At 44.9% G+C, this 71,813-nt stretch overlaps 3 protein-coding genes across 4 annotated transcripts; 2 read left to right on the forward strand and 1 right to left on the reverse strand.

The window, feature by feature from the left end:
* The first annotated feature begins 11,817 nt into the window (after positions 1 to 11,817).
* LOC117833881 (aspartic proteinase Asp1) lies at positions 11,818 to 15,371 on the forward strand. Of its 2 annotated transcripts, none has more exons than XM_034713479.2 (8): positions 11,818 to 12,075; positions 12,930 to 13,047; positions 13,471 to 13,703; positions 13,781 to 14,017; positions 14,312 to 14,450; positions 14,533 to 14,721; positions 14,818 to 14,887; positions 14,982 to 15,371. In XM_034713479.2, exons 1-8 carry the CDS (start codon positions 11,915 to 11,917, stop codon positions 15,092 to 15,094), a joined length of 1,260 nt encoding a protein of 419 aa, XP_034569370.1. In that variant the 5' UTR covers positions 11,818 to 11,914; the 3' UTR covers positions 15,095 to 15,371. The 2 variants fall into 2 exon arrangements, with proteins under 2 accessions (XP_034569370.1, XP_072146294.1); XM_072290193.1 differs by having other exon boundaries at positions 12,057 to 12,075; positions 12,902 to 13,047.
* A 143-nt stretch (positions 15,372 to 15,514) lies between these two features.
* Positions 15,515 to 21,705, forward strand: LOC117833883 (aspartic proteinase Asp1). The gene is made up of 8 exons (XM_034713481.2): positions 15,515 to 18,211; positions 18,389 to 18,515; positions 19,025 to 19,260; positions 19,349 to 19,582; positions 19,813 to 19,957; positions 20,052 to 20,240; positions 20,332 to 20,395; positions 20,496 to 21,705. The coding sequence occupies exons 1-8, from the start codon at positions 18,099 to 18,101 to the stop codon at positions 20,588 to 20,590; spliced, it is 1,203 nt and encodes a 400-aa protein (XP_034569372.1). The 5' UTR covers positions 15,515 to 18,098; the 3' UTR covers positions 20,591 to 21,705.
* Positions 21,706 to 37,940: 16,235 nt separating this feature from the next.
* LOC117833493 (NAC domain-containing protein 71) lies at positions 37,941 to 40,595 on the reverse strand. Its single transcript, XM_034713006.2, has 3 exons — positions 40,301 to 40,595; positions 39,918 to 40,207; positions 37,941 to 39,301 (listed from the first exon to the last, which is right to left on the reverse strand). Exons 1-3 carry the CDS (start codon positions 40,464 to 40,466, stop codon positions 38,690 to 38,692), a joined length of 1,068 nt encoding a protein of 355 aa, XP_034568897.1. The 5' UTR covers positions 40,467 to 40,595; the 3' UTR covers positions 37,941 to 38,689.
* Positions 40,596 to 71,813: the final 31,218 nt, after the last annotated feature.

Here is a 71,813-nt window from a genome sequence, read left to right on the forward strand (position 1 = left end):
GAAATATTAACGCTCCCCTAAGACACCATTTAAGGAAGCAGACACGGAGGCTCGGGCCCACCTAGACGTGATCAAAGCTCCACCTCGCCCGACTAAAACGCCAGGGTCGGGAACGTGCGACCCCTCCCTCCGCAAAGTTTCCGCCTCGCCCGACCGCGACCCCGGGGTCGGGGGCGCCCGACCCCTCGCCACGGAGTTCCGCCTCGCCCGACCCCAAGCAAAGGGGTCGGGCGCGCTGGGGCCCCCGGGGCAGGGATCCCCCCTCGGATGCGGTCCACATGGGCAAGACACACAAATCCTGCGGGTTCCCCCGTCGGCCTCGCCATAAATGCGCCACAGGTCTGGCGGAGGGCAGGACGACCGCGCTCCTCATGCAACCCATCACAAGTACCCGCGCACGACCGCTCTGTGCAGGCTACAGTACCGGCGGCCGGCTCCCATTCGCCGCAGGGTACTCATGGCCTGCGCCGACCGGAGTGAAGGAGAGAGCGGCCTGTCCTCGGGCCCCGCGCACCCTCGGGTCCCGCGCACCCAGCAGCACGGATGTGACGCTCTCCCTCTCAGCACCCATCACCTGAGCAGCAGCATCCACCGTCCTCCCTAACGGACGCTGGGGTAACAACGGAACACCCTCATCATGATCTGACACCTACGAACATCGAAGGAGCTATATGCAGGGAGCAACAACACTTGGCACACGACGACCTCCTCCTCCGGCATGCGCGCCGGCACTCGTCAAGGGCCGGCAGAGGCATCGGACGCCTAGGATCTCGCTCCTCCTTCCTGCCGTACCTTTTACCATTCTACGCTTTACTCTTTACAGTCCTTTTTACCCGATCCCAACTGTAACTCCGGCCACCCCCTTGCGATATAAAAGGAGGAACCCGAGGCCGGAGAGGGGATCGGCTTCTTCTCCCCAAGCCATAGCACACAACAACGCTCCCTGAGAGCGCAAGCACAAAAGAGACTTGGGACCGGTCCCTCTCTCGTCAACCTGTAACCCCTACTACAGAACCCCGCGTGGGCAGCACGAACATCCCCGATACTGGACGTAGGGCTTCCTTTGCCCGAACCAGTCTAAATCCGTGTCTCCCGCGCCACCACCTGAGGCTTACGCGCATAAAAGAAATTTACTAGTCTAAGTCTTGATCCGCTGATCTTGACAACGACACTTTGGTCCATTAACTTAACTAGATAACCTTGTGGCAACAAGACCTCGTACGCGCCCCTATCGGCTCAATGACGTCATCGTACTTCTAGAGAAACGGATGAGACCCAATCGAAACATCGGCTCTCAACAGTAGCGTGCTGACATCAGAAGCTCGACGGTTAGCAATACGAGGGGCATGAGTAAAGATCTACCGGACCTAGCATATATAAAGCAATAAAAACATGCAAGATCTACCAGCCGATACGATCAGATAACTGTGAACGTTTAAATAGGGCAAGGGAGGGCAAGGGAGGTGATGAAGACAATCTAACCAGATCTAAGTCATTCGATAACTGTGAGCGCTTGATAGAACTAAGGGATCGAAACGATACAACTTAATAAAACCAAACGACTCGATAACTGTGAGAAACCGTTGAAGATAAGCAGAATATTGGACAAAGCCTAAAAAGTTCTACATGCAATCTAAGATAACTCGATAACTAGCAACACAACTGAGTATCAAAATATAAGACTTAACTTAAAATGTTCTGATAGAGGCTGTAATGACCGGGTGACGATACTTATAAGCTCGTTTGAGATCGAAGTCGATGCAGCCGTGCACGCAGGAACGAACTCGTCGAAACTACTCTACTCCTATTCCTAGGATTTTGGCGGCGTGGCGTCGAAAGATTGTATTGATTGATTAATAATTCTTGTTTACAATAACAGGGTACATATTTATACCGTGGACTAATGACTTCTAGCGGGTTACATCGTACAAATTTTATCCTAAAAGAAATATCTAAACAAAAGAAAATACTAAAGGAAATAGTACTCCTAGCTGTGTACAGACCTTGCTAATAAAGTTCCCTCCGACCTTTGCATGCACGTGCTGTCCTGCCATCCTTGCTTGCCTTTCTTTATTCTAATTGCCTTTCCTTGCTTAACCAATCCAACGAAGCCAGTCTTTGCATTAGAGCTCATGGATTCCATCTCTTGCACGAGTACGACTTCCTTCTTTGCTTATCTGGCCAAATAACCAATTCTCTTACAAGATCCTCTAGTTACATTTTATCCCTCATATGTGAAACACTAGGTTTCATATTTCTCTCCTAAATATGCATGGCACGTACAGTTGATTCGGCAGCCCGTAATTAATTACGCAGATCTTGCATGCTCGCCCAAGAGAAAATAATTCACTGCACCTGACGGTCTTTGATCCTGACGCTTCGTATTTCCTCACTCCGGATTACGTGGATTTGTTGGCCAAAACCCAGCGTCAACAGTTCATTGTACTCATATAGTCATCTGTAGCCTCAGCTTGAGCTTACCCTTTTTGGGAGAGAATTAGACTAGCCACTTGCACTGATTCTTTTAGCCGAAAAGAAATTTGACGGCTTCTTTTACAGAAAGAAAAAAAATACTGAGTCTTTTTACCCTTGGTGACGTATCTTGTGCACATCGTTTAAAACTTGCAGCTGTAATTTTTGGGCCTGTCATGCTCATGTGTCATGTGCCCTCTTTATGTGTTGTCACGTCTGGTAAGTGGTATGATCAATTCTATTTCTCGTCTCCTCTGGCAACCTATTGCTAGCTAGTTAGTTTTGTTCCTCGTTATGGTAAGGTCCTTTTTTTTCTCTATCCCATCCTGATTATAGACGCTCAAGTGTATTCTCTTAGGTACAATAAAGTTTTGGTTTGCTCAAGTTTGGCAAGGTTAATTGAAAACTTTGGTATAATAGTATAAGTTACATCCACGTCAAACATGCCACATGACAATGCTACTGGCAGTAGTCTGAGCCAACGTTCCAGGCTCCGTTTGGATCAGAGTGGATTTTCAGAATCCAGAAGCTGGAATTTGGAGCTTCTCCAAACAGGTCAGATTCTAACTCAAATTTTAGAATCTAGATTCTGGATTCTGTGAATCCCAAAAACTCCTCAAGAGTTGACTTCACCAGATTTTGGAATCTAGGAATCCAAACAAGTTCACCTAGATTTTGCCCAGAATCCAGATTTTGAAAATCTATAATCGGATCCAAACGGTGCCTCAATCTACAACTGCATAACGGCTTGTCTCGTGTGCCGGTACACGTGTCGCTACTGCACCTCATTGGCAACAAATGACAGTGAAGACTGAAGGCACTGCGTGTCACCTCACATCTCAAGGGTGCAGGCCGTCTGCAGGGTCTCTGGTAAATGAACAGAAGAAAGTCTACAGCCTTTACAGGGCCAGGCCATTGGCCCCATCTTCCAGGATGTACCGAATGGATGGGGTTTTGAACGGTGAAGGACTGAAGGTCGACAACACCTTGGACATCTTGGAGATTTGAAGAGGGACAGGCTGACAGGGAGGAGCAGCCATTCACTTGTCCGCACGTGAAGAAATGGGAAACAGAGGCCCCCAAAGTAAACAAAGGCATCATCCCACCAACCGAAGAGAGCAAATTGTTTCTTTTCTTCTAGTCCCCGCTGCAGGTGATAACTTGTGGCACTAACAAAGGATCAAATCAGATAAAAAAAGGGAGACAAGAGAATTGGAGCAGGCAACCAGTCGGTTCAGTTGTTGGCTTTTGTCGCACCTGGTGAATGCCGGCGTTACTCCATTTCCTCCCATTTTGAGGTAAGCAAGTCCTATGACTATGATTGTACTATGTCCTATTTTTTTTGCAAGTAGGCCATGGTCTGTTTCAGCATAGTGGTGACTAATATTTTGTTTATTCGTAATTTTGGACTATTTCGACCTACAGTGAACTGTCCAGATGAAACCTATACTTTTGGACTATTTCTTGGTGGTCAAATATTTTTCAATCTAAATTCAACCCCTAACAGGACAAACAAATTGCAACAACTTCATAAGTTTTGACCAATAATTAGTTAAATTAAGTGCATGGCCCCCAACGTAATCAACCTTGTTTCTGTACCAAAGACCTTTTGGCCCTGCTTTATTATCAGAAAGCATTTTGCAATACAACCTTATCTGATGTACTGATTGATGAGAGCTGGGCATGGATCTTGTACCGAATCTACGGCGAGAGATCCGGCTGCCTGTTCTCCTAAACAACTTTGCTCAGTGCAATCTTGTCTGATGTTCTGATCGACTTATTATATTAATTAATCGTCCAAATTAATCAAAGTACTGGGTACTGAGAGACTGACCACTCGTAGCGTGGCCGTGGACGTTGATTTCGAAGCTTCCATTGCTTAACGCGCCCCACCGGTTATTCTATAGACTGTCGTATTGGCAAGAGCACATGATGTTGACTTGACTCTCTCCATATATGTCAGCTCAATTTCTTCAGTTTTCTCTGGGATGCGTTGACATTCATGCATGGGAGCAGTAGAGACTGGGCTATGCACGGAGTAAAATTCAGCAGCTCCAGCCATGCACCTTCGCCTTGTGTACGACATGAAGTACACAGCCTCAGTTATTTGAAAGCAAATACTTCGATTCTTTTGAGACTTGGAGGTGCATTTTTGTTCCGGGTCATCAGTACGGGGGCTCATGGCCACATGCCATCTGATGTGTTCTCACGTCTGGTGCCTGATTTGTGACGGCAAGTTTATTGATCAGTGCCATGAATTCCGCGTATCTGGTCTGCCAATAAGTGCCAACCTAGCTATCTGAAGCATCTGTTGCTACTGTACTTGGCTCGCCAAAAATAGTGAATACCGCATAGTGTACTTGATGAAAGTACAGTACCTAACTTGAATAAATTCAGAGTGCCGGTTGTATGCAGGTTACTGTATGTGGGTAAATCTTGTAATCTGCCAGAAAGTATGGCACGTTTGAATAAGATAGATATTGTGTAAAGCTAAGCTTTTAAGCTTGTAGATTGTTAAAAACTTGATCATGGTGTTGTCATGATCCCTGGATTGTGAGGGATATGGATTGTTGCTTTTGGATGCCAATAGTATATAATGTCCTTAGCATGATCGAGCAGAGGATGTGAGGTATGCAAACGGCAAGCAACTGTGGATAGTTTCTAGTAAACCATAATGGACAATTTGGTCTTTTTGCAATACATGGAGTAGTACTAGTAGGTGGTAAAAGCGTGGGAATGCAGTGTGGAATTGTAACTACCTAGCTAGCTAGAGATTGTAAAAAAAAAAAATTGATCTAAAGGGTGACCTTCTTGGATCGATTAGAGCTTTTAAAAGCTACAATGTAAGTCTCTACTTTTCAAAAAAAAAACAATCTAAGTCTCTAACTTGTTTGAGTATAATCTTGGATCATGACAGTCAGGATTGGATAGGAATTGTTATAGGCTGCCCTTAGTATTGTACGTCTGTATAATCTGGTGTTGAGGCTCAGCAATACTTCAATCATATTATTTTTTTTAAAGAAGAACTTCAATCATATTGAGCCAATTTCATTCTTCATAGCTTATCGAAACAACGTACGTACGTCTAAGTCGACTTCCAGGCCCCTATCACAGGCATCAAAAGTTCAGGACGTGCCAAAATCCAGTAGGAAAAAAGCTAGAATCACACAGGCTCACCAACCAAACCAGACAGAAAAAAGCTGCTGCATTCGGTTTCGGGGATGACGATGCCTTCAGCTTGTGCTGCTGGCAAAGAGCTGATCGACAGGTCGGCTCATGCTCATTTCTTGCCTCAGAGTCTTGAGCCCGGCCGGAAATTTGAGCTAAATATATCCTAGGAAAAATCCATGGAGCTAGCACCCATTTGAATTTCGAAACATACCGTCCAGATAAGCTTGATGTTTTCTTCTGCTCCTTAATTAAAACTGTTTATACTTGGAGCAAGTAACAAAGTATTAACTTCATTCTTAAATATATAACACATTAACTTTTTTTTTACTATCTATCTTTTCTACAAATATTTATACAAACAGATAAATAGATATTGTTGGTCAAAATTTGAGAAAAAAATTTGATAGCATGACACCATGTTCAACCACCACTGGTTGTACGTCTCCGTCTCCGCGTGTAGCCATATATATACTTGTTGCTTGGGTCGTCGTCCTATGTGTGGATCAGGTTGTTCAGTTACACGCTTCCACTTGGTTGTCCTACTGTCTTGGTCGCCAAGCTTTTCTCGGTTCAAGTCATATCCAACGAGAGCTCGAGACTAGACTATATAATTAATACTTAATAATGCTTAGCCTATCACCTACGCCTCTTCGATTCTACAGCTGACGACTCCTTTGAATATAAAATGTATAGGACAAGTTAATTAGTTAAATAAAACTAATTAACTTATCTATCCTAAATGTCGTGTTTTAAATAAATGGGAGTAAAACACATAACATGAAATCCCCTTTTATAGCTGTATAAAATTTGTATTCCACACGGTAATAATAATTAACCAGGGACCAGCAAGTGCAGTGGTTATATTAGAATAATATTACTGAAATATAAACCTTTTGATCCAACCAGACGAAAGCAACTTTAGCAAAGAAGAAAAAGAAACACGCTCGAGTTGCAAAGAAGGAACACTCGTGCGGCCAGGCGTCACGAGTGTTTGTGTAGTCCAACGTCAGCGGTTTCGAACCTTCGATTGCTTAACGCGCTCAAGACTGTACTGTTGATGACGTGGACAGGCGGAGATGCTGACCCAACTGATCTCAGTCTCTCCAATTCTCCATCGTATCACTCAAAAGTCTTTAGCCTTCTCTGGACCAGCAAAAGATAACGTTAATCCCATTATCCACACGCGGTCTGCCAGTCGGCTAGTTTGAATAGTCTGTGGAATTGAAGTATGAGCTGCCACAGTAGAATAGTTACAGAGCTCACCAACCGAGATAAGAAGATATGCATATATCATTATTTTTCACGTGTGTACTATGTAAATAATAGCCTATCGTCACAAGTATCAACCCATGCTCTTGCGTAACTAGTAATTGTAGCCTTGTAGGAGACATATATAATTGCTAAAAAAATACATGTATAAATGTGGGGCATGCAACTAAGCAAAGTTTCTTATTTTGTGCTTTCTCTCTCTCTCTCTCATTTGTTTGTATTGTAATTTGTAACACAATATATTTTTTAATTCAATTTTAATATACTTTATAACTCTATATGCCTTTTCATTTCTATTCATAGTTTTCATTTTCCATCACACGCCCGTGTGTTTGATATTTGTTCAGTTGAAATATTAGCTTGAGTTATGCGTTTGACATGGAAAGATATATATACATATATAGGAGTATTGTGGATTAACTTTTTAATGGTGTTAGTGGTAGGTAATCTAGTTGCATATATTTAGAGGGTTATTTTAGATTATTTTTTTATAATTTCATAGGTGGGTAATGTAATTGAAGATTAGGGGGTTATTTTAGATTATATATTAGAATGGCATACATGGGTAATTTAGATATGGATTTAGCGGATTACTTTAGACTATTTCTATGGGGACCTCCCTTCGGGAGTCCCGCTGATCACCTATATTAGTCCCTGGATCAATAGGCTAATACAGTTACCATCACAGTTTAGTATTTTAGGCAATAAAAACATATAATTTACTAAAAGAAAGGTTTTCACCTTAGCGCAGTGAAGGGAAGTGCAGGCGCCCATTCACTAACAAGATGAAAGCAAGGCTGAGTATACTTATGGTTGGTACTTAACAAATCCCAACCTTAACTAGTATATTAAATGCGATATGGGAGGTGGTCAAGGAATATGGTTGAGAGGCAAAACTTATGCCTAAAGCATCTCACATATGCAAAGTGGATTTAAGAAGGTGAGTTTTGTAAAGACTCTCTAAAAAGGTTATTATTATATTATAAGTGAAGGTTGTGGTCCTCGAGGGGGAAACTACTTCCCCTACCAATCCCCAGGTTTTAATTCTAGAATCCGGTCCACGACCTTCATCTGGCACTTTTATCATACTAATTCCCACCCAAAGACCAATCATGGGGGGCTTTAACAAAGTGGGCTCATAACCGAGAGCTTCGGCTATTGATAGATCAAAACTCTGCGCAGAGGTGTACACATCCATACGTTTGGTCAGCCCATACCTTGTACCTAGGCGGTACTGACCTACGAGACCCATGCCCGCCCACGTCTACCTCTAAACAGCATTCCCTAGGTCCATCCATGGATATACTGGGGTCTAAACAAGGGGCCACTAACCATCCGCTTCACGGATCCAATCCCGGAAAATGTGCACAAATATATAAAACAGGGCCTCTAGCCCTCAAGGTCTCCGACCCTCTAAACAGTCAACCCATGCCAACCGGACCTGGGACTCTACGAAGGTCCTACTCTAGCATATCCGTTGCCCACCTTAGCCCCATGGGATGGATGACTAGGTTCAACAAAGCGGGGTTCGAATCTAGACCTCACATGAACAGGCACTCCCGAAGACTGTACCTTTTTGGCACATACGGTAGTACATGTCACAAGAAAGACTCTCCCAATGAACCGGTCCTTACATGACCAGGGTAAGCATCAGGACAGTATGTCCTCCATAGAGGTCGTCCCCTCACCCACAGAGTGGGATGGATGGGGATGGGAAGGGAAGGCGTACCCCTTCGTCCGCCGGGACAAGGCGGCGCCACTGTGCGGCCATGCGCGCCGCCGAGCGGGATGCCGGGAGCTCGCCGGAACGGCGCTCCCGGTCACTGCCGGCCTCGTGGCTTGGGTCAGGAGAGAGAGGAGGAGACGACGAGCACGCCTAGTGTGCTGAGAAGGTGAGGGAGGTACTGGGGTGGTGTGGCCACAGAGGACCGAGAGGTTTGAGCTTCTAAGCTAGGGGTGGCGCTCGCGAAAGCGAGTCTTTCGATGCGCCCGATGCGTCTACTGCCCGTGGAGGGAGGAGAAGGGAGAGGAGTGAGGGGCGTCAAGAGAAGAAGGGAAGCGGGGCCTTTTGTAGGCGAGGAGGGTGGTCGGAGGGGATGGATGAGGATGGCCGGCGGCGGGCGGATGAGGCCAGGCGGGGCAGGTGCCTTCGCAGCCAAGGAAGGGGAAGGGAGAAGCACCGGCAGGGCAGGCGCACGTGTCCTGGTCGGAGCGAGAAAGGGGATGTACGGCAGCTGATGGGGAATAGTGCTCCAGCGGCCGGCTTGGGAGCCAAGGCTAGCGAGGGGAGATGTGGTGGCAAGAGGGTATGTACTCGTGGCGGCGCTTGGTGTGGCGGCGTGATGGTGCGGTCATGCGACGCGGTGGTGGGCGTCGGACGGTGGCGGTGCAGCGAGGCAGAGAGGAAGGCGGTGTTTGGGCCAGGCGGTGGAGTGGGCCATGGGCCGTGTGGAGGTGGGCCGAGGGAGTTGGGCTGCAGGGAAAAGACCGGGCCGTGCGGGAGGCTAGCAAGCCGGGCTGAAAGTGGGAGTAAGCCGCGCGTATGCGTGCGCGAGGTGAGAGACGGCCTGCTGGGCTGGAAGATTAAGCAGGCCAGTTTCGGAGTTGACAACACATGGCAAGATTAGAAGGTTTTTCTTTTATTTTAATGGGAGTTTGAACCCAAATTTGAAACCCTTTTCAAATTCGAATAGGTTTTAGAGTGGGGCTTGGAATAAGTATTAGAACTTTGGTAGGGGTTCTAAATTTGAAGATGTTGGGATAGGACTAGGATTGAATAAGAACCTTATGGAATTAATATTTAAATATTAGTTCTAGGCTTTGGAGAAGAAAGAAAAAGATTCTTGGAGGTTCTATTTCTAGGTTTTTAGGGAGTTGAATTTAGAATAGATTTTCTAAAGCAATCAAATGCATCACACATGTAGGTTAAATGCATAATTTAATTTGTGAAATGGGGTTTGAATGCTTGGGAGGAGAAATTATGTTATAATTAAAGGAAAATTTTAAAAAATCTGTATTTTTAAATGTCCTAAAAAGCAGGATGTTACAATTTCACGATGACAAAGGTAGATACTTTTTTTTAGAAAAACAGAATAGATCTAATATCTATAATTATCGATTGCTGATCATTTCTAATTTTTGTTAGAATGTCTAAGGTTTATTTTTTTTCTGGCGGGTCTTGTAAAGATTAATATGGAGGCTCCTTAGTAACAGTAAGATATGTAATGAAGATAATGCGAGGTTGAAATGTGATCATTATAATAGAAAATTTCACCTCGAGGCGTTTTTGGTGCAAAATAATCTCATTACCCTCCTATGTGCATGAATGTGGGTATTTAGTATCTTTCTGGCTCGGGAAATTCGAGACTTTAAGTGCCAACACGAAGAGGAGTTGGAAAGACAAAAAAAAGTTCACGAGCTTTTAATATGATCTCAACTAAAAGTGAAACAAATCATGATTTGACAACAATTTATTTGGCATATACCCTGTCCAGTCCATCGGTTGAACTATATTTCAATAGTAGCCAGGACCTGTGTCATGGTTTTACGAAATCCTGTGATTATTACTGCATATATATGGCTCTTAGGGAATACTATTCCGCATCATACAAGAAACATTTCTCATTTCTCAAGAATCTTGCAAGTTCGCATCTGGTGCAAACCTATACAAACATATAAATCAATCCGTCACACACACACACAAACACACACATGCACCCCTGTTTTTTATGTTTGTCAGTACTACTGCATGCCTGCAAATAGCCGTAACTTTTATGTCATGCGTTTGTTCTTTTTTTGAGTCATCCGGGTTGCAGCGAAGAAATGTTTTGGCGAGACCGTTCCTACTGGGCGTGGCTAGTCGAGACTTTTCTATGCCACGTTCGTTCTTTTTCCGTGAGTCATCTGGGTCGCACCGAAGAAACAGTTCTGGTAGGACCGTTCCTACTAGGTGCCCGCAAATTAACCACCGTGTTCCAACACCATGGGGATGCCTACCTCGTGGGGTACGCAACCTCCTCCCCCTTCTCACCCACAAATAACGTGTTGATACACGCATAAGTATATCGACTTTTTAGGAGACAAGATCACAAGGATGTGGAAAGAAACTTTTTAGGAGACAAGATCACATGGGCGTGTAAAGAAATGTGGGAAGAGGCGGCGCGGTGGGATGGGGAATTTAGTGGAAAAATAGGCCGGAGAGGGATATGAACCCAGGTTAGGGCATCCCAAGCGGAGGAACTCACCACTACACCATGTTGCAACTAGTGATACACGTGAAAACTTAACTCTATTTGAACCTCCTTGAACCTGGACTAAACCTGGACTACCCCTGCTTCCTGCTCGCGTGCTGTTGCGTTCACTACCTCCATGCTAAACCGACTCCAATTTTCTTCGCCTCGCCCTCCTCTTCCCTCTTCTAGTACACCAGTGTCATACAAAATGGTCATTATCGAATTATATTTATGCGCGTGTAGGGAATGTGTTTATGCCACTTACGGATGAGATTTCAAGTTCTAGTGCCGAGTAAAATAATTCGTAACAGAAAAATTTCAGTACCACCTTTAGATACGAATCTAACCACAATAAATGAACATAAAACACCACTATTATATTTCACTATGACTATTAGCAGTGCCATGACTCTTTATTTGTACGTGGACAACATAAATTTAAAAGTAGAGAAGTGCCTCACCCACACCCAGTCACCTCCACCCAACCCCCACAGGCCACGGGACTCCAAAACCCAAAACCCCCACAGGTCAAGAAATAAAAAAAAGAGCACAGAGAGAAAACAAAAAGAAATTGCGGGGCAGGTTCCGCCGCCGCGTTGGTCAGCTTCAACCATGCCCTCTTCTTCTCCCACCCTGCCCCATCTATAAATACCCCCGCGTTCCTCTCGTCCACCTCCCTTCACACCATCCCACGCAGCAGAGGAGGAAGGGGGGAAGAAAAAAAAAAACGCAGCCGTCTCGGGCGCCCACACTGCTCCTCCCTCCTCGCCATGGCCGCCGCAGCCATGCGTGCCCCGGCCGCCGTGCTCCTCCTGGCGGTCCTCCTCCCGTTCGCGGCCGCCCCGTCCCGCGCCGCTACGCTGGCGATGTCGCCGTCGGCCTCCACCTCCACCGCCGCGTTCCAGCTCCACGGCGACGTCTACCCCACAGGGTACGCGACCTCCTCCTCCTCCTCCCAGACCCCTCTCTGATCAACGTAGTTTAGTATATAGGCCGAGGACCCCTCGATTGTGCCCGCAAGAATCCTCTGCTGCGAGGGGGGAAGGGATTCGCCGCGGAATTTGGGTTCTTCCCGCCTGATTAGATGCGGAATTTGGGATGCTTTTACCCAATCGGGGTTGGTGGCATGGCGGATTGGTCCGCCTCCTGCGAATGCAGGTCGTCCCGTCTCGTCTCCGTCGCGCCGCGGGCGTTGGCCATCGTTTTGACCGAGCCCGCATCAGGCGGAGCTACGAATCCTCTGTTTTGACTTTGCGCCCCTTTTCTTGCATGCATTTCCTTTTGCGGTTCTTGCCAGTAATTTTCAGAGCATCACTCCTTTACTATTCACTTCAACGGAATCTTACCGCCAGAGTTACCGTTTTCGCTTGCTCTGTTTTGTAGCGCGAAAACAAAATCATCATCGTTTTTTTTTTCTTTTGGTCCTCTATGGCCATGTGAAATGCAGGATGTTTCAATTTCATCTTCTTGACGTGCTACTTTCAGGTTGTTGCATTGACTTTTTACCCCTGCGGAAATTTCCTGGTGTCCCCTGTGCTTCCTCTGCTCATGTTTCCTGACGACTAGCGCGTGGCGTACTGGCGTTTCTTGCTCTTTGTTTGAACTCCACATTTTTACTGTTGAAGAAGACGAGAGAATCCTCTGCTTATTCTTTCCTTGTCTAATTTTCCACTTGTTAAACAAATGATTTTGATTGCCTTTACCATCTAATTATTCCATCCAAGCTTATAAACTTTTGTACAACCACTTGTGTACAGCACTTGACATTCGATTCCACCTCTGCAGCCACTACTATATCACGATGAACATTGGGGACCCAGCGAAGCCCTACTTCCTGGACGTGGACACTGGCAGTGACCTCACATGGCTGCAGTGCGACGCGCCCTGCCAGAGCTGCAACAAGGTACAATTGGTGACTCAATGCTGCTTATTGATTGTTCAGAACTGCATCAATTAACTCTAGTCTTGCTTATATGGGATCCACTGTGTTTGCCTATTTGACTGAAAGGCCCTGTGATCATGGTATTCATGTCAGAATGAACTCTCTGCCTGTGTTGCAAGAAAACATGTTATCTGTTTTGAGCCGAAGTCTTCGTATTTTAAGCAAACACGCTTCTGGCGTAAATTTGACATGTCTTGTGTTCTACCTTTGCCAGTAGGTTTGATCAAGGAATTGATATCACTTTTGCTTCCAAGTATCCCACACGAACTGACTGAATTTTCCAGTTCAATGACAACTTTATCTTCATTTTTTATTTCTAAGTTTGCTTGGAAATATAGAATTTTGACGTGTTCCTTGATCTTTTGTTCCTTGTGGTTGTTGCAGGTACCGCACCCATTGTATCGGCCTGCACCGAAGAAGCTTGTACCGTGTGCAGACTCTCTTTGCACTGCACTTCACAGTGGACTTGGCTCTGGTAACAGGTGCCCTTCACCAAAACAATGTGACTACCGAATCAAGTACACAGACAGCGCCACGTCTCAAGGTGTACTCATCGCCGACAACTTCTCGCTGCCCTTGAGCAAGTCCTCCACCGTTCGTCCCAGCCTGACCTTTGGGTATAACACTTGAGAAAAACATTTCTTGATAGTGTCGCTGGATTCAGTTGTTGATATGGTTGCTTTTGTTTGCACAGCTGTGGGTATGATCAGCAAGTCGGAAAAAACGGTGAGAAGCCAGCAGTGACAGATGGCTTGCTTGGGCTTGGGAGGGGATCAGTTAGCCTTCTTTCACAGCTCAAGCAGCAAGGGATCACCAAGAATGTCCTCGGCCATTGCCTGAGCACGAACGGAGGGGGGTTCCTCTTCTTTGGGGACGGTATTGTGCCTACATCACGCGTAACTTGGGTGCCAATGGCTCGAAGTACATCTGGGTAAGCATCATTGTCCTAGTGTTTCTATTGTTATTGACGCTGCTTCATTTGTGATAATGACCATATAAAGCTAGAGTTTGTCCATATTTGATTCTTGCAAGTTTGTTAGCACTATGTTACAATTTGGGTTTAAGGTCAAGTATAACAACCTGAATTGAAATACTGAGAGACTGGTGATCAGGATATACATCATGGCTAATCCCATATATCAAAGACTCGAATATAACGGCATTTGTAAAACCAATTTTCTTTCTTTTATTTTGTTTGACACATTCTACAACATTGTTTTGCCAGGAACTACTACTCACCTGGCTCAGGAACACTGTATTTTGATAAGCGTTCACTAGGCCTGAAGCCTATGGAGGTCGTATTTGACAGTGGTAGCACATATACATACTTTACTGCCCAGCCATACCAAGCTGTTGTTTCTGCGGTATATTTCGGTCATGATGTTTCCAATTTCCATGAATTTTTGGGGAGAGAAGCGCTGAACTAATGATACTCTGACCCTGCAGCTCAAAGGTGGTCTCAGCAAATCACTTAAACAGGTACCAGGCGACGAACTGCCTCTGTGCTGGAAAGGACAGAAGGCATTCAAATCCGTGTTTGACGTCAAGAAGGAATTCAAGTCACTGCATCTGAGCTTTGCCACTGGCAAGAATGCCGTCATGGAGATCCCTCCTGAAAACTACCTCATTGTCACTGTAAATCCTCAAGACTCAACTTACTAACATCAGTGCACCACAATATCTTACAGAATGAAATGATGGCTAAATGTCTTCCTACATGTTTTGTACCAGAAAATTGGAAATGTGTGCTTGGGCATCCTTGACGCAACTGTGGCTAAGCTGAGCTTCAGCGTAATTGGAGGTATAAAATTCAGTTATACAGTACCCAGTTTCTGAAATTTGGATGCAATGCATCTTTGTGTGCTAACTTCTTTTTTTGACCTCTTTTTCTGTAGATATCACGATGCTGGATCAGATGGTGATATATGATAATGAGAAAGCGCAGCTCGGATGGGTGCGCGGACCATGCAGTAGGAGCGCCAAGTCAATTCTGTCTTCCATCCCATGACCATTTCCCATATCTGAACTATGAGCCCCTAAATCCATTTCTGTGTACTGCTGATGGAATCAATGAAAATTACCAATATCATAAGAACTCCATGCGATGATCAATTTCCAACGGAAGAGTGCTAGCTTTTTACCATCGGAATAAAGTTTATATTAACATGACAGGGGAATGAGAGATTTTAGTAGTGAAGGTTAGCTAGCGAGGCAGATAAGGAAGTTACTGACAGAAGCTGTATGTTCCTTCTGTTTATAATGAGATGGAATCCCATCATTCGTAAGGTTGGTCTGAGTTATTCTCTGTATGCCCTTTACTTGAACCTCCTCTAGATTTCCTTTTTGAGTTATTCTTCTGTTTATTCCATTGCAATAATACAGATGAATTTATGTACAAATAAAGGTAAATAAACTGAAAGACCAAAGAATTGGTTGGATAATTGAGTACAGACCCGCGCCGGTGCCAGGACGGCGGCGGGGGGCTCCTTTTCCTCCTTTTTTCCGCTTCTCCTCGCGAGCTCCCTCCAGCTTGCTCTAGTTGGCGGCCACAGCCTCGTCGCCGGGCTTCTTCTGGGGCTAGATCCGGCGAGTCTGAGGCCGGATCCGGAGAGCCCATGGGCGGATCTGCCGTTCCCGTTGGGTTAGGCGCTCGTGGACGCGGTGCTGCTGTTGAGGCCATGTGTGGCAGCGCCGCGGCGGCGGTGGCTGGCTTGGGTCCGGCGGAGGCCCCTCCCTCCCCGTTCTCCTCCCTCGCCGCTACACGTGCAGGCCAGCGGAGGCCCGTCCGGCTGCAAGAGGCGGCGACGAGAGGTCCTCTTCCCTCGCAATGGCGGGGCCCTCCTCCGTATCTGCGTGTCCGCGGGCTCAGCGGCCGGCCGATCGTTTCCGGTTAACCGGCGCCAGATCCCACATTCCCCTGGTCTGATCTACTCCCTCCGTGGGTGGATCTGGGCTTCTGGCTGTGGAGGGCAGCGACAGGGTCCGTGGACGCGGCGGTCCCAGGCGGCGGCGGCGGCGGCGCAAGGAAGCAAGCGCGTGTGCAGGAGCAGGGCAAATGCACTGCACATTATCACTGCCCAACTGCCCATCGACCACATATTTAGTGGTAGCTATCTCCAAATAGATAGCACATATATAGCAGATGCCCCAGTATACCCGGGCGCTCAAGTCAGCAGTGCATTCAATTGAGCAAAACTACAGTTGCATAGATGCTCTGAAATTGGATGCCTATTTCCTTAAAAAACTTCTGAATGGGTTGTTGAAACTTTTGACTTCTTATAAATGGTAGATTGCTGAGTGTGACTAAAAATATCTTTTCAGGTCTTTAATTTTCTCTCATCTGCCTTAATCTCAATCAGTAGCAGTCTACTAGGAGCCCTCAAAGATCAAAGCTGTACATAAAGCATCTCAAAGTATTCTTCTATTCAAAATGAAATTAAAGTAAATTGTGAAATATTCCAAGCCAATACTAAAAGTCAAGAAAACTTACCACTTGTGAAATCCAAACATTTACACCAAAAACCCTCCAAATGAGAATATTTAGAATACCAAAGAAAACAAAACAAAAAATGCATGCATTGGAGGAAATTAAACCTCCCTAGCAGAAGATGCTATAAGTACTCACATGAAGCTGTGCCAATTTCTTTATGGGTCTCATTAGGAGAACAGAAGTTAAGGTGCGATGACAAGAGTGAGCCCCCACAACATATCGTCTAAACTTGTTGCCCAAATAATAAGTGACTGGACGGGTTGGAGATGCCCTAGGGAATGTGAAAATGGAATGCCTAATGTTTCAGAGCACTAGAAATTAAAAGGTTTGTGATCTATACACAGTATCACTTTCCAGTTTCCCATTGGCCATATATGTACATGACCATGTATTTGTGCTAGTTATCTCCAAATAGATAAGCACATAGCAGTATAGCACATGGTCCAGTATACCTTAGTGCTCAAGTCAGTAGTGCATTCAGTTCAGCAGAACTACATTTGCGAATGGTAGATCGATGCTCTAAATGTAAAGCCTATTTCTGATTTCTCGAATAACTTCCGAGTGAGTTGTTGTCGATGATCAAAATATCTTGTTGGAGCTTTAGCATTTTTCTCATCTGCCTTAATCCCAGTAGAAGTTGAAGTTGTACATGAAGCATCTGTGATCTATATAAAATTACTTTGGCCCAACTACCCATATATATATCACCATATTTATTTATGCTAGTTTTGTCTTACTCTTATATTTATGCTAGTTAAGTCCAAATATAGCACATAGTAGGTGGTCCAGTATTCCCTAGTGCCCAACAAGTCAGTGGTGCATTCAGTTCAACAAAACAAAACTACAGTTGTGATAGGTTAGATGGTCTGAAAATGTAAAGCCTATTTTATAAGGTAGAAATACTTGCATATGTGAACAAAGTATCTTATTGGAGCTGTAATATTTTCTGAACTGCCTTAATCTCAGTAGCACTATAAGAATCCCATTAAGCATCTCAGAAAAAAAACACTACTAAGAACAACAACAACAACAACAACAAAACAATAAATTTTCAAAGCAAATACACCCAAAACCCATCACTTGTAAAAAGCTGGATGTTTGAATCTGAAACCATCAAAATGCAAAACCCATCACTCTGTCCTGGGCGCTCACGCAGAATTCTTAGCTCTAGCTGGTTTGTGTGGTCATTTTAAAGCGGTGTGTGGTGCGTTGTATGTATTACTTTCTGCTAGAATTCTGGGGGTTGTGAGTGTGTTTGGCTCTCCTGACCTTTGTATTGTATTTTTCATCTCCTTAATGAAATGAAACGTAATTTGAGAAAAATAACAAATTAAGAAAACAAACAAAAATGCATGCCTCGGAGCAAGCCCTCCAACTCCCAAACCAACAACGTTGCCTATAAATACCTCCCACCCTTTTCAGCGTTCGCCATCACAAGAAGCAGAATAGAACATGGGGTATCAGCAAAGGAAGTGTAGCTAGCTCCCATTACTACTCAAGAACCCAGTCTTCTTCCACTGCCATGGCTGCCAGGTGGACCATGCTTGCCGGCCTCCTGCTCCTGCTTCCACTCCTGCAGTCGGCCTCCTCCTCCTCCATGGTGTTCAAGCTCGACGGCAATGTCTACCCCGCAGGGTAAATACACAGCCATCAAATGTTGATGCGTAGCAACACCATCCTGTTTCTGATTATTCCTCTGCCTTACTGTGCGAAAAAAGAATGCAATCTTGCTTGTGGTGTCTTTGCAATCTGGTTCTTGAGAAATGGCACGATGTGATCCTTGTTGCTGAATTTTTTTCCGTGCCTCTGCAGCCACTTCTACGTAACCATGAACATCGCAGACCCATCGAAGCCATACTTCTTGAGTGTGGACACTGGCAGCGACCTCACCTGGCTGGAGTGCGCCGCATCCAATGGTGCCTGTGAAAGGTGCAACAAGGTACGCTCAGCGTTGCAGATTTTCTTTTTATTTATCATTTCTGGTTGGAATTGGAAGCAGTGTGTAGCTGTAACCGAAAAAAGGAAAAACCATTAGAATCTAGTCTGAGCACTGCTTGTGGTGTTGTCCTTTTTTTTGCACAAGGGAGCAGAAACCTTGTGCCTATGATAGTACAATCTTTGACGCTGGTAGTTTGGTACTTGTAGTCTCTACTATTTACTTGTGTAGAAATCTGGTCCCAAATTTGTTGTGGTTGGCATCAAATGTTGTTATTTTGTAACTGCATGTTCTCCCAGAACTGATGCTTTCGATGTTACAGATCAAATCATGGAACATACTCCCTTTCCCAGTTCAAGATTAGTGAATAACTTCTCCTGGTTCCGGATTGAATATAGTGTGTTACCAATTTCTTGTTCAGGCATAAACTTTGCGATGTTGACTATTTTTTTTCAATTAAGCTGCGGTGCTTGATGCTGTTTTTTTTGGCTTGGTGATGATCATTTTCACAGGTGCCACATCCACATTACCGACCAGGACCGCCCAGTTACAAGGTCGTCCCATGTACGGACCCACTCTGCGACACACTGCACCAAGACCTGGGTACAACCAAGCACTGCACAGAACCATTTCAATGCGACTACACACTCACATATGCAGATGGATCGTCCATTGGTGCGCTCATCACTGACAAGTTCTCTTTACCCATGGTCAAGCCCCCCAATGACCATCCTGACCTCGCGATCGGGTATGCCAATGCAATGCAACATCTCATGATCACTGCACAATGACTATATTTTTAAGGCCAGCTACTTTTTGTTTGCGGCTTTGCGCAGCTGTGGTTATGACCAGGGGGTGAATGCTGGGAAGGTAACGACAGTCGATGGCATCCTTGGTCTTGGACCGAGCTCGGTATCGCTGGTGTCCCAGCTCAAGAACCACAAGATCATCACAAAGAATGTGATTGGCCATTACCTCAGTACAAAAGGAGGGGGATTCCTCTTCTTTGGGGAAGAGAGCGTGTCCTCTTCAGATGTAACCTGGGTCCCCATGGCACCAAGAACACCCGGGTATGTAAGCTCTAGTGCCTAACATGGGCTTTCTTGTTCAGAATTTGATTCTTGAACTAGTGCTAGCACTGCGTAGCAATAGATTGCTGCTGTATATTAAAACATTGTATTTCCTTCGCATTTTAGTTGTCAATTCCGTAACAACCTGAAAATAAGTTAAAGTGGCCTATGACTGAGCTCTCTTTTGTTTTTATCTAATTTTACATCATTGCGTACCACTGTATTTTCAGGAAACCATATCCCTACTCACCGGGCCGTGCAACCCTGCAACTGGATACAAAGTCAATAGGTGCAGAGCCGATGGAGGTGGTCTTTGACAGCGGCAGCGCCTACACCTACTTACCTGAACTTGTTCATTCTCAACTCGTTACTGCGGTAGGATCCAAATCACAATTCAATCCAATGCCTATACATTATAGACAGAGAAACTAGATATAGGATTCATGACACGTGGATGATGATCTTGCAGCTGAAGGCCTCTCTCAGCAAGTCATCACTTAAAGAGGTGCATGACCCTGCACTGCCTCTATGCTGGAAAGGGAATGGCCCATTCAAATCTCTGGACGACATCAACAAGGAATTCATGTCACCAATTTCTTTTAACTTTGGCCATGGGGTCACGATGACCATCCCTCCTGAAAATTACCTCATTACCACTGTAAACACTTCAACTCAGTTGAATTGAACAACAAAGCATCAAGCAAGGGAGAATGCCTAAATAAATGCCTTCATTTTCATGTTTATGGCAGGAACAAGGGAGCGCGTGCTTGGGCATCCTTGGGACTGCAGACATAGACTTGTACTTAATTGGAGGTGAAAAATTCAGAAACCAATCTCAGTTTCTGCAATTAGGATTTAGGACACCCTGAACCTCTGTAAAGCAGTTCACATTCATGGATCTTTTGTTTTGCAGCAATCGCAATGCAGGATCAGTTGGTGATATACGACAACGAGACAAGGAGGCTTGGATGGACACATTCACTGTGTGACAGGATGCCCGAGACTTAGAATATGACCGCTTCATTGCAGTGACACACTAAGGGTGAGAGAGAGGTGAAAGTATGTAATAGTAATAACAAAAATAAGGGAATGTAACTGAGGCACATGAGACGTAAGGAATTTGTATGTTCCTCTTCCTCCTGATTATGGTGAAATGAAGTTGATATTGTTCGTATGTTTCACATGAGATTCTCCATGCATTTCATTTACCCATGCACCTCTAAATTCTCTGTTGAGACAATGGTAATGTGCTTCTTTTGACCTTCTTTTTTCTATATAAAATGATGAAAGGCTTTACCTGGTATATCCTTCTAGAGCCTGAACTTATGTTGATGCTAAAATCCTGATTGTAGAACATATGTATCTCGAGTTTGCAACTGACTAGAGCTGAATGGAGTATTTGCTCAAATGGAAGTTTGGCGTTGGAGTTAAACTGAAGCATCTGTAGTTCACAATTATAGAAAGCAAGTGGTGCAGACACTGAGTTATCACTGACTCCACATTGGGTGGCTCTGACATGATTTATGTAGTAGTCTCATATGAATTTCCTGATCAACTGGAGTCCATGTAGTAGAATTAGTTTCAAGACTTAGTAGTGTACTGCTCCTACATTATTGTTTATATTGGTTTCAAGCCTGAAAAAATTGAACATGATGTTAACTACATACTCTAATATGATGCATACATGATAGTGCGGTACAGTGACACTAGATATTATAAATGCTAGGATTTCAGATTAATTTCTAACTTAAGTTGAAATGATGACATGAATTGTTTACAGTTATTGTTAAAACATCATACTGAGTAAAGTAGAGAAAATACAACACGCTTCGTGAAAATTTGGGACAAACTAGAGTGGTTTCTCTGCTCTTTTTTTAAGTATTGACAACAGAGGACTCAGGAAAACTGGGAACAAAATGTATTCGAAGATCATTACTACGAGAGTACTACTAATTTTGGGCACTACTACTCAGGAAATCTGGGAACAAAAAGGGGATATCTTTCAATATTGGGCACTACTACTTTTCCCAACTAATAAGCATTGTTATTGTGGGAATGAATAAGTTTTCATTTATGATAGGAATGGCTCAGCTATCATGGAGAAGGAACCAACAAAATGGACCACCATGTAAACAAGATGCTTAATTCTGGAGGCCTACAATTAGCCACTCCTGAATATGTGAAATTTGAAGAAAAAGGACTAGAAGTTTATTTTGGATTGTACATGGTTTTTCCACTTCATGAATTTTTTTATTTGTCTGCCCATATAGTGCATGGTTTATTTTAAATGTGCCTTAATACAATGTAATAACCGTATCATGGCAATAGTCCACGCTATAGATATAACATTCACTAGCATAGCATAGTAAAAAATGATTAAAGGATGTAGCAACATATACAAAATTGAAAAATATTTAGATGTGTGAGGTGGTGAGGCCCATGATGATTGTTTCTGTTTGACAAAATAAAAAAAGAAACCTGCACAACCATAAGTGACCAGGCGAGTCAGTGATGCAGCTGGGCCCTAAAAATGTGAAAAATAAAAGTTCACAGTAATAAGAAAATATTGATGATTTACACACATTATAACTGCCCATTGACTATATGTTGTGCTTACTATCTCAACAAAGATGGCACATAGCAGATTGAGTAGTATCCTCCAGTTGCCACGCCAACTGGTGCATGTGCATTGCCTTAAAAAGAACTGGTGCAAGCGCATTTAGTTGAGCATTACTACAATTTTTAGGAGGTAACTACTGCATGTGCTTGTGAGTGGGCTGTTGAAACTTCCTGTGTGGACTATTTTAGAAGATAACTTCTGTGTGATTAAAATATCTTGCTGGAGCTTTAACATTTTCTCACCCACCTTGATCCTTTTATCAGAAAACGAGCAACTAACATTCGTACTCCCCATTCTTGAACATTTTCATACCAATTGGTGGAGTGTATCTGCATGGAAGAATTCATATATCGGAATGCAGTCATATTTGACAATGCGCAACCAAGTAAGCACCTTTGGATCATGAGATTCAAAGAACAAGTTAATCTCCAGATCATCCGCTTTAGAGACAATCGGAGACTTAGTTTTATATAATGGCTAGAGACATTCCTGTAATTTAATTTTCCAACACCCCCCCCCCTTCCCCCTTACATATTCTACCCCTGTAAGTATCCCATCCTCTTTATAAAATGAAAATGAAGCGCTGTGGGGAACTCCCCCACAGTTTACCTTAAAAAAATAGGACTTTTATTTATTAAAGATGCCTCAATCGCTATAATTAACAGTATGCTTTCTAGTATATAGTTATATACTAGAAATTTATCCTACCTAACCTTGAATTTGTCCTCTGTAGAGTGGATGTTTTCCACAGGGATGTGGAACATTGTGTAAACGGAGATCTACATACTTTCCAAATCACAATGCATTCTGAATGACCAGGTATGATATCACGTTCAGAGACAGTAGACATAGAATTTATGACGCGGTGGATATTGCAGCTGAAGGCCTCTCTCAGCAAGTCACTCACAGAGGTGTCTGATCCTGCACTGACTTTATGCTGGAAAGGGCCTGGGCCTTTCAAATCAGTGGGCGACCTCAAGAAAGAATTCAAGCCATTGGTGTCCCTGAAATTTGGCGGTGGGTTCACCATGACGATCCCTCCTGAAAACTACCTCATCATCACCGTAAGCACTAAAAACATAGCTGCCCATCAGCAATGAATGATATCTGGCGGAAGGAGATGCTAATACTAAATTCTTCCATCTCCAGGCTTGCCATCGCAGTAGGAAGAACCACATACACTCCCTCAAGATTGATCAGATGGAGGTCGTGCATGAGCAAGCTAAAGCTGAAGCCATGCATCTTCCAGCATTTCAACCAGGTTCTTGGATCAGACACCACACCTACGGTGTCACTTGACTTTCAACGCCTAGGTATTCCATCGTCTGATCTTTCATCGATTGATTATTGTTTTTTTGAGGAAGAAATCTGGAAAACTATCCAAGACCTGCTACCTGACAAAGCGCCAGATGGATTTACCGGACTTTTCTACAAGACTGCATGGCCAATCATTAAAAATGACATCATGAGAGCGTTCAACGCTCCGTGGAACCTAGATAGCCGCAGTCTGTATTTGGTTAATCAGGCCTATATGGTGTTACTCCGCAAGAAGCCTGATGCTGTCACTATTGGGGATTACCAGCCAATAAATTTGATCCATAGTTTCTCTAAGCTGTTCACAAAAGTGCTCGCTAACAAACTAGCGCCAGAGCTTCACAACTTGATAGCTAATAATCAGAGTGCCTTCATAAAAGGTCGTTTGATACACGATAATTTTAGAGCTGTCCAACTATCAGCAAAACTTCTACACAGAAAAAAATCATCGGCTGCACTACTCAAATTGGACATCTCAAAAGCCTTTGATTCGATTCTGTAGACTGGACTTTTTTTAATAGCTCTGTTGAGACACTTGAGCTTCACAAGGAGATGGATCAACTGGATTAGTGTGCTTCTATCCACGGCCAGTACTAGAATAATCCTCAACGGCTCCCCAGGTAGAAGAATATGTCATGCTAGAGGTCTCAGACAAGGTGATCCACTGTCGCCAATGCTCTTTGTCCTTGCAATGGAATCTTTAAACTCCATGATCAGGCTGGCCGACAGGGAGGGGCTCCTCATGCCATTAGGGGACAATCTGATGCAAAATTGTGCATATTTATATGCAGACGATGTCGTACTTTTTCTGGCACCAAGGGAGCAAGACCTGGTGCTCACAGGGGGTATACTGGACACATTTGGAGCTGCATCCGGTCTTAAAACAAACCTAGACAAATGCCTTATCTCTCCCATACAATGTGACCTGGAACAGAGTCAAGCTGCTCAAATTCTTCCCCAGTCGTCTCGCACCCCTACCATGCAAGTACTTGGGAATACCGTTGTCAGTCAAAAAGCTTTGCAAGAATGACCTAATGCAGTTGGTGGATAAGGTTTGTGATGGATTACCCACGTGGAAGGCAAAGCTAATGAGCAGGGCAGGACGGACAGTCTTAGTTAAGGTAAAGATGTCAGCCATTCCAATTCACACGGCTATCGCGGTCGCCATCTCTCCATGGGCAATCAAGCAGATAGAAAAGCGCAGGAAGGGCTTTCTATGGAAAGGTACAGAAATGATTTCTGGCGGTCATTGTCTCCTTGCATGGACGAAATGTTGTCGACCTTCTATTTTGGGAGGTCTAGGAATTACGGACCTACGCCTCATGGGATATGCTCTAAGAATGCGATGGCTCTGGCTTAAGAAAACCGACACTTCACGTTCATGGCATAACTTACCTGATTCAATTGAACAGCAGGTCACCCAATTGTTCTTCTACTCCACCTCAACTCAGGTAGGCGACGGCAAGAACACCCTTTTCTGGGAGGATAGATGGATTGGCGGTCGCTCCATTGCAGAGATTGCTCCATGTCTCCTTCAGGCGGTTGGTCCTAGAACTTGCAAAAAAAGGACAGTAAGTGAAGGATTGCAAGATGGAAAATGGGTCAGGGACATTACAGGAGCATTGACTGTTCAGGTTCTCCTTGAATACATAAGCATTTGGACCAAATTACAGCAGATCATGTTACAGGAGGATACCCCTGACAAGGTCTTGTGGAAATGGACTCAAGACAGGAACTTCTCAACGGCATCAGCCTACAATGCATTCTTCATTGGACAGTATGAAATACCTGGGGCAAAGGCTTTGTGTAAGAACTGGACGCCGCGTAAATGCAAATTCTTCATATGGCTTGCTATTCATGGACGCTGCTGGACAGCCTCCAGATGCAAGAAACATAATCTTCAAAATGACAACACTTGCATTCTCTGTGCCCAGGAGTCTGAAACCATAAACCATTTGTTGGTTCGGTGTGTCTATGCAAGGGAGTTGTAGCATCTTATTCTATCGGAATTGAATTGGCAGCACTTGGCACCCTCTGTTTCTGAGTCCTCCTTTCCTGACTGGTGGCTAGCAGTGAGAAAACAGGTGGATAGGTCGGCCAGAAAAACGTTAGACTCTCTCATTATCCTGGTGGGTTGGTCCATTTGGTTGGAAAGAAATGAAAGAACTTTCAATCATGTTCAGAGGACGATGGGGATGTTGTACCAGAAGATTATAGAAGAGGTGATGGCTTAGGTTTTGGCAGGATTTCATTGTCTGGCGCCATTTATAACAGCCGTCCATCCCAACGTCGTACCTGGTAACCTGTTAGTAGGGTCGCAGCAAGGTGCAAATATAATTTCTTCTTAATTCTTGTATGCGCTAGCAGGTCATCAATCCCAGATGACGCTGCAAGTTCTTGTAACCAAATTTTTCTTCTCCTCTTAATGAAATACGTGCCTTAGCACGGTCAGAAAAAAATGATAAAAAAACATAGAGAGGAAGATGATTTAATTTCATCTGCTTTCTTGTTTGTGTCAGGAGCATGGGAATGCATGCTTTGGCATTCTTTCAGCGCGAGCCTTGGATATGTACTTAATTGGAGGTACCAAAGTTCAGACATGCCATGCTCAATTCAGACATACAGCATTCTGGCTGACATACCTATACAATAGTTTTGTTCCAATGGATGTTCTGTTTTGCAGACATCACAATGCAGGATCAGCTTGTGATATACGACAATAAGAAAGGGAGGATCGGTTGGATGCGATCACCATGCCCAAGTCCAAAGCTGTGATCGTTTCGCGCATCTGAATGTAGTTGCTAGTAACCTGCAGTGGTGGAAGGTTGATGAAGGTGACCAAGTGGACATTCAAAAATAAAGCAATGTAAGAAAGGCACACGAGAAACAAGAAACCTCCATGTGTACATTCTGAATTCCTGATCAATGCTCATAATAGAGCATATTTGGTTATCATGTATGTTTCATGCCCGAGATGTTTCTTTTTTTTCCCCTAGCTAACGAACTTAAGATGTTCTTTTTGTTTACTTACTGTGCAAACATTGTCCATATATGCCTCTTTCATTAAAGGAAAAAATACAAAGCCTTCAGGAGTGCCTGGAGCTGTAATAGATTGGAAGATCATATTTGGTCAAGCAGAAAGAGATGGACAAAACAAAATAAGGATCAATTCAGTCTCTTTGAGTTCGATGCTGGAGTTGAAAGTCAGCGCATAAAGAATGGAATGGTACATCATCATTATTAGTTAGAAATTCATACCATTCACTGAAGCACAGGCCCGAGATCGTGCCCTGAAGTGTCTGCCTTTCACAATTTTGGACTGCAAGTGGTGTAGTGACACTGAATTGTCATTAATTTCTTTTTCAAGAATGCAGAAGAAGCACTGCTTATTATTGAAATAAAGAGAGTAGTATAACAACTAGGGTCAAAAGAAGTTATTGATAAAACATACAAAATACAAGATGTAAATGAAAATTTGCATAAACTAGAGCAGTCTGTTCGTAACCTAGTCTAGATATTGATAACAGAGGACTCACGAGATTGAAAATTACTGTATAGTACTATCTTATGAACTGCACAAAAAACCCTCTACCTCTTAGTTTCCCAAACAGTTATTGGAATCAAACTTGTGTGAGATGAGAAGTCCATTCTGTTGTAGGCTTTATAATAATCCTGTGATTTACTGATATTAAGATCTATTCATAATTTTCCACTTTCTTAAAAAGAGTATGGTAGCAAAAAAGATGTTTGAATTTTCACCTGTAGAGGATTACAGTTCCCTGTGCCTTGAAGAAACTAAGATAGTGTTTGGTTGGTGCTAAGGTAATGTAAACGCAAAGGGAATCAGATTACAGTGTAGTTGGTGGTGGAATGGGTGATTGCCCTCTTTGTTTGGTTGCACTCTGGTAACGTAATCAGATTACTGTGTGGGTGCTATATCTGATTACGGTGGGGAAGGAGGGGTAACAAGCTTGTATAGATATTATTTAGGTAAGGGATTCGATTACAGTGTCAATTGATTACAAACCACCGCAACCAAACATATGTAATGGGATTCATTACCTTCTGTAATCAGATTACGTTACATTTGAGCCAACCAAACACCACCTAAGGTTCTCAGCCTCATCATATGCTTTTCAAGAGCCTATTTATATGGCAGTAATCCTTATTAGCGCTCAGACCATGTTTCACGGATTTTTCTTCACATAACAGAAATAAATATTTGTTACAGACTGAGCAAAATTCTGGCCTCTGCACTGAGTATGTGCAAGAAGCCAAAATTGGTCACGTATAGTGTTGAAAAGAAGATGCATGTACAAATTAAAAGGCGAATTACTCTGGAAACCTTGATCAAGGCACTCTCTTTAATTTGAAAGATACATGATGTAACAAGGACCATGCTTTGACCGATTATGTTTTATTTCAAACCCCGTTGTACTGCCACGCTAGAGGTTGTCAGCCATCCCCTTGCACCGCAACCTGGCAGGAAGCATTTTATTAGTCTTACAAACACTTACAAATATGAAATATGATATGAGAGCAGGAATCAGAAAATCTTTACGTAATTCTCAATAGGAGGATGAGAAGGTTCACAAAACTGCCGAAGGCTTGCCATCTTTTCTGTATCGTACGTAGATCATCTTGTCTTGTCTTGTAATTAGCAACTTGATGCAGATCATCTTACGGCGCGCTTCTCGTACCGCCTCGCAACAGGGGCCATCTTTTTCTGTTTGATTGATGGGACATCTTTACATTCGTCGAAGATCTTTTTCTTATTCTGCTTAGGAGCAGGGTATGCATTATGATGTCCCATACTCGAGCTTTGATGGGCACGCCTCGAATATGCTTAATGCTGAACCTTGAACTTGCGTACACTTTGTTTGGTTTGGAATAAAGCGGGGAGACCTACTCACTAAAGTGTATTAGCAGATGTAAGAAACACATGAGGAGACAAGAAACATGTATGTCATTTACTCCTGTCGAATTCTAGTAGTAAAGCTTACTTGATATTCTACACAACCTTCACACCCGAGGGGCCAAGATGTTCAAGATGATCTTCATACTTGCCGTGGAGAGTAGTAAACTGATCCAGTTAATCCAGCGTCGGGTAAAACTCATGTGTCGTAGGATTCTTAACAAGAAGATCCAATCCACCGAGTCAAATGCTTTAAAAATGTCCACTTTGATCGAGCCCCAGGAAGGAGAATTTGCCATGCGAGGGGCCTTAGGCAGGGCGATCCACTGTCACCCATGCTCTTTGTGCTAGCAATGGAAGCTCTAAATTCCTTGATCAGCTTGGCGGAAAGGGAGGGCCTTTTGGTGCCACTTGGAAACAGTGGCATGCAAGAGCGTCCATACCTCTACGCTGACGATGCTGTGTTGTTCCTCTCACCTTTGCAGCAGGACTTGATCGTGACCGGGGCTATTCTAGAGTTGTTTGGTGGTGCTTATGGTCTACATACCAACTTGGATAAATGTCTTACTTCACCGATTCAATGCGGCCTCGAGGATACTGTTACGCTGGTCCGCTATTTTCTAGGGCGCCTTGAACCGTTTCCTTGCAAATACCTGGAGATTCCACTCTCTACTAAGAAGCTGAGAAGAAATGATCTGGTGCCGCTAGTGGACAAGATTAGTGATGGACTGCCAACATGAAAAGCAAGGTTGATGAGCAAGGCTGGCCGTGCGGTTCTGGTTAAGGTGAAGATGTCAGCTATACCCATCCATACAGCCATTGCAATTTCTTTATCTTGTTGGGTCATCAAGAGTATTGACAAGTGTAGACGAGCCTTCTTATGGAGAGGAACCGAGATGGTTTCAAGACGCCAGGCCAGTAGGCCACTGCCTACTGGCCTGGCCAAAGGTTTGCAGACCGCCTGATCTTGGCGGCCTCGGGATCACAAACCTTGAAATCATGGGCTACGCGCAACGTATGCGTTGCTTTGGTTGAAAAGAACAGACACTTCGCGCTCTTGGTTTGCCTTACCAAATAAAGTGGAAGCTCCGGTGGCCAATATGTTCTTCCACTCCACGACGATCCGGATTGGGGATGGGAAACAGACCTTGTTCTGGATAGACAGTTGGATCGAGGGTCGCTCAATTGCAGAGATTGCGCCATGCTTACTCCAAGCAGTTGGTCCACGAATCCGTAAAAAACGAATGGTTTATGAAGGGCTACAGGATAGGAAACGGGTAAAAGACATTATAGGTGCCATAGCAGTCCAGGTCCTTCTAGATTACCTGAACATCTAGGAGAAATTGGAGATGGTGACACTACACGATAGCTCTCGGGACAAGGTGATTTGGAAATGGACGGAGGATCAATATTTTTCCACATTGTCAACATACAGAGCATTTTTCATCGACAAATACGAAATACCTGGAGCAAAAATCCTTTGGAAGATGCGGGCACCTGGCAAATGTAAGTTCTTTGTGTGGCTCGCACTTCATGATCACTGCTGGACGGCAGCGAGGCGCAAGAGACACAATTTGCAGGACGACGATAGTTGCATCTTATGTGGACAGGAACCGAAAACCATCAACCATTTGGTCGTGAACTGCTCTTACACTAAGGAGGTTTGGCACTCGTTGCTCTCACAGGTGAACTGGCAAGCGCTGACGCCATCTGCCTCAGATCGATCTTTGGCCGGCTGGTGGACGAGCTCGAGGAAACACGTTGACAAGGTTGTCAGGAAATCCTTTGACTCAATGGTGATCTTGACCTCTTGATCCATCTGGCTGTACGGAACGCTCGCACTTAAAGAGAGGATGGTGATGCAGCTCGTGCGTAAGATAAGAGACGTCTACCGGGGTGACCAGCCGATTCACCTGTTTAACCCCTTTTGCTTTGTCTGCTCACAATAGTAGTAGCCTTGTTTCATGGTCGCACATTGATGCATGTGTAGTATCTGCTTAAACATAAACTGTTCAGCATGTCATCGCCTCTGGATGACACTGCTTCCTCATGTATTTTCTTCTATCCTTTTAATGAAAAACGTGCCAAGCAGTCTCGAAAAAAAGGGCCAAGATTTTCCTCTCGCACCTCTCAAATTTTACTGTGAAAATGATGTTGATATTTCTCTTAGATTAAATAAAGATGTCTTATTTGTAAAGTACTCTATCTCACCCGAGTACCATCTAAAGCTCAACATAAGGAGGTGTTTAATGGTGTACTAATCATGAAGATGAAGTGGTGTTACAGATACATCGCTAAGGAAGAACAGTGTTGATTATTCGGCAACGAACAGCGCCGCCGTGCCACTGTGCGATCGAGCTACTCGCCTCTATCTCCTCGCCTCTCAGGGTCTGCGTCCCTCCTTCCTCCTCTTCAGCAGCCACGGGAGCAGAACAGAGCATCAGACCTCCATTCTTCAGATCTAAGACAGGGAGCAGCAGAGGTGCCGAGCAGTCTATAGCAGAGCCTGGCAGCCTCCTTTCCAGTCGGAGTTGAGGGCCACCGCAGAAACTTCGCCGTCGACCTCTGCACCTTCGTCAGGTGCCGATTTTCCGCCCTGTCGCCGCGCCATCCCGCGGCGGAAGCAGACGACCCCTACACTCCATCCCACCTCTGCCATGGTGCCATGGGGGTTGCCTTCTGAGATGAGACCATGCTGCCAACGTCACCGGACGCTACGCTTTCACCTGAGGGGACCAGGGCAGGTTTCGCTGCTCCATCCATGGAGTGTCTGTCTTTCACAGTTTTGGACTGCCAGTGGTGTAGTGACACTGAACCGTCATTACTTTTTTTCAAGAATGCGGAGAAAGATATGCCTATTATATTGAAATAAAGAGTATAACAACTCAGGTAAAAAGAAGTTATTGATAAAGCAGACAAAATACAATTTGCTATGTGAGAACTTGCATAAACTAGAGCAGTCTGTTTATAACCAGTCTATATATTGATAAAAGAGGGCTCATAAGTCATAAGATCAAAATTTACTGTATAGTCCTATCTCATGAAATGCACAACAAACACTCTGCGCCTCTTTCCCACACAGTTGTTGGAATCAAACTTGTGTGAGATGAGAAGTCCATTCTGTTGTAGCTTTTATAATAGTCCTGTGATTTACTGAAACTAAGACCTCTTTTATAATTTTCAACTTTCTTAAAATGGGTGTTGTAAAAAAAGATGGTTCAATTCCACCTGTAGTTGCCCCAGGTTATCCATTCATATGGAGAGGATAATTTCCAAAAAAACGTGTCAGTTGATGGTGACTGAAAAACCTGCATTGAGACTCATTCACTATTTTCACAATGAGTTCTCTCATATATTGACCAAATAATGTGTTGTATCCTTTCATTGCAAACATAAATGAGAAGACAATCAATACCTTTTTTTTTTTGGGGGGGGGGGGGGGGGGGGGGCTATTCAGAGTGTGGTTGCTACATGTAGGGGAACAGTTTAATAGAAATTCAGTTATGTTACCAAATTTGAACAATAGAAGGGGATGTTTCATTACTACAAATGGCCGACTTAGCATAACATAGTATTGTGCTGGAAATGCATCCTCTTAGCCTTGAAATTATCCCCCATCGAGTGGATTTTTTATGAATAATATGGAATATTGAATGTGCCTATTTCTCCCACACTAACATTAATATAGTGAGAATGTGTAATTTTTAATATTTGGAAATTTTGAGGTATGAATATGAAAGTGTACTCTCACTCACTACGGAGTACTAATTAGAGGTGGTGGGATGATAAGGTGAGCCCCATGGAATATCTTGTTTTCATTAGGAGGAAATACCTTGTTGCAAAACAATAAGTGACCGAACAGGTTAAGAGATGACTTGAAGGATGTCAAAATGGGAGGTGCAGTTCAGCATAAGAAAATTCAAGATTATTGACCTCTACATATATTTGGGGCAATTACCTGAAATCATAGCGCAAGTCAATCAATGCAGTCAGTTTTGAGCAAAATGACAAATAGGAGGGGGCATATGCTCTGAGATGTAATGCCTATTTTCCTTGATAACTTATGAGAGGCATGGTTTGTTGAACTCCTTGTACTTTTTCAGTAGGTAAGATATATATGGTAGTGTGTAACCAAAATATCTTGTTGGAGCTAATATTTTCTCGAGGTGAATTATTCAAAGTGAGCTTTCTAAATACATTCAGTGACCATTTAGTACAAATACAGTTATGTTACCGAATTTGAACAAAAGAAAGGGGCGTTTCATTACTACAGATGAGCCACTTAGCATAATTATGAAGTGTACTTGAAATGCACCCTCTTAACCTTGAACTTATGGATGATTGTATAAGCCTGTCTCTCCCACGTGAACAACTATATTGTGGGAAAATAATATTTGGAATTTTTAAGGCGCGAAGATGAAAGTGTGTTTACCCTACGTTGGAGTATTAGCCAGGTGGGATGAGAAGGTGAAATTAGGGGTGGTAATGGATCAAGGGCCTAATATCCTTTCACAATCCAACTCAGTTCTTAATCATTTTTGGCACATAAATATATAAATTTCAGTCTATCCGTTTTTTAGCCTGATCCCTAAAATGTCTAGGTTAAAATTCTTGGACCCTTACCATCCCTAGGTGAGCACAATGAAATATCAACACCTTGTTGCAAAACAATAAGTGACTAAGCCGATTTGAGAGATGACTGGAAGGATGTGAAAATAAGAATGCAGTTGCGCAGAAGAAACTTAAGAGTAGTAACCTTTTACATATATTTGTGCCAATTACCTGAAAATTATAGTGCTAATAATCAATCAGTGCACTCAGTTTTGAGCAAAATGACAGATATGGATTGGAAGATGCTCTGAAATGTAATGCATATTTTCCTTAATAACTTCTAAGTGGAAAGGAATAGTTGAACTCCCTGTTTGTACTCTTATAGAAAGTAACATGCAGTAGTGTGTAATCACAATATCTTGCTGGAGCTAATATTATTGAAGTTTGAACCAAACCCATCCAAATAAATGAAATGCAAAGCCAGACATGAACAGCATGTATAAAACATATTGTAGTAAAAAAAAAAGAATAAAAATGCATAGTTCTCAAACCCAGAAAAGAGAAGCAAAGAAAACAAAGCAAAAACTGCCTCCCAAGCCAGCTTCAACGCCTATAAATACCATGCATCCCCCAGCATCACAAGACACAGAGAACATCGAGCCTGAGCCCCGGCCAGCTCCCACTAGTCATCTAGAGCTCTGCCTGCTTCTTCGGCTACCATGGCTGTCGTCAGGGGCAGATCCAGCGTGGGGGCTCCCCCACAAAAAAATTCAGCCATGGATGAAGATGAGAAGAAGAAAAGGAGGAGGAAGAAGAAGAGGAAGAGAGGAGGGAGGAGGAAGAAGGGGAAAATAAGACAGTGGCAGCACCTACACCCACTTGCCTGTGAATCTTCATGCTCAACTTGTTGCAGCGGTAGGTTATGTTTCAAATCACCGTGCGATGCCCAGGTATCATGATCACAGAAATAAGATATAGAATTCATGACTTGTGGTGGATCTTGCAGCTGAAAGCTTCTATCAGCAAATCACTCAAAGAAGTGCATGATCCTTCGACGCTGCATCCATGCTGGAAGGGACTGGGGGCTTCAAGTCACTGGACGACCTCAAAAAGGAATTCAAGTCAGTGATGTCTTTGACATTTCACAATGGGGCCACCATCATGATCCCTCCTGAATGTTACAAACGATAGGCAATATAAATGACGAAGAACAGCAGATCCAACACAGAAGACACAAGATTTAACATGGAAAACCCTTCCAAGGAGGAAGAGAAAAAAAAACCACAGGTGCCAGCCAGCAAATCTTCACTATATTGGATGAGGTTACAAACGTCAGGGATTTACAACTATTCCAACTTATCCCAAACGGTGGCTTACCGGAGGCATATAAAGAGGTGAAACCCTAATAGGTGACGATCCGTACTGGCTTGGGCCGAAGTGAAGCGGAGACCGAAGTTTGCCTTTATCTGTATATAACTGAATTTGGATCATAACTCAACACTGAAAACTACCTTATTATCACTGTAAACATCTGAAAGTCATTTGACTATCAATTAAAACGGTAATACCATCGAAAGAAGAGAAAATGGCTGAAATGCATTTGCTTTCATGTTTGTGGCAGGAAAATGGGAATGCATGCTTTGGTATTCTTGGGATGAAAAGCATCGACTATTACATAACTGGAGGTACCAAAGATCAGATATTCAGTTCTCAATTCAGACATAGTATTCAGATGTACATCTCTGAAAAAAGGTATCTATATTTCATTATTTACAATTTATATCTTTGTTTTTTTGCAGACATCACAATGCAGGATCAGCTTGTGATATATGACAGCGAGCAAGGACGTCTCGGGTGGGGGCCGTCACAGTGTGATAAGAAGCCCAAGTCCAAATCTGCAAGTGTTTCACGCATCTGAAACAAGTTTGCAGTGACCAGCAAGGGGTGGAACATAGATTGAAGGTATAGAAGTGTGTTAGCAGAAATAAAGAATGTAAGAAACACACATGGTGAACATAGGTTTCTCTTTTTTTTTTCCTGCATGACTGGGAATACTTCACACAGGAGAACACAAGAATCGGCATGCCAGGGGGAAAAAGGAACTGTATTACATATCTGCAATGACAGTCACTACACAACAGTACCTAAGACAATGACTTTCAGTTCCCCTGTGTTGGGTTTCCAGCCGAACTGAAGTGTCTGCAGTTACAGATAAACATTGTGCTGTGAAACTACTGAATTATCTGTAGGCCAAACTGCATGCATCAAGTGAAATGTCTCTTAACTCTGCACAAGAGTGCTAGACACAATCTGTATCCTCGCTGTCTATCTCTCTTCCAGGGGCGGATCTAGGGCCCGGGCTGCCCGGGCTGCAGCCCGGGACGAGATCATGGAGTTCTTTTAACATATGTGCTGTTTAGCCTAACAAAATGAGGTTTAGGAGACAAGATTAGACTGTTTTAGGTGTGATTCATCAGCTCAGCCCGGGGCGCAGTCCCGTTCTGGATCCGCCCCTGCTCTCTACCTTCAGTCCTACACCTCTCATCTCAAGAGAGACATTGGCAAGGTGATGAGCAGCTCCATCCAGTGCTTTCCAGAGCTCAAGATGTGATGCCCAAGGGCCAAGGCATCAGCGCCACGCGCACAGGGCTCTCTGTTCATCCCTGCCGCACAGCCACGACCGCTTGGCATCTCATAGCCGCATGATCAGGGTGTTTGATCATGAACTAATTTTCAATGCGGGTCACATCGGATGCTTGATATCAATTAGAAGGACTAAACATGAGCTAATTGTAAAACTAATTGTATAAGTTGTGGCTAATTCGTGAGACGAATCTATTAAATCTAATTAATCCATGATTATCACATATTTACTGTAGCATCACATGGGCCAATCACGAACTAATTAGGTTTAATAGATTCGTCTTACGAATTAGCCTTCATTTATGCAATCTTACTATTACTAATTGGAGGCTCCTTTTGAAGCCTCCAGGTGAAGCCACCTAGGATTCCTAGGTGGACACTCTAGAAAAAGAGAGAAATCCTAGAAATTCTCACAAAAAAGCAAAACATCTAACTGTCAATCGATAGATTCAATCATCATAGCCATTGGATCTATTATATTTTCTAAAAAATTACCCACCTATGCCATTATGAAAATAGCCTAAAGTAACCCCCTAAATCTATATATAAATTACCCACCTCTGCCATTATATAAAATAAACTAAAGTAACCCCCTAATCTTCATCAAAATTACCCACTTATGCCATTATAAATAATATTTAAAATAACCTCCAAATTTGCAACCGAATTGCCGACCACTATTACTTAAAAACTTAAAGTAACCCATTAAATTTGCATCTATATTACGCACACATGCTATTATTAAAAATAACATGATAACCCCGTTTGAATCAAATAACCTTAATTAAAAATATACAGCAATATATGATTCTAAATTGTCTATATCTTGCACTATTGGTATATGATATAATAATTAAGGTATATATGCATGATGTGTGTCACCATTTATAAAGATATAGAGGAAGTGATGAGAATATAGATTTCTATATTAAAATTGTATCACAAACTTAGGATTCATTAAACAAATTCAAGCGTATACCTGTGATGCAAAGTGAAAATTAAAGATTATAAATGTGGATGAAAATATTATAGAGTAATTACTAACTAAAATCTATCACAATTGGATGAAGATAATAAGTATATATCTATATAAGTATTGTGTTCGAAGATTTAACAAACGAGAGGTAGCTTATGGTAATATTTTTTAGCAATGTAGTCTCATTTTTTTCCATTGGAGACTCCGCATTAGTTCCCACGAGACAAGCTAGAAAAAAGAGACAAATTCTCATAAAAATTAAAAATATCAAACACCAATCTTGTAAACTCTAATAATCATAGCCATTGATCTATTATATTTTCTAAAAAGTTACCCACCAGTATCATTGTGAAAATATTCAAAAATGCGCTCTAAACCTATATCTAAATTACCGAGCTCAGCTATTATAAAAATAATCTAAAGTAACCCCATAATTTTCATCCAATTTACTGATACATATCATTATAAAGAATAAATTAAAATATCATTCTAAAATTTTATCTATATTACCCATGTATATTGTTATTAAAAATAATCAAAATTAAACATCTAAATCTTAATCTAATTATCTTCATGTGCATCATACAGAAATGTCAAAAAGTAAACTAATATATGATTCTAAATTACCTTTTTATGTATATACACATGATGAGTGTCACCATGTAGACCATTTATACTTGTATGTGAGGAATCGATGAAAAATATTGATTTGTATGCTAAACATAATGTATGGAGGATTGGAGGTGCGATACAAAATGGAAAACGTATGAATATGGATGAAAAAGTGCATAGAGTAATTATTAATTAAAAATCAATCATAACTGGACAAAGATAGGTACATATCTATATAAGTATTATGTTGACATATTGAAAAAATAAGAGAGTAGTCGGTAATCAATTTTGATTATTAGCTAGAAGTTTAATTTCTAAATAATTTTCAAATACAATAGCTTCTAAAAATATTAGTCCGTGCGGGAGCACGGGTTGATGGACTAGTTGATTTTATAATTAACATATATTTAATACTCCTAACTACTATACAAAATTTCATGCGATAGGTATAGTCCCGGCTCCAAACGGGCCCAGCATCAACAGATTCTCAAAGTACAAAAAGGCAGAAGCACCATTGCACATCTGAGAGAGACAGCACTTGATCTCGAAACCGCGAACAAAAACAAAAACAAAAGCTTTACTGATGAGCACTCTCACGGTGCACACGATCTGTCCCCAACCTCTCACTGTCAGTGCGTACTTTCCAAGTTCCGAAAGGCGCTTTTCGTTAACTTTGTGGATCAGAACATTCAGACTGGGCAGAAAGCAAAGAGCATGAGGCAATATGTAATTACAGCTTACGACACTTTATTACCGATAATTGCGTTACAAAAATTTGGCTTCCGTGCATGGTCACGAGAAAGAGACCCACTGAAAGCGACTCTAGCACGACACTTGCAATTATACGCTAGACAAAAACCTACAGCGCTGCCTGTTTGCCACCAACCTGAACCCAATTCTAAGTACAGTTAGGCTACACTAGATTACATACATGATACCATCAACAGCCTCTGAATCCAAAACCTGTATTTCCAAATTCTTTTTCTCTATCTCTCTTTATGATTTTTGTTGCTTATTAGTTTCTGAATTCACTAGGCATGTCAAGTTGTCAGCTACTACTAATTAACACGACAAAAAAACCAACGGGTTAGATTAATCGAGACCCGATCCGACGGCTAGCATAGCTCTCTATCAGCGATGATCACCAGTCATCTACCATCCTTGGCACCATTTCCATGTGGCAGCTTCCCAAGAGCAATGGCGCGATCAGGTGCAGAGATCGTGTGCAACTGTCGAACTGATCATCTGAATGGTGAACTGGACACCCGACCGCTGATCGATCGGGCAGATGATCCACCCAATTCTCCTTTGAACTGCCTCTGGGAGTGCCATGGTGATCTCGGCTTCGCTGCGCTACACCTAGACCGGCTCGTGATTTCACCTGCAGATACCGAGCTAGACGACCTGGACATCGACCATGGTCAGTGGCCTGGAGCACGCATGGCGGCGCACGCTTCACGTTCCCTGATCAGAAGTTCAGAACGGCGGCCTCTGCAGGTACGCGAACATGTCCCCGAACGCGGCGGCGTCGACGCGTGCGAAGAGCGCCGGCGACGGCGGACCGAAGAGCGCGCTGCCGCAGTCGTCCATGACCACGAACCCGTCGTCGGCCGCCGCGCCGCCCCAGTCGCCGCCGGGCCACCACCCGGCCCCGCCGCCGGGCTGGCTCTCGGCGTGGTCGCGGTCGGGGAGGTCCGGCGACGGCGACAGCACGTGCTCGGACCCGCTGCTGGAGTTGTCCGTGTGCATCGTCCACGGCACGGAGCTGGAGTCGCGGTCCGGATCGGGCTCCGTCGGCGACAGCGCCGCCGGCGCGGGCGCGGGCGCGGGCACCATGGCCGCGGCCTCGCCGGGGCGATCGAAGCAGAGCATCCCCGCGGACGGCGTCTCGAGGTCGTAGTCGTCGTAGTACCCGCCGTAGTCGGCCATCTCCACCTTCATCGGCGCCGCCGCCCCGCGCGGGTTCTTGGCCGCGGCCGGCTTGACGTCGTCGGCGGCCGCGGCGGCGACCTCGTCGTCGTCCACCGTGTCGTACCGCTCGATCACACCCTTCTTGTTGTAGATGCGGCACAGCACCCAGTCATCCAGCTGCAAAATCCAAAGGAACAAAAAGGTCAGCGGCATAGTCCAGGTGGTGCTAAAGACGAAATCTTGCACGAAGCTGGTTGATCTCTTTTACTACGCGTTGGATCGGAGCCGCGCGCGGAGCTCGACGTGACGTGACGTCGGATTCGGCGCGTGTGGTCAGAGTGGTGCGCGTGCGCGGGCGGCGATAAGATCAGGATGGCTGACGGCCGCCGCGGTTGCCGGCCGGCTGTCCCTATCGCCGCGTGCGTGAGCCGTGACGCCATGCCCGCCCGCGCTTTACTGCTTTACATGTCTCTAGAGCCGCCCGCCCGTCCGTCTGCAAAGTAGCCACGGGCTGTCGCGAAAGGGACAGCTCGAGCACGCTGCAAATGGACAATTTGGACCCCTACCTTTTCTTAATAATAATACTCTTAATTATTAATTACCTGCAAATTAACCTAACAAATGCAGTATTTGCTCCACACATTTCCATTGCAACATTGCTCAAAAAGACGATCATTTTTATGTTTAATGATTTTATAACTGAAAGTTTCAGTGTTGTTACTTTTTGTTGGGGGAGATCGATAAACGCAAGGAACAAGCTGCCAGCAAGACGTAAGTAAGGACAGTGATTTACCCTGAGCGCGTTGTTGTTGGTCTTCTTGCGCGCGGCGGCGGAGCGGTCGACGTCGGCGAGCCTGTACTCGTGCATGATCCAGTTGGTCTTGACGCCCTTGGGCGGCTTCCCGGCGTAGAAGACGAGCGCCTTCTTGATGGCGACGGGGCGCGGCGACCCCACCGGCTTGTCGGCGCCGGTGGCCTTCCAGTACCCGGCCCCCGCCGCCCGGTTAGGACGCGACCCGTTGGGGTACTTGCGGTCCCGCGGCGAGAAGAAGTACCACTCCTTCTCCCCTCCCATCGCCTTCTCTGCAACATCACATCCGTCGATCAGAGAAAACAGTTAGCGACTAATCAGCTGAGATTATCATAATCCACCGGTGCTGCTGCAAGATTAACAACCTGGGAGGTTCCATGGGTCGAACTTGTAGAGGTCGACCTCGGCGATGACGGGGGCGGCGAGGGGCAGGCCGCCGCACTTGCGGAGGAGGTAGTAGTTCACCAGCTCGTCGTCAGTGGGGTGGAACCGGAACCCCGGCGGCAGCTGCAGCGCGCCACCGAAGTCCATCAGTTTCGCCGGATTCGAGTTAATTGAGGGGATCGGAACGAAGCAGTCGTCGATCGCAAGAGCAGGTCGCTGCAGAGCTCGGAGGGTGTTTTGGCCGCTGGGGGAAGCTTTTGGAATGGAACATGAGCTCGCCGTACCCGGGGCTTACTTATAGACAGGGGCGGCGCGCCACGTGTCGCCGGGAAGGGCTCGATGTGACGCACGTGCAAGTTGGGGAGGGAGGCCTTGGCCCTGTAGGGGTGGTGGGCAGGTTGACCGGAAGCTGGGCAGGACGCGTGTCGCGCATCGGAGGGGTGCCGAGGACGAGTGGGCGGTGGGATGGGAAGGTTGGGGTCCAGCACCCCGGTGATTTTGTCATCGCTTCCGTCAGCTGTTTTGGCACCGGGCCGGGGCTCGATACCGTGACTGCCTGGTGGGGCCGGTAGGTATCCAGGGCTTGGGTGGGCCCGGGCGGGGGGTCATGTTACTGTGGGGCCCGGCTGGGGGGGGGGGGGGGGGGGTTGTGTGATATTTTTTCCTTATTAAACGGATTTTCTTTAGTGTATGTTCTGGCAGTGGAGATTCCCAACGTCCACTTGGTCGATCCCCTGCGTCCCGCCAGTAAAATAACACCTGCTGAGGTAACGCTATGGTCGATTTTAGGGCCTGTGAATCTGTGATTCCCATGGTTAAACCGTGATGATCACGAAGCGTATTTTGGAATTGCAGATTTTTTTTAAGGAAGCAGTTTTTTTTTATTTCTGGAGCGCCTTCCCAAGCATCAGTTTGGTATCGTCCCAAAAAGAAAGCGTCAGTTTGGTACCTGCATACAATTTTATTTTATTCCGTGGGAATGGTTAGCTAGAAATTGAAAAAAAAACAATCTGTCAAGTATCACGCACGTTATTTAGTAAAGTTGTAAATTTTCCTAGGGAGAACCTTCAATTTTTTTATTATTATTTTTGCTACTGATTGTTCCTGAAATACCATCTTCCCCCAAAATTTCATATGTTTTGTAATTTAGTTGATGTTTTAATTTGCTACTGATCGTGGCCACTAGGATTAGGATATGGTGACGCGCATCCTGCCATCAAACTAACCGCGATCCAACCAAATTTTTGTTGTCCTCTTTACATTAATCGACGCTGCATGCTCCTGACATTTACGATTCCGGTTCGGTACTTTTGAGATCGCGCGCTCGCACTCCGATGCCCGTATCTTGGTTTTCTAATCGCCCAGAGATCCGCCTTTTCGTGGCGCAGCACATGGGCAACACCAAGCTGCATGGCATCATGCACAAGCAAGATCGATTCGCATGCACGCAGCTCCGGGCTGTGCGCACGAGGACGGCGGCGTGACAGCTGACAGGAGCAGCTAGCTCGAGCGAATATCCGCGGGCATCCGTGCACGGCGTGGGCCCCCTCTCCCGGCGTGGTGCTCCTCCCCCCATTCGCCAAAACGGCGGGAGCCCCCCGGCCCCGCTGCGGCGCGCGGACGCGGCGGCCAACGCGGTGGAGGCGGCTCTCACCTCACCACCTCAGGTCTCGGTCGCCGGCCAGCGCGCGCGACGGTGACCCCGGCGTCGCACGGAACGGAACGGAACGGCCGCGGGGGCTGACGTGCCGCGCGCGACGTCACGGCGCCCAGTGCAGGCCCCCTGGAGCGGACCGGACGGCCACGGTGGGATCCACCCGCGGCTCCCCGGAGCTGGCGGCCGAGCGTGTCGCTGACCTGACCCGGTCGTCGTCGATGGCTCGATGCGGCGGCGAGCCGCTGCTTGCGACCGCGAGGGCGAGGCTCGAGGATTGGCCCACGCGTCAGTGGGAGCGTGACGCCCGTACCTGCGTGCGCGCGGCGTAACCGGGCCCACCCTTTGGTTTGTTTTGTCCCCCCGCGCGCGTGATTCTCGACGTCGGCGTGGCCTGTCGGGCTGTCCCCCTCCCCCTGCCTGCCTTGTACGGCTACCCGGGTTGCTTTCCACTCGGTTTCGACGCCGTCCCTGACATGTGGGCCGCGACAGATTTGACCCCAGGTGCCAGGCCGGGTGATAAGCCCGAGCTCGTATCCACGAATCATATGCGGCGACCTGCGGCTGCTTAGCTCTCGATTCACTTCAAAGCATTTTCAACCAGCGCGCACCACAGGAGTCGCTAGCCGCAGAGCACAGCACAGCACACAGACACGTTGGTCCATGTACCCGGAATCCCACATGTCAGTGGCTGAAAATGGAACCTGATGAATCATGTGGTCCGACGCGGCGCGCGTGAGCCGGGAGGTTCGTCACGGATGACGCTATTTCCCCCGGCGCCCCAGCTCCAGCTCGCGCGACGGCGACGGCCGCCCAATCCGGGCGCAGGGACGAAGCAACAAGACACCGTGCGCTTTCAGGTTGTCTCCATCCACGTCATTCGGATCCTTGTTTACGTACCGTAGCCAATGGGCTGCGAGACGGCTCTTGGAGGGGCCAATTCAGCCGCGCTGACGCCCCTAGGCGCATTGACAATGGCCGGATGGCGATTCATACGCGGCTTCCGAGAGCCGCTGATTTGGAATATTCACTTTAATTTTTTTTTGTCAAACGGGAGATGGTTGAAGTCTTCGAGAAGTTGTGCTTGCGCCATGTGATATCACAAAGCTATGGTGGTACTGTAGTCATGCCTATCATTGGTACGTATGTAGCTGGCAATCGATTCCACAACTTTCGTATGTGATGAGAGATATCTCTATTAGGGGGGTTTATTGGTTTCGTCATTTATGAACATTTGAGGATGGCCGGTGAGAGTTGACATTTGACTTAGTCTTAAAAGATTCTTCGCTGAGGTGATAATTTTAGAATAGCGATGAGAACGAGAATAGTAAGATAGCTACATGCTTCGTGCAATCAGATTATTATCGTATCTTGTGTTTTCCCATTGAGCAGCCCCCATTAAAGTCAGTAGATAATACACATAACCCTAAAGTAATTTGGAAGTGAAGATACTCTTCAAGCTCAACTTAGATCCCATTCATTTTGCATTTAGTACTAATTAACCTTCTCTTATGTACGTAGGCAAAATAGAGCTACTACTGAGATTCAATATATGAGCGAACATACATGCACGGTACTAGTTGGCGTGGAATCGTTTGCGCCATATTTCAGGTACCCCATGCACATGGATGCCCAACCAACACCTTGTCTGGTATTACAGATTAAATAGCCATGAAAAGTAATGGTTTTTTTTCCTTGTAAAAAGTTTATGTAATGATCAATGCAAACTTAATTATTCCGCGGTCGTTCCTATGGTTTTTACCGTGAAGTTCGATAATGGGCAAGGAATGTACCCTTTCTAGATTCCGATAATAATATGATTAGTCCACCTGGTTGATTCCGTCAATTTTGTTTAAAAAAAAAACCGAACACTGTTGGATTCAATTCAAATGGGTGAGATCGTAGTGGAGATTCCTTTCACCTTATCATTTTCATGTGTACATCATCGATGACTTGTGCTGGACAAACACTCGAGCCTAAACAAACAGCAATACTTGAGCAAGCTGACGTGGCTTTGCACCCACACCTACACATCAAGGGACCAAGAAGTCCTGTGCACCGGCCCGGGGCCCACACCCCAGTGAGATGGAGTTTGCTGACGCCACCACACTTGGGTATATAACCAACAGCGCAGTAGGTGCGACATGACAGCGAATAAAACAAAGGACGTCCGAGAGCAACTGCTGATTATACAAATCGTATGTGGCGCTGTGCCGCCGTGATTGAGATTTTTCTTATTGTAAGCTTGCATTGAGATTGTATTATAATTCAGGCCGAGATGCATCGATCTCCGTGTCAACATGTACATCACCAGGAGATGCTTGCCAGCTTAAACCATCGGCCCCTAGCAAATTAACAATATAGGAGATACTCGTTAATTAAAAAAGTTCCTCTTTTTTTTCTTTTGCTTTTTTGAAACTTAAGAAAGTTAAATGTGTTACATGACCTACTACCGCTTATCTGTATTATGTAATATTTAGGGCGTGTTTGGCATGGCTCTGGAGCTGAACTCCAGCAACTCCAGCCAAACACCCCAGCTCCAAAACTCCATGGAGTTGTAGTGCAAACGAGGGTGGAGTTTTGGAGCACCTCTTTTGCAGCTCCAAAATCACCCAATATGAACCTCCTCGTGGAGTTGGTGGGTAATTACCCACCAATGCCAATGATTATAAAAAAATGATTCACTTCTTTCTTTCTCCCGAGACCCCTCCCCGCGCCTCCATCTGTTCGCCCGCGGGACACCGCCATGTTTGGCCGCCGCCAATCCCCCGCGGCCACCCTCATTCTTTTTCCTCCACTGCTCGCACTGCCGTCGCCATCTCTTCCTTCGTTCCCACGCCGCCACTGCCCTTCCCATCTCCGCCCACCCTCTAGAGACTCGGAGCAGCCCGCGCCACGCCTAGCCGCGTGCCGCCCTACCCCCAGCGGCTCGCTCCCCGCTTAGCTTCCCTGCATCCGCCCACCTCGACGCGCCGCCCGCCTCATCGGCCCTAACCCAACCTTGGGCGCCATGAAGTCCACTCCACTCGCCGGGCGCAGCCATCTCGTGTCCCCTCGTGCGCTAGTCCACCGCCACCCCGGCAACTCCATGGGAGGAGATCTGCCACCGCCAGGATCCTCCTCCGCCCAAGACTGACTAGCAACCTGCTTCCCTCCGTCCTATCACTGTTAGGCAAGCGCCAAGGGGAGCCAGGTGACACTGTCAATCCCCTCCTCTATCAGTGCCGAGCTCCAAGGTGAGAATTTTTTTCCCTTTTCTCATTTAATTCCTGTGCTTATGTTGTGAGATGAGAACAAAATCACGTTGAAATCTAGTCTGAAATGTTCTGAATGTATGCATTGAATGGTCTTTTTACAGAATTTTTCACCTTGTGCTAGTCCAGATTTCTCGATTTGTACTCATCTGTATTTCACTCTATAGACCGTATTCTCTTGAAATGATGAAATGTGCGGTGCTTCTTTGTTAATTGATTATGTGACCTTTTTCTCAATACAATGTTGCAGATGAATTTGCTCGCCCGGCAGGACTTTGGGGACGTCGTGGACACGCGGACGAACCGGCGGTCGGCGCTCGACATCTTGGAACGCGTCGCAGCCAAGGCGCTGCTGTTCCTGAGAAAAAAAAGAGGGGGGATAAGAGGATGACAGGTGGAACCATGAGTTGGGGGCAAGAATGACAATTCACCTTCAAACTCCTCTTTTCTGGAGCTGGGGACACCCTCCTAGCCAAACACCTCTATCAGACAGCTCCAACTCTACCCAGAGCTGGCTCCACTGGAGTTCTGGAGTGGAGCAGCTCCACCCAGAGTTGGAGCTATGTCAAACAGGACCTTGTAAAGCATATACAGCAATAGTGTCACATTTGAAATTTCTAATTCATGCAACCCAAATAAAATGACATTGTTTGACTTGTGGCTTGGGGGAGCAATAATTAGCTACACTAGCGTCATTTCATCAAACTGAACAGAAAAAAAAACACTCAATTGGCCAGTCTATAAAGTAATGGATATATACATGTGGCGTAGTGGCGCCGCATATGGTTGCACCCGGGATCGAGGACGAACCGGTCAACATCAGGCCCTAATTTTCTTATGATCTAGCTTAATCAGCAGCTTGGTATAGTATAGGCTTATAGCTAGGTGCATCTGTATTGTTGACATGTCGTCGTCATTTCCTGTGGGGCCCACACCGGTGTAAGGAAAACGCACAGTAGCTCTATATAGCAGCCAATAGGATTCTGTTGTTTGCAGGAGTACATGTCAGCAGGCGTGCGACCGTTGACCATACTAGCCCAAGGATTCAACATGGCAAGGTGCATGCACCGTGTGGAGGAAAGATCAGATCGACCTAGTTATCTGAAGCAATAAAATGCTTTACTTCTAGGCAAAGTTAAACTCGAATTACTATGTGCGGTGATTACGTATGAATTTGCTGATGTCAAGTCTCTGGAATGTACCTACAATTGAGAATTTAGTGTCTTTCCTTCAAAGAAATGAATTTAGTATTTTAGTGCATCCATGATTTTGTTCATGCAGATTGTGCGATTCTCGAACTACCTGTGGCAGAGCTTCTTTAAGCCCAACGTGGTGTCGTTTTATTTGCTTACCACTACTAGCTTTCTACTTCTATGGGAGGTAAATATTAATTTTACAATAATTCCATGGTAATGTCAGCTACCTATCTTTAGCTACAAACAAGTAAAAACTATTATGAATATTACTCATGATAATTAAGATACAACAGTATAGTTGGTACCATGCATTTCGGCATGAATATCATATCTCTGTTTGCCTCGAGCAACGACCTTACGGCCTGATCAAGGTAGGCTACTATAGTCTATAGCTAGCGCCCAGCTTCAGGTATGAACTGAAATTAAAGTTATTTACGTGTAAACCTGATCAGCCGCTCAAACACGCGGCCATGCCTCAGTGTGCTCTGGAACTTGAAAATTGCCCGTTTACTTTCTCAGATGATACTATATCCTTTATTTTTTTTAAGTACAGCGCCAATAATAATAGAGAGATTACATACCTGTCCATCTAAAAAATGGTAGAGATTACCACCAGCCTGTTATCAAGATATAACATCTAGCGCTGATATTTTTAGAATTTCAAGCTTATTTTATTGGGTCGATACTGTCTCAGCTGCATACTTTTGCTGATGGTCCCGGCCGGAGAGACGCATCATGCAATGCAAGTGGGATCGGAGGTGGGAAAAGATATTTCAGTTCAGTTGGTGGACTTCATTTGATCATGAATCATAATCCACTTTGCGATGGTGGAATCCGTTGTCACCGTCTTCTCCTTTAGCTAACACACACTAAACAACTGTTGCAACTTGCAAATCGTGTCTACCCTGTGTCTGCTTGATTCACTGCCAAGGCATATGTGCACATCTTCAGCCTTAGTCATGGTAGTATATATTGCACAATTTTTAACGGCCAAATTGTCGTGTTAGTTTTCGCATAGTTTAGTATATATTGCTATTGCTTGTTCCGATTATTTGTAAACTTGTGCCGAATGACGTGGGTCACAAAACTAACCCTGCAACCACAAGAAGCTAGAGCTAGTAACAAGCAACAAATGGTTGTATTTTTTTAGGTAACAACTGTTGGAAAGTGGAAAAGTGAAAGTGATGGAATGGAATGGATGTACTGTTTACATATTTATACAAAGTGGCCTAATCACCAAAAGGTGTCTATCTAATTAATAACTGCTAATGGCATCACTAATCCATGTGTTAATCATATATTTAATTAATTACATAATTAAGGTAATCGATCGCTAGTTCTAGTGATTCACAACAATCCCCTGACCCCAGTTGTATTTTGGCGTTTTTAATCATCATATTTTATATTCACCCCTAACCAAAAAGGGACTAAGGGCCTGGTAGGTTATAGTCCAATAATTGAGGTATTGTAAACCTATTTAAGGGCGTGTTTGGATCCTTGGCTAAAGTTTAGCCCTTGTCACATCGAATATTTGGATGCTAATTAGGAGGACTAAACATGAGTTAATTATAAAACTAATTGCAGAAATCCTGGGTTAATTCGCAAGACTAATCTATTAAGTCTAATTAATCCATCATTAGCAAATGGTTACTGTAGCACCACGTTGTCAAATCATGGACTATTTAGGCTTAATAGATTCATCTCGCGAATTAACCTCCACCTGTGCAATTAGTTTTATAATTAGTCTATATTTAATACTCCTAATTAGTATCAAACATTCAATATGATAAGAGCTAATAGTCCTTAGTATCCAAACAAGGTCTAAGACAAGACCACTCGGCAATCAGAACCCATGCAGAAAACCAAAACCGACTGCTTTATTTCTAGCAGTGGAGACCAATAAGACGAGCTAGCTAGCTTGCACATCGACTGCGCGCCACACCGCACGCACCAAAACCATACTATGTGGGGAACTGCCCAAGTTTTCAACTTTCATAATATAAAATACTTTGCGTTTTCGTGCGTGTCCACGGGCTAGCCAGTGTGCACACGCTTCTCGTTTTGATTATCTTAGTTAATTGGCACGTAAGCTTGTGCCAAGTGACGTGGGGTGACAAAATTAACCCTGGAACCACACAGCAAAGCACGCAACCACTACTAGAAAAATAACATTTACTATAGGTTCTTAACCCCCTCTAGTACCGGTTGTGCAACCGGTATTAGCAATCCGGTACTAGAGCGGTCCCTTAGTACCGGTTGTTAAATTTTTTTTAAGAAAATGAAAATCCCCCAGCCCCTGCCCGCCCTGCCGCCAGCCCCCCCTCCGCCGGCCCCCTCCGCCTCCCTCTACCCTGCCGCTCCGCATCCCTTTGCCTTGCCGCCGGCCCCCTCCGCCCCCGCTGGCCTCCGCACCCGCTTGCTTCTCCTTCTCCACCCCCGATGGCCTCCGCTTGCTCCTCTGCCCCGTCCCCGTCGCCAACCTCTACCCCGCTGCATCCGCCCCGCCCCTCCGCCCGCCGCCGCACCCCTCCACCCCGCCCCACTGCCCACCGTCACCGTCGCGATCTCACCTCGCCCTACCGCTACTCCTTACTGCCGGTGAAGGACGAGCGGAGGGGGGAGGGGAGGGGAGGTAGGAGAGGAGGAGGAGATTGAGAGAGGAGGGGGAGACAGTACGTGTGCAGGGGATAAGGAGGAGGAGACAGCAGCGCGCGTGGAAAAAATCTAAGTGTTTCAGTGGGAAACCCTCTAGTACCGGGTGATGGCTCCACCGGTACTAGAGGGCCTCCACGGAATCCCAAACTTAGATCTAGTACTAATGCTAATATTAGTACCAGGTCCAAAAGTGACCGGTACTAAGCCTTAGGATGAGAGGTTATTTTTCTAGCAGTGAAAAGAACAAATATAAACGGTTGTACTACTGTTTTTAAGGTAATGTATACAACTGTGTTTTGGCGTTCTCAAGCATCATGCTCATTTACAGATTTACCCCTAGCAACCGAGACAATAATTAGGGTCCCTTGTTGGTTAGTTATAAAGTCCAATAATTGAAGTATTGTAATCCGCTTTAAGACGAGGACCACTTGACAAACAGAAACTAGCAAAAAACCAAAACCACCCGCTTTCTCGCAGCGGAAACCAGTTAATAACATATATAAGGTTGCACACAATGTGCAACTCTGTACGCACCCAAACCGTATGTGGGGAACCGCTCGAGTTTTCAACTTTCCGCATAATCTATACGCCCTGCGTGCGTGTCTCGACGCCGATAGGCGGAAGGCTCCACAGCCTTTTACCAGCAAGTTGGCACAAAGACGCTGGAAACCAGCAAAGCTAAAGTGCTAAACTAACCAAGCTCACTATAAACAAATGTTTGGGTCGATCTCCCGTGACTCGAGAGTCCGTCATGAATCGGAGTGCACTCGCGGGGCGTGGAATCCGCGGAATCTTGACGGCCAAGGCAACTTAACAAAGTAGGCGCGACAAGAGCGAGGAGGGATCAGTTAAAAAATCTGGAAGGGAGCAGTGCCCCTGGACACAAAGAATAAGAGTGGTTACGCGGCGACGCGGGCTCGAGGGCGTCCTTCTGCGGTGGTGGGTGGGTGGGTGGGGTGGTGATCCGTACACGGCGTCCGACGAGGCGGCGGCGACGACCGCCCGGCCGGCCGCCCGCTGCGGCGACGGGGCGCTGCGTGCCGGCGGGGCCCGCACTGATTAGAATAGGAACGCACCCATCGCCATGCGGTGGTGGGGCCCGCGCGCGAAAAGGCGGGAGGAAGCCGGCCTCGGGCGCCGCGCGTATCGTACCGTATCGTCTTGCAGTATCGTGGCGGCTCGTGGTCGTTGGGAGTTGGGATGGGAAGCGATCGATGCGGTCCACGAGCTGAGCGCGAGCGGCATCCAGAGCTGCTGTGGATGGGGATCTCCGGATCTGGGCACTGCCGGACTGGGAGCCATCAGACTACCCGGTACGGGATTGCGTCCGGGTGCGTCGAGTGGGATCGTCGGTTGTCGTGTCGTGTACTAACATCGGAGCATGCTTCTTCGCCAGGCAAATGCAGGGAGGTTTCTGGGAAGGTGGCCGATAGTGTTTGTTTGGCGGGCCTCTCATTGTTTCGCCACACTACTATGGTGGACGTGGATGCATGCATGCGTGTCGCCATGCATGCATGCCGTACACTACTCATCAGCACATACATGGGTCAGCAGTCAGCTCAGCTGCTCTCGACCAAAGACTACTAGGATAAGAAGCACTATAAAAACGATTTGTCCACCCACGCCTGCAAAATGAGGACGCTTATGGTAGTTTACGGCCCGCTCCTAAGAAGCTCTAGTTAGACACTTCTTTCTTTTATTCCCGAGCTGATTGCAGTCTGTAAACCAACCGTCAATCTCCCACTTCACTTGTTGGGAAATAGATCAAGCCAAAACGAAGCATTGGCCCCAACCCCATTCTCGCTTAGATAAACTCCCTCTCCCTGCTGACTTGTTCTGAGATCTGGCAATGGGCCTAGAGCAGGTGGTGGTGAGTATGACTAATCGAGCTCCTCAATTGCCGAATTCTTGATTCCGTGGGAACCTTACCGCTGCGCGCCTTAACCATCGATTACAGAAATCACTATTTTTAGGGTGGGTCACCCTATCGCCCGCTCCTAGAAATGCCTGCCATTTTTAAGGGCGGGTGATGACATCACTCGCTCCCAAAAATAATTTTCACGGGCGGGTGATGTCATGACCCGTCCCTAAAAATGATCCCATAAATATAAATTCATAATTTTTTCATATGATCTCGGATAAATACAAACTTTATATCAAAATTGTATAGCTCGATGAGGTCTAGTTCAAAAGTTTTTCATTTGAGATTGTTTAATACTTCAAAATATCCGTTTAAATTCTCTACTTTTAAATTCTAAAGATTTAGAAGTTTCAAATGACTTTAGCTATACAAAAGCTCAACATAAAACTTGTAGAAGTTGACAAGACCTAAAACTTTAAAGTTGACAAGTTTTCAATTTAAAATTGTTTAATACTTTAATAATATTATTATAAATTCTCTAGTTTTGAAATCTATAAATTTTAAATTTTTCAAAGGACTTCAGTTATAGAGAACTCAACAAGGTCTAAATGTATATAAGTATATATAAATAAATAAGTATAAGTGTGTGTATTTGTTAATATATAAGTATATGTGAATGCATATGTGTGAGTACATATGAATAATTTTAGTGTCATCTCAGATGAATACAAACTTTATATCAAAATTGTAGAGCTCGACGAGACATAAAACTTTGTAGTTGACAACTTTTACATTTGAGGTCATTTAATAGCTAAAAGATATATTTTAAAAGAAAAACAAAAATGGAGAAATAATTGTAGGGGCGGGTGATGGCACCACGCGCACCGGGAAATAATTTCTAGGGCAGGTCATGGTGCCACCCGCCTTGGAAATCATTTCTGGGCGCGGGTGATGGCATGACCCGCTCCTAAAAATTGTTTCATGAAAAAAATTATAACTTTTTCATACGATCTTGGATGAAGACAAACTTTGCATCAAAGTGGTAGAGCTCGATGAGATTTAAAACTTTGAAGTGTACAATTTTTTCATTTGAGATCATTTAGTGGTTCGAAAGATCGTTATAAACTTATATTCATAAAGACGCCCACTACGTCCGTGTCACACCTTGAAATTTTAGAATTTCAGGATGTGATTGAAACGAATAATTAAACAATGATTTTCTATATTATGATTTTTCCCCAACATTTACTTTTCTTTACAGGAAATTTAGTATAGGAAAAATAATTGTTTCTTTTTCTCAAAATTAAATAATGTTGTTTTCTGTCTGTGCATTCATGTCAATGCATCTTCGTGTTTCATGAGTGAAAAAGCCTCAAAAAATATGTTTAGACGTTGTCCAAATTCTTCTGAGAATTTTCCAATTTTTCTGGAATTTATTCTCCTTTTCCTTGAACTTAATCCAATTTTTTTGGATGGTTCTAAAATCCTTTTTCACGAGCTCCAGATATTTTATTTGGGTTCCTCGTGTCCCAGATTTCTCCTAGAATTTTTGGATGTTCAGAACATTTTTCGTGGTTTAAACTATTTATCTAGAATTTTTTGGATTTATATTCCCACGTGAAATAATTTCTGAAAACAATCTTTATTCTCCTTGGGCCGAACCTTGGGCCCGACCCACCTCAGCTCAGCAGCCCGTTTCCACCGGCGCAACTCCTCACTTCCTCTTTGGGCCCACCTCTCCCCTTCTTTTCTTTTTCAGGCCGCCAGCCCAGCAACACTACACGCCGGCCCAAGTTTGTCTGCCGGCCCGAGTCTCAGCATCGGCCCAGCTTGGCCCGTCTGCATCTCCCTCTCTTCCTTTCAACGACCGGCGGACCCCACCTGCAGGTCGTCTCCTACCTCCAGACTCCCGCACGGACGCCGCTTCGCCTGCGCCGCTCGAGCTTCCCCGACGTCCCTCCGCCTTCCGACGCCCCTCAGCTGCCTGGGCCGCTCCGGCTCCCCAGCGCCCCTTCAGCTCCTCGCGCACGAGAGCCCCCCCCCCCCCCCCCCCCCCTCGTTTCCTCTCCCCACCAGAAACGGCCGCTCCACCATCGCCGCCATTAATGGCGCCGCCGCCACCGGTCCCCTCCTCTGAGCCGCTTCCGCTCCCGTCCTTGTCCCTATAAAGCCGTCGCGTGTGCGCCTCTGCTAGCCCAGCTGCTCGCCCGCCACCTCGCTGCTTCGCCAAGCGCCGCCGCACCAAGCCTCCGAGCCGCCGCCGCCAAGTCCTCGCCGCCGACCCGGCCGCCCCGGTCCGCCGCCGGGAGCACTCCCTCGAATCCCCTCGCTCATCTCCACCTTCTGCGCCGCCCGCCCTGGGCCCTGCCGCGCCGGAACGCCGGCAAACCGGCCAGTCAAGAACCGCCTGTGCGCCGGCGTGCGTTAGCCTGAAGAAGAAGGGATAAGGTTGCACTTTTCCGTTCTAGTCCCTGAAGATCACATAAATCTTTGCCTTGTTCTTTGTATCTTGCAGCTTTACACAAAAATCCTCAAACTCTTCAGTTTCTCTTAATCTAATCCAAGCCTTGACTTTTTGCAGATCTAACCCCGGGTTTTCAGCTTTTCGCGGGTTCTGTTCTCTGAGTCTTGGTAATCTTCTCTGCTAACCCCTGAGATCTACAGTTAATCGCGTTTAAGTCCTTAGAACCTTGTTTAGTCGGTGCATTCCGCGTTTTAGCTCCGTTCAAGTTGCGTTATATTCTTCACAACATAAAGTACATGTTAGTAGTGATGTTGAACATAATTTCCTATCCTTAAAAATAAATTTATTATTAATTTAATTAATGCATATTGGAATGCCTTTTCCTAATAAGAATTTAAGTAGGATTTACACCGGTTTTTCATAATCAATATTAATTTGAGAAATTATTATTCAATTAGTTTTGTAAATAAAAGTGAATAGGTTCTATCCCGGTTTTCATAAACTAAATTTTAATTGGTTAATTCCTAATTATAACTAGCTTTTCTAAATAAAAGATATCTAGGTTATACATCGATTTTCATAAATAAAGTTAAGATGCTTAATGATATCATAAATGCATTTTCAATATTAATATGTTTAGTTGAACACGAAATACAAAGTTATTCGATTAGATGTCTTATACATGCTCTGAGTTTCTAAAGTTAATTGTTAAATTGGCATAATCCGTACTTTAGTATTTACAAATAAAATATAATTAAGTTTACCACATTTTCAATGATTAAATATAACTTGCTTAATTCCAAATAGGTATTTCTCTGAAATAACCTATGTGCATGTTTTATTTAATTAAAATGGATTAAGCATATATTCTTTTTATCTCTTTTATGAATCAAAATATCTCGATAGTTCCGTTCTCAGCGTTTCTTGCGTTTGCGTGACCTTAGATCGAGCCTTGTCTTTTAGTACGCTCTTTTAAAGCCTTTCTTTTGTTTTGATGTATTGTTCTTAGTTGTACTTGTTTGTTTGTTTGTTGTTTATGTTTGCTTCGATTAGAAGGATCGCTGCTTGGAAGCTTTGAAGAGTAAGAGTTTCAAGAAAGCAAGATCTGAAGAGCAGTAAGAGTAACTATACGTTGGACAAAGTCAAGTGTCCCTAACCATCCTTGTTTATTCACAATATTATGATAATGTTAATTGGAACATGGAGAGCCACCTAGAAAAATAGTGCAACCACAAGAACTATCATGGCTCTAGTCTTGGCTAATTAATTAGAAACTCTAGTTTGAAGCGGTCTTACTGAAAGGGCAAGAGGGGCGGCGGTATATGGGATATAGCACCCGCTTTCTTGGGGAGTGGGCTTCGCTAAGACACTGTACCCACTAGGGGGCTGTTATATCCTGCCACCGATCCGGAAATCTTAGCGCACTACTTCTTATTAGGAAATCTTTGTAAAGGCCTCGTAGCGTCCCTATGCAATCACACCTCAGAAGTATGGTATGGTGCCTAGCTAGCACTGCATGGTTGGGTCCGAAGTTCTCTGAACTTTTACGCGACTTGTGGGTAAAAATGTACAATCTCTACAGAGTGTAAAACTGATATATCAGCCGTGCTCACAGTTAAGAGCGGCCTAAACCCTCACATGATTAATTAAACTTGAAGATGGACTTAAATCGTTATTCTGGTTAGTTCCTGTGGCCTTGCCGAGTACCAACCATTATGGTTTGTACTCAACCTTGCTTACTGCTGCTCAGAAGAAGCTGCTATAAAGTTGTGAAAATAATGCTGAGTTCTAGGCGTACGCAACCCCCAATCGAGTGTCTGTGAAGTTTGGAGTCCCCATTTCCAAGGTTTAAGTTGTGTTTCTCTAATAGTTTATAAGTCTTTTTTATCTTTCTACGTGATACTATTGCTGTTATTCACTATTCACCAAAGATGTCACTATATGTATGAAACTAGATCCTGGCATATATATAGGTAGCACTTGATTTTGTTTTGAAATCGGGTGTGACAGTCCCACCACGTCAGTGATCCACACCTCCCAAATTGAGCCATCCTATTGGCTATCAGCTGGCTGCACCCCCTCTCTCCCTCTCCCGTCCACCCTCCTCTCCGATCCCTTCCTTTTCCTCCTCTATCTCTATCTTCTCCCCATATCCATTCTCTCCTCCACTCCTCTCTCTCTCCCCCTTCCACAGGCTGACAGTGGAGCGGCGCCGGCCACCGATGTGGGTGGCCCCACACCCAGCGTCAAGGGAGCGGCTCCCCATGGTGGCTGGCAGGGGCATGGCTTCATGCGGCACGCGCGCCGGCCGGCAGCGGGGCGGGTGGCGGCTCCGAGTGGCACCATAGGGCGGCCTCCGGCGGCGGTCGTGCTCCCCTCCCACGGCTGTCCGGGGGTCGCGGCGAGGGGAGACCCCTCCTCAGCCGGTTGGCCGCACAGCATGGGAAGGGCCCCCGTCCTCGGCCGGCGGAGGGCGGGCCGCCTTCCTCTACCGGTTGCTGGCGCGACGAGGGGCGGGCCCCCATCCTCGGCCTGGGGGGGTGGGGGGTGGCGCGGCGGGCGGCGCGGACATTCAACAATTAATGGGGTGGAGGTTTCTTCAATACTAATGCACATGGAATATATTCATAATGCACAAATATATGGACAAAGAACAGGATCAGAGGTTTCAGGTTGTTATCTTGTTAGTGTGAAGAAAATGATTCCAGAAACTGATTAGTACCGCATATCTCAGCATTCACGTCATGATATCTCTGGTGGATGAGCATCTGACACGCGTCGAGGTGTCCTAGCGCTGCGGACAAATGAAGCATGCCACTCCTTTGGTTGTCCAGGTTGGACATGCCTTCCACCGCATCCTCAAGACCTTCCCCTGAGTTTCCTAGCAGCATTCTCCAGCAATCTCCAGAGAAAAACGGAACAAAATCCCCAATCAAATTCGGTCAGCAAAAATCCCCCAATCAACGTGAAAGAAGACATCGATTAGCCCACTTACAGTGAATGCGGAGTCGGTTCTCCATGCCTGCCTCGAGAAGCTGTCTCAGTTGAGCCTCCTGCAGTCTGAACTTGGCGATTGCCTGTTGTATTCTGTCGAGAATCAGCGCTTGGTGGGTGCATTCTAGCACTCATATTTCTTGAGATGTTGGCTGTTCCTGACCTTGCAGGGGTGTAACCTTCTGGTACTTCATATTGGATTTCAGCAGGTTCAAGATCATCTACCGCATCAAAGAATTCTTCTTGGGGAGAAACATATGCATGCAGAACAGTAACAGAAAGTCAGCACTTTAGATAGAGTACATATCTGCTAAAACAAGATACTAGCCGACATGACAAAATCTTGTAAAAGGAAGATGCTACCAATTTTAATCTAAAAATCCGTAGCAGCTAGCAGCATTAAACCAACTGTTCAGTACAAAGAAGGAAATGTTTTGTTCCCACTTGTGACTCAGAACTTCTATATTTGCTTGTTGAATTATTTCATTTATGCTCCAGTTTGAGTAATCAGGCAGGGAACTCTACAGGGGAAAAGTGTCTCAACATAGTGAGTAAATCCTCCCAAAGGGAACTCTACATTGGGCCTGGGCTGAAGTGTTGCTGGCCCTGCCGACCAGATGAACAGCAGCGCTCTCGCTGTGTAGCTGTCGATAAATGCCACGCTGGTACAAATTTTTATTAGGGGGGAATAATATTTTACGAAAAAAAAGTTACGGAGTACATGATTAATAACGTGTATAGAAAGGTAATCCGGAAGCTAAAATTTTCTTCTGCGTAATATCCTTATACCCCGTTTGGATCCTTGGAATTGAATTCCATTCTAATAATCATTATTTAGACATAAATTAATTAAGCTAATATAATTATATGTGGAATATATTTGTATATTATTGTTGGTGATATAGGAGAAATACTTATGTGATGCACTTCCGCTATACGAAAGCGAGTCCAAGAACGTGCTATAAGAATTGAATTCCATTCTAATAATCATAATCTATAGAATTAATTTCCATCTTCCACCCCATAAATTTAAGATAGGCTTATATCTAAACTTTGAAAAGTTGTGGAATACCACATTCCAAGATAAATTAACCTACTCCATTAAATAGATTCCAATTCCTTCATTTTCCAAATGGGCCTATATGAATTTCAAGTACCGAATCCATAACGGAGCCTTTGATTACAGCTTCCTGACTTTCCTTTTTTTCCCCCGAGAAGCGTGACTTTGTTCATCGGCCGTGTCAAGTGTTTGGGAGATGTCCCCGTAAGTGTCAGACATTATATTAAACCTACCTGCTTTTTAGTGAAAAAATACGTATACTCCAGCAACACTTACGCGTTTGAACTTTGAAGGCGGTTGGTTACATGAGGTCGGACACACGGTGTCTTGTACGGCGATCGATTGACTTGCTGTGCATGCATCATTGTTTTTTTACCAACCTGGCATAAATAAGAGCTGCCGATTATATTAAAAAGTAGATAAAGTTCAGATTGAGCAATGCAATAAACAGAAGAAAAAACAACACGAGCAAGTTGGATTAGAATATCAATATACACATGCTCAACTCAACTCAACTAGATTGGAGTATTGACACGATCCACAACAACTCTGACCGGTCGGATTGGGATATCAACACGAGCCGCAAAATATCACTCTGCTCAACTCAGACTCAACCACACTAGCCGGTCATCTCCAGTTACCACTCCACCCGAACACCATCCCTGCAAAACTCACACTATCGCCACCACCACTAGCTTCTTTTTTTTTTATATATTTTCACTTTTTTGAGAAAGAAAGAAAAGAGAGAAAGGGAAGAGACGTCTTGCCACAGCCGAGCGACATATGCCGAACCACCACGCTAGAAAATATCTGATGTCATTTTCAAGAAGGACACGACCCTTGAAGCGCCATCGACAGCGACCCAAGAAGGGTTGGATTTTCGTCCGCATTATCATAGGACGGTGAGGATTAGAGAGGATGCCCCCAACGAGGAAGCGGCACCCTTAGACGTCGTCATCCAAACTTTCACCTTGACCTCAACTGGCCCACCCACGAAGGAGCGGTTAGAGCCTAGTCGACCTCGCGGCCCTGCAATATGGTGCGAAGAGGCGGCCAATGCTGTCAGCCACACCACCATGGTGCAGCTAAGGCACCTCCGCTTGGCCGCAGCCAGCCACACCACCACGGTGTCGCTAACATGCATCCGAGCAAGCCGCTGCCAGCCACACCACCACGCCGCCGCCGCAAAGACCTTGCAAATGCCGGCAGGGATACAAGGCGCCTTGTAGCAGCCCCGTGGTGCCGCGTCGTCGCTGCCAAAGCCCTGGTAGGCCGCCCGCACCTCGCAGCCGACGCACCGGCACTCGCCGGATCCGAGCCTGAGGAAGCGCCCACCCAGGCCACCCGTGACCCCACCTGCGCAGTAGAGGGAGCAGACTAGCAGCTGGTGAGCTGCGCCCAGATCCGACGTCTAGCTACCAGGACCAGGTTGCCATCACTGCGCCAGGAGGCATGGTGGACACCCGCTGGCGCTACCGCCTTGTCGCAGCCGTTGACGGAGAAACCATCACGGCCCATCACCGGAATCGGTCGGGAATCGCTGGCAGAGCGCAGATCTGGCTCCGCGCGGATCCGGCCGTCTCCTACGGATCTGGCCGCCGGCCATGCCCTCGGCGTAGCAGCAAGGAGAGAGGAGGGGAAGGAAGGAAGGAAGGGGTTGGGAGAGGAGGAAAAGGAGGGCTGGGGGACGAGCTAATGGCCCCGCCGCCGCCCTCCTCACTGCTCGCCGAGCTTCCGGCGGGCAACTCTGGCGGAGGTGAGGATAGGGAGATTGGGAGGCGGGAGGCCGAGGCGAGGGGGGATGGGAGCCGCCTGAGTTGCCCAGTCGGACGACGCGGGGGTGCCTGTCTGGTGTGTCCCTGTGCAGCACACGTTCGACTCCAAATGTGCAACACACGTTTCGCATCATTGTAAATGGTAATCAGAAGCTCCGTTCTTAATTCTTTCTTGTCTCACCAAATGCATTCGGTGACCAAAAGGAGCCCCTCCACGTAACAAGTGCAGCACTGTCACACGAGTGGCGACCTCTAGCACTTTTTGCCTCGCTACGGGGAATTAGTATGCTGCCAGCACCGGCCCCGGCAGGCAACTTTTTCACCGTTGATGCAGTGCCCGAGACACTAGCTCGCCGGTGCCCCGGCAAGCCGGCCGGCCAGAGCCCCCCGACGAGAGGAAGAAGAAGACCCAGCCTTTTGTGGTTTAGCCCCTGAAAGATACTATAATCTGTAGTAGTTTCCCTGTGTCTTGCAAGTATTACAGATAACCCCCTAGAAGTTCTCTTTTCTCACAAACAGATCCAGTCCATGATCTTTTATAGATGTAACCCTGATCTTAGGTCTATTCACGAGCACTGTTTCATGTGTCTTGTGAATTTTTTCTGCTAGCCCTTGATATCTATAGTTATTTTTGTTTAGGTCTCTAGAACCTTATCTTTGTCACCAAACCTTTGTTTTAGCTTCGTTTTAATTCGTTCAAGTTGCGTTAGGTTCATGATAACATAAATTATATGATAGTGGTGATTTTTTCCATCATGTCTTTAAAAATAAATTTAATATTAATTTGATTAATGCCTATTTGAATTCCCTTTCTTAATGATAATTTAAGTAAGGTTTACATCGGTTTTTCATAATCAATATTAACTTGACTAATACTATTTAACTAGGTTTTCTAAATAAAATCAAAATAGAGTGTATCTCTGCTTTTCATAATCACACTTAATTTGATTAATGTTCAAAGCAACTTTCCTAAATAAATGTTGATTAGGTTTTTACACCGGCTTTTATAAATAAATATTAACATGATTAATACCAATGTGAATATGTTTTCAATAACAATTTGATCCACTCGAATCATAAAGCATACATTCAGATGTTTCATATAGTTTAGCCTTTCCAAAGTCAAATGTTAAATGGTATAATCTATACTTTAATATTTGTAATTAAAATATTGTTAAGCTATAACTCGGTTTTTCTTAATTATTGATAAAATGACTAATGTCAATATGAAATGTGTTTTATAAATAAATTTTGTTTAGCCAACACGACATATGTGTTTATTCGAGTAGTTGTTCTCACCTTTCTAAAGTAAAGTGTGTAATTGGTATAATTTATACATGAACATTTATGAATAAAACTTGACTAGGATTTAACTCGATCTTTGCAAATAAAATATAATTTGCATTAATTCCAACTTAGGGTATTTTCTTTTTGAAATATCCTTTACATATGTTTTGCAAAATTAAAATAAACCTAGCATCTAGTTTTTTGTGCTCTCATAGACATAAATCGTTCGATAGCTGTTCTTTGTTAGCTTTAACTCAGTATCTTTTCTGAAGATCTAGTCTCATGTAAAGCTTTAGATCTTTCCAGTTCCAGTTCCAGCTTAGACCCTGTTTCTTTCATGAATCTAACCAAGCTTTTCCTTTTCAAGCATAGTTCGTGTGCTTTAGTGATCTAAATAGTTTATCTTAGAGTTTCTATTATGTCTAGTAGTCTGATCACGCTTGTCCCTGTTTCTCTTAGAATCCTATATCCAGTTCATAGCTGTCCTATATCCTAGTTGTCTCTTTGTGAGTCAGCTATGTTCTTTATGGCCAAACCTTTCGCAGCCATCTCTTTAGAGCCAATCTTGTTAGTTGTTTCTTTGTCGACTAGTTTAGTTTAGCTTTGACTCCTAGTTGCTGTGGTGGAGCACCTCAGATTAACTTAGCTAAAGCACAGTTAAGTCGCCTAACACGCGAATCACATGCTTTAATCAAGTTAATTCGACGATCCGTCAGATTTCATCCGATAAAACCACTTAAACAGGACTGAGTTAGCATAGCTCACACGAAGGTGAGTGGTTCTAGAGAATACAACAGATCAATCAACAGTTCAACGATTTATTACACACTGGTTCGAAAATAAGAGTTTTACAAGATTCAAAAGCAGCGGAAAGATAGACCGAAAAGCGAAAGCTAACGTCGAGTCAGATGTCCCTGATGAGGCCGATCAGGACATCAATGATCCCTCTCCTCGCCGTCCGAGGAGGGATCCCACTCGACCGTCCACCGAGGAGGAAGCTGGGACGGCCAAGTGCCAGCAACAGCACACTCAAAAGCTTCAACTTCACCTGAAAAGAGATGCTACAGCAAGGCTGAGCTTCTAAGCTCAACAAGACTTAACCGACCGGTCGGAAAACTACTCCACCAACTTCTAGACATGCAAGGTTCTTTGGCTGAGGGGTTTGTTTTGCCAAAAGCAACTATAGTAGGTCCTTACTTTCACTATTTTAGCTCCAGTTCTGTTGACGCCAGATTTTGACACGTATGGAATTCGCGTCAAGAAAGGGAAGGATTAGCTGATGCGGCGAGATGAAAAGGTCACAATTGGGAATCGGCCGATTGGTGCTACAGTTGGAGATCGGCCGATTGGCGTTGCAGTGTTTTGACGGATGGAGTTGGTAGAGATCGGCTGATTAGGAGGCTGGAGTAATTGGGCCAATATGGGCTTAAAGTGGATTACGAAGATAAAAGGGGATTGGCTTAAAGTTCCGTCTATCGAGTAACATCTAAGCTTTAACTTCGGGCGCATCGCTGTCGTTTCGTTTAGATTTATTCATCAGTTATCGATATTTACTAGAATTCTAGGTTTTACCTTCTGTTCTAGTTTTATCATCATTTATCCGGCTTGGAATCAAAGTTTTTGATTTATTTATCTTTATTGCTTATCCACCGCTTTTGCATAGCCGATTAGATCTGTTTCAAGTGTTGCCACTATAGCGTTGTCTAGTTTACTCTGGTAGTTTTCTTCATAAACGTTACCTAGTAGTCGGCTGCGCTATAGCCGATTTCCTTATTATAGCAAATCGGCCGATTCACTGATAAGCTTCCTCGAGATCGGAACCTTAGCCGATCGCAACCTCTAGGATCTGACACGTTTCTTTCCTTGCCAATCAACAGGTCAGATTGGCTGGCACGCCACACGAACCGCACTAGGACGATCACCCGAACAGGATTTAAGCAGATTCTCCTGGCTCGTGTGTCCGACGCTGAGATTCAATCGGCCGATCTTTAGCGCCAACAGGTTCTAAGTTCATTAACCAGCCTATTTTTGCAACTTATGCTAAGCAACACAGTTTCTAAACAAGATGTGTATATAGCTCAAGCATCAAGTTCATATCATCATCATGTTCCATCTTTGCTCAGTGTAGCATAGCGATCAAGCAGTCTCAAACTGTGAGAGGCAGACGAATCAATTCGAGTTCCTTAACCATGCATGGCGAACCTAATCTCACGACATCCACGCACCATCGAGGGTCGCTTCCTGTGTTGGCCGTCCCCATCAATCCCCTGACCCGTGTCGGGCCCACTTCTCTTGGTGCAATGTTCCGCAGACCCGGCCTCTGCCGATTTGTGACCACACTTGCCACTACATGCGACCGCAGGGGAAACTTTGTTCCAGAGTCAGTGGATCGAACCGCTCACGTCCAGGTTCAATCAGGTACTAGGCTTCCCTATCCCATACTAGGTATGAGATTAGTACTTTCAAACACTTGATCACGAACACCACCACTGTCAAACCTTAAACAGATTCAAGGAGACAGATGGGGCGATCCACCAACTAACAAAAGAGTTCACCAGGCCCTGCCCCGTCCACTGTCCTTATAGTTGTAACCAGAAGGAGAACAACCAACTCCTATAACTCGCGAGTGACAGGAAATCACTCGACTTTTACCGAGTCCTATTAAGCATTGCAACTACTCGGACTTATCAGACTAGTGTTCAGATCAAGGGAACTACATCATGCATCTATGGCTTCAAACAACTCTTATAACGTAAATGCACATACATACGAGAGAAGGCATGTGCAAGTTTAGAGAGTTGGGGTCATGCTCCGGGGCTTGCCTTCGAGCGAGGCGGAGGCAAACTGGTCTTCTGCGGGTTCTGCTTCAGCTCCTGCGGTTGGCGGCTCAGCTACTGCTCCGTCTTCTGGCACCGGATGCAGCTTGTATGTGCCGTCGGTGAGATTTAGTTCTACATGGAAGTGCAAATGCAGGGGTTAAACATTTAGTCAGGTATTTCAACAACACTTGCATGCTCTAGCTCAGAAACTTGTAGCAAAGCTACAGGAAAAGGTGTGGAAGTCCAGGCTTCCATTGATGGAGAACAAGATGAAAGGGTCGGGTTGGGAGAAACTTATGATCTGACTCTCAGACCTAAGCAATAGTACCGGAGTCCTCAGACTTAACACAGAGAAGTCCTCAAAATTTTACACAGATACCCTCGGGTCAAAGAAAAAGATACAGCCGAGCCCTTGGGTGAGGCGGACAAGGGTCGGCGAAACAGACAGGGTCGGGCGAGATGGAAAAAGGGGTCGGGCGAACCGGAAAGGGGTCGGCAGCTTACCTCTGGGCCTACTGGTGAAGTCTTGGGGTCGAGAAGGAATAGACTTAGGCGGAAGGACTCGAGGTGCCTAGGCCTTGGTGGTGGCGGGGTTCGGCAATGCTCCAGCGGCGGCGGTGCTTCTTGTGGACAACAAGCAAGCTCTAACACCGTGCGGAGGAAACAGGCGGCTGGTGGGTTGGGAAAAGCAGGTTTGAGCGGAGAGGGGAGGTCCTTAAGAGCTTAAGCGGCAGCGCTCAAGTGCGAGCAGAGTAAGGTGCGGCGAGGCAGCGATGGCGAAGGAAACTCCGGTAGAGGCTCGGGTACTCCCTTTTATAGCTGCGCGGAAGAGTTCGAGCAGCGCGAAGATCAGGCCGAAAAGGATGGAGTGCTCTGCCGCAGCGGCGATTGGGCAGCCCCTCCATTGGCTGGCAAAGCGGAGCTTCGGGGATAGGGTCTTTGGTCATTGGGCACTGGAGACAAAGCCGGCGCAGGCGCGGTTTTGCCGGGATAAAGGGTTGGCAAGGGCGAGCACGGTCTGATCGCGTCAAGCAGCGGATTGGGTGCGGCGACTCGACTAGCGTGTGACAGGAAGGAAGGAAGAGGCACGGCAAGCAAGGTTGCTGTAGGCAAGGTGACTGGGCGAGCGGCGACGCTAGCAAGTGCAGATCAGCGGCTTTGCCGGGGCACGTTACTGGCGAGGCGGAAAAAGGGAAAAAGGAGCTGTCTCTGCCGGAGCCGTGGTTGGCGAGGGCGGTATCGTCGTGGAGCGTGTGTGTGGGCAGCACGACTATGGGTGAGATGGAAAAGTCGGAAGGCATCGGGGTGCGCGGCCGGGGATCCGGGAGAGATGATGAGCGCGGGAGGCGAGGCGGTCTGGCACGGCAGCGGCCAATCCTCTGTCGCAGCGGCGACAGGGTGCCTTGGCGCGGCGGTGAGGGTGCGAGCGAGACGAGGCGAGGGGGAAAAGGGCTGCAGGGGCTTTCGCGCGCGATTGGGAAGGAGGCGTGCTGATCTATCTTGTCGCGGTCGGCGACTGGGCGAGGCGGCGCTCGTCGGGGAGGTTGAGCCACGCGACGAAGAGGCTCTAAAGCGAGGCGCACGCGGGCTCTAGCGCGTCTGACTCTAGAGATCCGTGGGATCTGGTTTTGGTCCACCATTCAGTCTTTGGTTCTCCCATAGCTCCAAGATTTGGAGGAACACTGGTTTCGGGGCTTAGAGAAGAGTTGTCGTTTGCTGGGTTGGTGCGATTTTGCTGGGTTTTCAGGGGTCGGGCTGATGGAGACTGCAGATTTGGGATTTGTCTAGAGATTAACTCGGCTCATTAAACCAAGGTCGTTACAGTTGCTCTCTTTGTAGACTAGTCTTTCATAAACCATAGTTTACGCTTTTCTTCTACGCTATAGAATAGTCTGTTTTTGTTGTTCTCATTTGTTTCACCATGCGTTAGCAGTGTGTATTACCTGTTGCTTGTTTTTAACATCAAAGTTAAATGTGAACTTGACTAATTCTTATTCAATTAGTTTTCTAAATAAAAATTGATTAAGTTCTATCCCGATTTCATAAACTAAGATTTAATTGGTTAATTCTTATTTATAATCATCTTTTCTAAATAAAAGATATCTAATGTTATACATCGATTTTCATAAACAAAGTTAATATGCTTAATAATATTATAAATACCTTTTCAACATTAACATGTTTAGTTGAACCCGAAATACAAAGTTATTCGATTAGATGTCTTATACATGCTCTGAGTTTCTAAAGTTATTGTTAAATTGGCATAACTCGTACTTCAATATTTACAAATAAAATATGATTAAGTTTATCACATTTTTAATGATTATATATATAAATTGCTTAATTTCAAATAGGGTATTTCTCTAAAGTAACCTATGTGCATGTTTTATTTAATTAAAATGGATCAAGCATATAGTTTTTTTTATTCCCTCTTATAATTCAAACCTCTCTATAGCTTTGTCTTTTCAACCATAGTGTCTTTAGTGTTTCTTGCTCCTTCATGATCTTAGAATCAAGCCATATCCTTCAGTCTGTTCTTTTAAAGCCTTTCTTTGATTGGTATATTGTTCTTAGTTGTATTTATTTTTTTTGCTTGTATGCTTATGCCCGATGATTGCTTCGAGTAGAAGGATTGTGTTCGAAAGCTTTGAAGATTAAGAGTTTCAAGAAAGTAAGAGCTGAAGAGCAGTAAGAGTAACTTTTCATTGAGAAAGGCAAGTGTAGGGAACCATCCTTCTACCTATGCTTTGTTTATAATATCATGATAATTTTAATTGGAACATGGAGCACAACCCAGGAAAACAGTGCAATCACAATAATTATATGGCTCTGGTCTTGACTAATTAATTAGAAACTCTAGTTCGTGGAAGCTTTACCCGAAAGGTGCAAGAGGGGGAGACAGTAGTTGGTGTATAACTCAGCCCTCTTAGGAAGGAAGCTTTGCTAAGACGCTATGCCCACTAGAGAGGTTTATGCATTGCGCTGATCATGAAACCTTAGCGAGCTATCCTTATTAGGGAATCTTTGTAAAGGTCTCATAGTGTCCCTGTACAGTCACATCTCGGTAGTGTGATGAGTGCCTGATCAGCACAGTATGGTTGGGTCTAAAGTTCTTCTAAACTTTTACGCGACTTGTGATAAAAGTGTACAACCTCTACATAGTGTAAAACTGATATATCAGCTGTGCTCACAGTCAAGAGCGGCCTGGACCCTCACATGATTAATGAAACTTGAAGATGGATTGAAATAATTATTCTGGTTATTTCTTGTGGTCTTGCTGAGTATCAACCATGTGTGTACTCACCCTTACTTACTATTGCCTGTGAAGTTTGGAGCCTCCGTTTCCAGGATTAAGCAGTTAGTAGTGCTATGTAATCATCAAGTTGTATGTTATCATTCAAGTTTAAGTTTAGGGTGCGCGTTTGTGTACGTATATAGTATTATTTATTATTGATGAACATGAAAAATACCACAGGTCATCCTCATCTACTGGATTGTAGGAGTTCTATTGCAAGTGATGTTAACTACGGACAATTTGATGATAGAAAGGTCACCTTGACATTCTATGTTCATGCGAGGTGCAACTACTTCAACCCTGAATGGGACGATTGCTACTGCTGCCCGACCACAGATCTGAAGGAGTATTGCCACTTGATGATGAATGAGTGCCGGCAAAGTTGTACCTCTTGCAAACCAAAATGCTCACCGTAGCTACCTTTTGAATTGGTACCGAGACATGGACCATTCGATGAACACTGCGATGTAGGCGGAGAGGCTTTGGATCAATGGCCGGTCCTTTCTCTGGAGGTAGCAATGAATGTGGGGCTTCTTTTCCTAGTGGTAACTCTGGACACGGTCCTCCTTTTAATCAAGTCCGGCCTTCAGTTGTTTCTGCTACTCCTTTTAATTTTGGTGCTCGGCCACAAGAATCACATGCTACTGCTCGTGGTCGTCAGCTCAATAACAAGAGGCCGGCTGCAACCAAAAGGTCAGATAGTTTTGGACATCGTTATGATTCTATACCACATGTAGAACCTTCGCCAGGTACTGTCAACACTAATCAGTGGTTTAGTGACTCCTGTACCTTCTGAGGGAATGCACAAAAACAAATTCAGACAAGGTCTGATTCTAAGAATCCAGAGAGTTCACATAACACGGTGCAGCAGCATTTGGAGAAGGATGGCGGAAAGCAAAGTAAGCAAAAGTTTTGTTTCCGTTGTTTCACTAAAGGACATGTAACTGCTGAATGCTAGGCTTCGGTCTTCTGTGAGGTTTGTGAGAGCGACGAACATGTGAAGCAGAAATGCCCGGTGATAAAAGCTCCAAAAATGGTGGCACAATGGGTCGGATATGCAGCCGATGGTGAGGGGTTTTACCATATTCCACATGCTCCGATCAAGAACATCCCTGATAACAAAACAGCAAGGATCACGATTGAAGGGGGCCAATTGAGTGCAGCACAACTCACTGCCGAGTTACAGCGCCGCATTCCTAGCCCTAATAATTGGGTATGGGATGTCCGGGAGAATGGGCAAGATGCTTTTATCGTTAGTATGCCCACGAAGGATCAACTGCAGCAGGAAATTTCTTATGGTGGAATGACTTTAAAACAAAGGGGTGTGCATCTTAACTTAGCTGAATGGTTTGACGAAGAGGAAGGACTTTTAATCCCAAAGGCCTGGATAAACATTTTCAGGATACCCAAGAAACTTAGGGAGCTTCCAGTGCTATGGGCTCTTGGTTCTATGGTTGGAGCACTGCAGATGGTTGATATGATAGCAACTAACAACAACCCTTTTGGTAGAGTGTTGGTGTCACTGATCGATTCAAAGGCTTTCCCTCAGAGACTTTGTGTTGTCATTGGAGATAGATGGTATGAATTCCCTGTCAAAGTTGAGTCCATTATTCCCGAGGTCGAGTCATATGTTGAGGTGATAAAACATGATGATGACCCTGAGGGGAACGATGATGATGCTTTGGGTGATGATGGCTACAAAGATAACAACAATGGTAGAAGAAAAAAGTCAAAAAGTGGACAAAATAAATCATAGACTGGTGTAGGCGGAGACGGAATGGATGTTGATCCAAATAAAAATTCAGATGGTGATCGGAATCAACAGAAGGTACCAGAAGATCAACTCCGGGTTATGGCAAATGAAATTTTAGACTGTGTGGTCAGCAGTTTGATAGGGGAAGTAGCTGAAAAGGTTGCAATTGAGGAGGATGATAGTGAGGGGTGGGCTGACCAGTACAAGCCGGATGATGGATTGAAAGCGCAAGAAACAGAGGGACATTTTTCAGATGTGGGTAAAAGTGCTGAGCAGGAGATTGTTTGCGCTGAAGCAGCCAACAAAAATTCATCCAGAATATGTGATACAAGGCTATGGAGGGGGTGGTGTCGACATTCCTAACAAGCAGGTCTCCACTGCATCCTTTGCTATTGGTACACGAAATACTCCAACTAAAGTAGCTGATAAAGTTGCAAGTGAGGATGGCACTGAATGGTCGGCTGACCAGTACATGTATGATGGTGGATTGACATCGCAGCAAATAGTGGGACATGTTTCTAATGTGGCTAAAAATGACGGGCAAGAGTTTGTTGGCTCCAAGCTGCTAAAAATGACTCATCAAGAACACATGATAAAAGGTTCTAGAGGGGGCAGTGTCGACAGTCCTATCAAACAGGTCTCCACTGTCTTCCCTGTTGTTGGTACAGGAAATACTCCAACACGTACAAGCAAGAGGAGAGCAAACTCACTTGATGAACACTCACTAGAGAGGGCGCGAAGGATGGCGACTAAGCGAAATCCGGACACGTCAGAAGGTATGGAAAAAATGCTTCCTTTCTAAGTTTATCTGAAGATCGCATTTCAAACAATATTTCCAACTTAGGTGTATTTGTTGGTATTAATGGAGATAAAGTTAGAGAAGCGACTAAGAAATTTAAAATTCTAGCAACTAATAGGTTGGCCACATCACATCTGAATAACAATAAAGTTAAAAGGGACCCCTCTAGAGTGCTAGATGACTTGGATTTGCAGGATGATGATGGCTTGGACCAATTATCTCTGTGTGATGATAGCTTCGCTGAGGATAATAGTCACCAAGGTGATATTTATCAACTTGAGCCTAAGCAAAAATCAAAATCTAGATAGTAATGGCCTAGATAGCAAAAATCAAAATCCAAATAAAAAAGGGCCTTAGACATGGCGATCCACTCTCCCCGCTACTCTTCAATCTAGTTGCGGATATGTTAGCAACATTGATAGCAAGGGCGAAGGAGGATGGACAAATTTCAGGCTTAATTTCACATTTAGTTGATGATGGCCTATCCATATTACAATATGCAGATGATACAATTCTTTTGATGGATCACAACTTGGAAGAGGCAAAAAATATGAAGCTTGTGCGAAAGAGGTCCAACAAGAGTATATAGACATCTTCGCTACACCCTAATCTGGAATAAAGATTGGAAAATTATAGAGGAAAGATTTGAAAGAAAACTGAGCGCATGGAAAAGCAAGATGCTCTCCTATGGAGGCAGGCTAACCTTGATTAACTCAGTCCTAAGCAATCTCTCCATGTACATGATTTCCTTCTTTGAAATTCCAAAACAAAATCCTTAAGAAATTGGATTATTTTAGGTCCAAATTCTTCTGGCAAGGAGACGGGCAAAAAAGAAAATATAGATTAACAAAGTGGAATATCTTGTGTAGATCAAAAGAGCAAGGAGGTCTAGGAATTTTGGATTTGGAAACCCAAAACAAATGTCTCCTAAGTAAATGGCTTTTCAAGCTCCTTAATGGGATGGAATCTGGCAACAAATCCTAAAAAAATAAATATTTAGGCTCCAAAACAATCTCTCAGGTAGAGAAAAAGCCAGGAGACTCACATTTTTTGTTAGGGTTAATGAATGTCAAAGAAGACTTCCTTAATTACGTGACCTTAAAATTGCAAAATGGGAAACAAATAAGATTTTGGGAAGATAAGTGGCTAGGAAATACAAGCTTTAGCGAGCAATACCCAACACTTTACAATATGGTAACTAGGAATTATGACACCGTAAAAAAGGTCATGGCTTCAGTCCCTCTTGACGTTTCCTTCCAGAGAGCTCTAAGGGGGAATAATCTTATGAATTGGCATGAGTTGGTGACTCAGATTGCAAGTGTCCAGGTTGTGAACCAACCAGACATGTTCATTTGGTCATTAAATAGAAATTGATTCTTCTCTGTTCAATCAATATACAGAGCGGATGTAAGGATTCTTCCCATTAACAAATTCTTACGGAAATTAAAACTTCCTCTTAAGGTTAAAGTTTTCCTATGACTCTTTCACCGATGGGTTATTCTTACTAAAGATAACTTGGCTAGATGGAATTGGCATGAAAATGAGAAATGTTGCTATTGTAGTAATAACGAGACTATACAACATCTCTTCTTTGAGTGTCACATGGCTAGAATGATTTGGAGAATAATTCATACCACCTTGGCTTAGAAAAACCAAATAATGTTATTCATATGTTTGGGTCATGGCTACAAGGGGTAAGGTGGAAAGAAAAGAATCTAATTCTAATAGGAGTAAGTGCTGTTTGTTGGGCCATATGGCTCAGTAGAAATGACATTATTTTTGATAAAGTAGATAAACAAATGACATTATTTTTGATAAAGTAGATAAACAAACTTGCCTGCATGTTCTTTTCAGAGCTACTCACTGGATCAGATTCTGAGCCTTACTGCAGAAGGTGGAAGATCGGGATACTATACCAGGAGCTTGTCGAGCTTTGGAAACCACAGTAATGGAGATTTTCGCAAAGAACATGTGGCTGTTTAGTAATAGGCTTTGCCTATAAGCTCGTTACCTTGATCTTCGCTTTTTCATTCCTTCTATAATAAAGGCTGGATATGTTATACCGTGATGTGGAAGCTGGGATATTGAACTATTCCTTTATCTAGAAAAGACATGCACTGCGATTTCAGGCTAGAGAGAGCAAATCACGATACCTAGGCGAGGGCGGATGGGAGAAAACACCATGCGAATGCATGTCCCGCGCAAAGTTGCCGCTCCAAGTAAGCGTTGCATGCACGGAGAAACACGTGTGTACTTACTTGGAAGACCTCCGCCCATCGGCCCATCTGTATCCGACTACCCGTACAAGTAGGCAAGTAGCCTGGCTCCTGGATGATCTCCTTTTCATCGCCGTCGCCGGCAGCTAACGCAATGGCTTCATGTATATATGGTTCTAATTAATTAATTATTATATACTGGGCGCTTTTTCTGAGAGGAACTATATGGGCCACCATCTTCTTCTCCATGTTTTCCCTCGGAACAGCCCAAACTGCTTGGTTACCATGGTGTCATTATATCAGGCAGGCCTATGCGGAGCACTCCACGAAGACGGCCTCATTTTTATTTAACAATGTGCTTGAGGTAAATGCTTGATGTGCATGGAAACAAAAGGAAAAGGCAAAGGGGGTT

Source organism: Setaria viridis, chromosome 8, assembly GCF_005286985.2.
Source record: "Setaria viridis chromosome 8, Setaria_viridis_v4.0, whole genome shotgun sequence".
Classification (NCBI taxonomy): domain Eukaryota; kingdom Viridiplantae; phylum Streptophyta; class Magnoliopsida; order Poales; family Poaceae; genus Setaria; species Setaria viridis.

Coding starts and splice junctions, on each gene's coding strand:
- LOC117833881 (XM_034713479.2), top strand. CDS start 11,915: ATGGCCGCCGCAGCCATGCGTGCCCCGGCCGCCGTGCTCCTCCTGGCG. Junction 13,048..13,470: donor CCTGCCAGAGCTGCAACAAG/GTACAATTGGTG, acceptor TGGTTGTTGCAG/GTACCGCACCCATTGTATCG. Junction 13,704..13,780: donor CGTCCCAGCCTGACCTTTGG/GTATAACACTTG, acceptor TTGTTTGCACAG/CTGTGGGTATGATCAGCAAG.
- LOC117833883 (XM_034713481.2), top strand. CDS start 18,099: ATGGCTGCCAGGTGGACCATGCTTGCCGGCCTCCTGCTCCTGCTTCCA. Junction 18,212..18,388: donor GGCAATGTCTACCCCGCAGG/GTAAATACACAG, acceptor GTGCCTCTGCAG/CCACTTCTACGTAACCATGA. Junction 19,261..19,348: donor CATCCTGACCTCGCGATCGG/GTATGCCAATGC, acceptor GGCTTTGCGCAG/CTGTGGTTATGACCAGGGGG.
- LOC117833493 (XM_034713006.2), bottom strand. CDS start 40,466: ATGGACTTCGGTGGCGCGCTGCAGCTGCCGCCGGGGTTCCGGTTCCAC. Junction 40,208..40,300: donor CGACCCATGGAACCTCCCAG/GTTGTTAATCTT, acceptor GTGATGTTGCAG/AGAAGGCGATGGGAGGGGAG. Junction 39,302..39,917: donor CCAACAACAACGCGCTCAGG/GTAAATCACTGT, acceptor TGGATTTTGCAG/CTGGATGACTGGGTGCTGTG.